Source organism: Thalia democratica, chromosome 7 (genome assembly GCF_965202585.1).
Source record: "Thalia democratica chromosome 7, ktThaDemo2.hap1.1, whole genome shotgun sequence".
In the NCBI taxonomy this organism is placed as follows: Eukaryota; Metazoa; Chordata; class Thaliacea; order Salpida; family Salpidae; genus Thalia; species Thalia democratica.
The window spans coordinates 45,452,444-45,520,071 of NC_139171.1; the positions used below are offsets into that span (position 1 = coordinate 45,452,444).

The following is a 67,628-nucleotide window of genomic DNA, read 5'->3' on the forward strand; positions in this document are numbered from 1 at the left end:
ACTTCCGACTAGGACTTTTAAAAACTTTATTTAGTTGTTTTAGCTTTTTTAAACTTAAACCTTATAATTAAATAATTCATTAAATACTAGATAGTATACTATACTTTTTTTAACTTCACTTTTTACAAACAAAATTCATTGAAACTCATGACAAAATTTTATATAATTATAAAACTAGCGTCTAACCAAACCATTAAACAATTCGATTGTACGTCGTGCCAATACAGAATTAACACCTAAATAGTTAAGTGAGAAACGATAGGCAGTTGTGTATGTATCAACTTTAGGGATTAGTGTTAAGTGAAACAGGTTAAGTATTTTGACAATCAGTTTTAACATAAAATATGTCAATAAAAAATTATATAGGAAATAAAAATAGAAACTTTGATGCAGAAAACCTTTATCAAAATCTTTGTTTATTAGAAACAGCATGTTTAAATAAGGTAGCTAGAAAAAAAAATTCTAACTAAAGTAATAAAAAAAACTAACAATTTCCATATGTAAAAGTTAAAAAAAATTATAAATTACCTATTAATTTTAAAACTGTAGTCTCTTAAATTAAATTCTTACGTATCACTTATAAATTTTCAAAATTATTTCATTACCATTAAGCAAACTTTGAAAAATTATTCTATAAAAAGTTATGCAACTCAACAAGTAAAATTTTCAAAGTGAAAATTAATACAAATACTTTTATTGTATAGAAAACTTCAAAATACGTTAAAAAAAAATCATTTTAATTAAAAGTACACATTACAATACTAGCTGGATATGCAAGAGTATTATAAAAAATTCACTGTGTAATAATACGATGTAAGAAATATTGCTTTCCAATACTTAATAATAAATAAAGTTTTTAGAATGGTTGTTGAATAATCAAAAAAATTTTGCAAAGAAATATTGCAACAAGTTGCTACTACTTTAAGTATGTGATGAAGTGAAATATTTTACCCCTCTGAAACATTTAAAATGGTTAGTTTTTTAAAAACAAAATGGAATTGAAAGAGCAAAACTTTTAAAATCATATTTCTTTATTAGATACCACTATCTAAAAATGTATACAAATATGATTTTGATAAAATTAAAAAAAAACTTATATGCCTAAATTCAAATAAAAAAACAAGTGCAAAAATTCTTTAAAAAAAAGTTTGATCGAGCTGTAGCACAAACTTACTTTTTTTTAGGTCTTCTATTTTTCTTTCTTTTCTTAGACTGCCTATTCATATCTTCATTTTCAACATTTTCAACATTTTCAATATCTTCCACCTTAATTTTGTTAGAATCTTCAACACAAAAAATCTGTGAATCTTTCACACAACTACTTAAATCATTTTCTAACAAAAAGTCAGTATTTGTCTGAATTTCTTCAGGTATCCTACAACTACTAATTTTTTTTTCATGCTCTGTAGGTGGCTTTTGAATAGAAGTTTGACTTGAAGTTTTTAGTGCCTCTGCATAACTAATTGAGTCTACTTTGAGATTGGTTCTTGGTGCTGGTTTTGAAAGAAATTCTTCTTTGTTTTTTCTGATTTCAGTGTATTTAATTTTTGATGAATTCGTTATAGAACCTTTCTGTCTCCAATTGTTATCATAATCACACTGGGACTTTTTAAACTTGCTATTACTGGTGGACTTTTGCGGCCTATAAAAATGTAGAACTAGTAGAAAAATTATTAAAATGTAAAATTCAAAGTTGATTAGAACAAAACTTTAAAAATACAATGATAAAAATATTCAATTTTAAACCATAGTGATAGACATAACAAAATCATTCACAAGTTAAGCTTATAAAGTTCTAAACCAACTGGGTAATAGATATTTTACAAGTACAGTGCTTATTCACTTATCCGGACAGTTTCGGTCAGAAGGAAATTCAAAAAATGTTTAATAGTAATAATAAAAAATTGTTCAAAAAGTTTCACAACTTATTAAATTCCGTGAGTTTTCTGTTGCAAAACGAAAAAAACTATAAAACAAACGTCTATTCTTTCTTATTTTTGTAAACATCAAACAAAAACAAGTTTTTTTGGAGTGATATGTTTCCGTTAAATTGACTTTAAACTTAGTCAAAGTTTTTCGTTTTTCTTTTATGTCTGTTTTTTTTTGTTTAAAAAGTTTTTTTTCATTTAGAGAGATATGTTTACATTATTTTTCTTTAAAAATAAACACAATTTATATTTTCTCTTAAACAATTTTTTTTTTTTTTTAATTAAGAGTTAGGCCAGGTGTAATTGCTAATGATGAATTTTACTTGCTTGACCCCCAAAAAACGTATATAATTAATCAGAGGGTTAGTAAGTCTGATGTTTTTCTACCCTAGAAAAAATAAATTAATTAAACTCAAATTTAGCTATTATTATTTATCAATTTATCATATATTAATCACAACTACTATGTATTTATTTTTACCATTAAACTTTTATTATGCATTGCATTATATGCAGCAGTTATATTATTATTATATAAAAAAAAAAGATTTTTTGTACTTTTCCGGAATTTTGGTTATCCAGACATGTTTACAGAAAATCTTGCCCAACGTGTCCGGATAAGTGAATAAGCACTGTACAATGATATACTCGTTGATTTTTCATCCGTATATCCTCGCAAAACTTATCTATAAACTTAATCTGAAACTATTGTTTTAATCAAGTTTTATATGATATACAGTTGACCAGGGTTTCCCGAACTTGTTTTCAAAAGGCGCCCTTTAAAGAAATAAAAAAAGCAATGGCCTGCAGAATATCTAGTGTAAATTTCAAACTATGGCCTTGTGCCCCCTAAATACTATGAAAATTTTCCATAATATCTTGTAAAAGTTTCCAAAACTACCATTAAAAACGGGTAGCTGTCTAAATTGCACGAGCTTACAAAATTGCACGAGTGTACAAAATTGAACGAAGATACTTTTGCACGAGCAAAAAATTTTGCACGGGTTAAAATTTTCTATCATATTTTTTATATTTATTATTAATTTTTTTCTTACTATCACTTTTACCCCTAACCCTTACCCTTGGTCAGTAACTTTTTTTCTTTTCTTTTTTCTTTTTAATTAATTTTTAGTTTTTTTTTTTCTGTTTTTTTTTATTCTCGTACAAAAATGTAACTCGTGCAAAATTGACCCTTGGTGCCAAATCGTCGTCATGCAATTTTGTGCACTCGTGCAGTTTTGTTTTTGTGCAATTTAGACCCGTACCCATAAAAAACACCTCAGACCTTTTTTTCAGTATGTAACTCGTGCAAAATTGACCCTTGGTGCAAAATCGTCGTCATGCAATTTTGTTCCCTCGTGCAATTTTGTGCACTCGTGCAGTTTTGTTTTCGTGTAATTTAGACCCGTTCCCACTAAAAACACCTCAGACCTTTTTTATGCTCTTAATCATCAACAATTATCTAGTGTAAGTTTCAAATTATAAACTCATGGCCCACTTTAGGAAACCCAGCTTCAAACCTTATAAAATGCATAAATCATTACATATTTTTACTGAAACTTTTATACGATTGTACAGATAATAACGCAGATTTCTTTTTATTAAATTTACTTACAGCAAAACAAATGATATAGTATAACTTATAAAAAGTTTTTTATAAAAGTTTAATGACTAGTGATTTTAATTTAATTTATTTTATACAACAAACTTAATATATAAAACTACAAACGTGTTATTCCAATACTTTGCGTTTGGAACTCCAACGTTTTTTACATGTGCTTGTAAATTAGGAGGATTGCTTTCAATTTCTTTATTTATTAAGTCATGCTCCTCTTGGAACTGAGATTTTCTAGTGAAGAACAAAAATGTATTAACTTACATTGATGTTTACTTAATTACCGACTAATACATTTGTCAAAAACTTATAGCATTAAGGTAAGTAAAGATTTAGATATAAAACAAAAAACTTGTAGCATTTTAGTTAAGTATCTAGTTAAACTTCAGCTAAAAAAAAATTTTTTATTTTATTTTTAGTCTAACAGGTAAGCTAAAACTTAAAGACAGTTTAAACTTACTAAAAGAACACTATTGATACTTTTAAACAAAAAGATTTAGTTAGAAAGTAAAACCTTAAAATTTTAAGTATATATAAGACACTCTATTTTCCTTTATACTATAGTCAAACAAAAAAGTTAGTTTAGATTAATATGAAGAAAACATTATGGTGAACAAAAGCATAACAAAAAAATATAAACAAACCCATGACTTTCGCATTGATAATATTCACTAAAGTCATCATGAAAGTTTGACAATGCAATGTATGTATGCATTAACAAATATGGAAACTTGGTAGTAAAGTAGGAAAGATACTGATCTGGTGGTTCAATCGCGCCACCTAAAGCCATTTGAACTTCTTCTGATAACTCACGAAAGTGTGTGCGTTTGTTTCTGTAGAAGGTAATGTTATAATAAAAGCATTTACATGTATTTATTAAAACTTTCTAGCATAATTCTGAACTTTAAGCTTTTTATAGGTTATCAAAGTGCTTAAGTACTTTCAAAAAAATAGGTCCCAGTCAGGGGCGTAGCGTGGGGAAGGGCACTGGCGCATGCGTGCCTCCTAAAAAAAAGAAAAAAAAAGAATGTATTATCTTTATCCTGCTTGATTTTTTTTTTCAACTTTGTTTATGTAGTATTCGAAAAGTTAAACGATTTATTTCGAATACCAATTATACCGATCCGGTGTGTAAATATCATTGTGTATCGGCTTTGATGCAAAACTCCATAAGAAAAATATTTTAAATTTATAAACTTCATAAGAATTAAGATTCAAAAAGTGCACAGATTCGGTAACGCACCGTGGTAGTATAACAGTTATGATTAATTTTATTACAAGGAAAAATGCTAGCACTATGTAATCAAGTCATCAAGCTAAACATACCCTATGATAATAATGGTTCAAGAACAAAGAAATGTTCAAAAAAAATAAATAAGTGACTATCAATAAAACAAAAATAAACTTTTAACTAAAGTAAAAAGTACTAATGATAAATAGTAAAGATAATATTAGAATTTAATAAAATACATAATAAAACACAAAAAAAACTAACACTATTAATTTCAAACATAAAAAAATATTTAATAAATAAACAGTGAATACAAGTTTATTTATAAATAAGTGTCACATTCAATATACAAAAAGACGAAGTTAAATCTCAGTAAACTTAAAACTTTAGTAAAAGTAGTTTCTTGTTCCTCAAAAAGTGAACAAATCAAAATGCTTAATTGTATCAATCAGTATAGTTGAGAAAATCATTAATTTTTGTAGCAAATTAGTCTACTAGTTTTTTTCACTTAGTTTCTTTAAAAATATTCCTTAAGACTCTCAACTTCTACCACTTAGTTTATTTTCATTTCATGTAGTTATGTATTAAAAACTAAATAAAGTTTAAACATTTTATTGGTTGCTAAAGGACCAAAACTTTAGTAAGTTTTTTTTTTTCATAATTAAAAAGTATTTGGTTATCAAAATCCACTGTTACAAAAGAAGGGTCTTTGAACTGTGTTTAAAAAATATATATTTGAATTAAGGAAAATTAAAGTTAAGTAATAATTAAACTTCACATAAAGGTTGATCATACCAATTCGATCATCAGACCACAAGCTTTCGGTAGACTGAGACCGGTTTCGTCCTGATTAGGTCTCATCAGCCAGTCACAACCGAAAAACTTGCAGTCTTCAATCTACAAACGGTTTATACATAGAAGCAATTTTATTAAATGATTATTTTTTATTTTAAAATTTGCAATAATTAGTTAAAACATTATATTTTTTTAAACAAAAACTTAGTTCCAGAAGTAAGTGCTAGAACTGAAATAAAATTCAACAAGTATGCAGAACATAAAAAATATGCATTGCTTAGTTAATTATATTTTTTGTTAAAACAATTTGAAGAGTTTTGTGTTCACTTCATATTTTCTGTAAAAAATTTGTAGCATTTTTGTTACAAGTACAAAGTAATGTTTTTATTTCTTCCCTAATGACTTCCGTTACTAACAATATCAACAAAAAGTTAATGTTAAAACATTATTGTTTCCATAGCAACAAACTTAGCTAAAACTACAGATTTATAAGTCATAAAAACTATAAGTACTTTAATTTTATCTATTTTATAAAAATTAACAAAAACGTTCCAGTTTTTTTTTTGCCTAAATTGTCAAATTTCAGGTTTTTCCAGGTAAAGTGGCAACCCTGTAACAGGGACCAGTGACGTACTAAAACAGTACTAATTAGCTAATTCACTTTTGCAGAGATTTGTATAACCACTACCGAATAGATGAAAACGTAAATAACTAACCTTATAGCTCTTAGCAGGTGTACAACACTTCCCCCTTGATAAGTTCTGTAATAAGGCTTATTATCATCTTTTGTTGTATTTAAATTTTTAATTCCAAGATCTGGTTTTACTGTGTCACATATTTTGTATTGCCAATTCGGCCCACCTAACACCTTGATAATTTGAGATTTTCGTTCCATAAATTTCAACATATTCCAGCCTAAGTACGTATAAAAGTTAGAAATCAACAAAATAAAACAATAAAATCTTTTTTTCAATCAAATCTAAACCACTTAGAACAAACGTTTGAAACAGTTACGAATATCTTTAAAAAATAACTGCTTTAAAAATTGTTTATAGCAATTTTGGTAAGTAGTAAAAACACTTTTTAAATTCAAAAAAGACTACCAATTTTTAAGGCTAAAATGAGTGAATAACTCAAATAAAAATAAAACCTTAAAAATGTAGTTTTTATTTAATTAAGTATTTATTAAAAGATAACTTGTATTTAAACTTTAGACATGCTTAGTTCTTTGTCGTTTTACATATAGTTTTTTTTGATAAGTATTGTATATTACGTTGTTTTAAAATAAAGTTGTCTATGTTAAATATCTAATAAAGCTTTGCACCAAATAAAAGTTATATAGATACGATAACTGAATAATAGAGTCACTAAATTTTAGTTTTGCTAAAATGTATGATATAAAAGTTATAAAAGTTTTGTTAAAAAGTTATCTACACCATAAAAATAAAAGTTAGTAAAGATAATACTAATTCGATCATTGTCAAAAAACTTAAGGAAATAACTTTACTATAAGTATAATAATAAAATATCTTTTTTACCTTTTATTTATAAATGCATAACAATTTTTTTAGAACCTAACCAAAAAAACTTCACATACTTAAAGTTTTATAAATATTCTTTGCATTTATTGCAAATTTTATCTTATTACAATATCTTTATTTATTCGTTAAGAGTTTTAAAAGAAGAGTGATTAAGAATCGAACAACAAACACAATATCAAATTTAAATACAGCTTGCAAAATGTTGTTGAATATTCTAAAAAACTTTGTTACTAAAATCTTATTTAAAAATTAACAATCTGATGATAAAAACTATATAAAAGCTTTTTTTACTTAAAGCATTACAGTTGTAATAAAACCTTACTGGTTAAGTGTTTACAGTATTAACTTTTCGGTGATAGGAAGTTTAAAATTTGGTCAACAAAAAAAAGAGACTATTTTGAATGACAACTAACCTCTCGTGTCTTCAGTCTTTATTTTTTCAACTCTATTACTAAATGCCTGAAATATTATCTAAATTGAGAACTCTAATCTATTATTATTAAAAATTATTAAATTGGTTTAAATGATTAAAATAACTCTTCTTAAAAATTAAAAAACACCAGCTCGTGAAGTAATATTTTAAAAAAATACTATCACCATGATCAAACTTTGTTGTAAAACAGTTTTCTAATTTACTGTATTTCAATAAAACTTAAGAGGTAGTTTCAAGTCGTTTATAATTGTATAAATTATTTTAAATGAAAAACTATCAATATCTTTTAATCAGTATAAACCAAAGAAAGCAAACATATTGATTTGTTATTACACGAAAAAAAAAACACTACTACTTACTTAAAGTTAACAGAAACACAATAAATATCAATATTATCAATTATTACGCATTTAAAATCAAGCCTAAATAGACAGAGAGAACTTATTAAAGAATGTATCTTAGTTTTGCATAAGACTATGTACAACATTTAATGCATTTAAAACATTGTGGATTTTTTTAGATTCAAAGCTATTAAACCTTTGAAAAAAGCTTATTTTTATTGATTGCAATTACTTTTTAGTTTAATAAATTAGACCAAAAAAAATTAAAGTAGTCATGAGAAAACATTTACTCTTCAGTTTTCAAAAACCGTACATACCTCGAAAAAATCAAGCGTAGTTTTGGCATTCCAAAAGTAAGGATGATAGAGTACTTCACCAGTATTTGGACGCAAATTAGGTAGCATTTTCAACATTCTTTTTATCAAGTCAGACACCTCAATAGAGTCTAAGGTAAAAAATAGAACTTAATTTTAAATGAAAAATAATAATTTCAATTTTATAAAAACATAAATGGAAAAAAAAATCAACTTTATTCAAACTAAAACAATACAAGATCACTAAATGATTAAAATTAAGTAACAAGTAAAAATACTTTCAACTCCATTTAATTTAGACAAGTCAAATTTTCCGTTTGAAATTCTATGCTGTCTAGTAAGCGATGGGCCGTATGGATGTTCCTTGCACAGAACATAGTAGAAAACACAACCCATTGAAAATATATCAACTGCTTGTGTCTGTGGGGTAAAGAATTTTTCTAACTGTTTTCTTCAAAAATAGAAAAAAGTGTAACATAAATTATTTAACAACTGAAATATTTTGGTACTTTTAAGTTTTTTTTTAAAGTCTTCAACCAGTTATAATCAACTATTAATATAACTTTTTCAAATGTAATATAAAAACTTTAGTGTATAAAGTAAATGCTTAACTAAGCACTTTGAAAGAAACACACTTTATACTTTCTTTTATAGCGATGACTTTAAAAAAAGGTTAGAAGTAGACTTTTCACAATAATACAAACAATTTAGTTCATAAGTGGTAAAGACTACATACAGCTTTACTTTTTTCTTTTAGATTTGAGCATTGAAAAAAATAAAGCTTTATACAACTTGTAGTAATGCAGTGTACGTAAATAAGTACATCATAGAAAAAAATCTAAAACATGTAAATTAATCTATACAATTTTAACTTTCTAAACAAGAAGGTTTAACAAACTAACCATCCTTTTTTGACTTGTATTGATCATTTCGGGAGCAATCCATCCATCTGTACCTGCCATCCCATTAGTGCAGTGCGAGAACGAAGTTTGACCGGTTACTTTCTTGCACAAACCGAAATCAGACAGAACGACGCGAGCTTGCCCCCCTCTGCGCGCAATCAAAATGTTGGAGGGCTTCACGTCACGATGCACTGTTAAGAGATAATTAAATAGAAACTGTTATTATGTACGAATAATGGTGCGGAAACTCAAAATGAAAGGAAAAATTAATTATGTTTTTTTAACTTTTAGATATTTCAAATACGTTTTTATGCTTTAAAAAACATATGAAATTGTTTTAAAACTTAAAGTTTCATTACTAAATACAAATTTGAAAGCTACTTTATTATTCTTAAACAATACACAAGGAAAAATAAATAAACAAAACCTAACAATTGTCATTAATTTAACACAAAAAAACTTACGTTAGTTTCAATAAACAGAACATGATAATACAAATTTTTTTGATAAACTACAACTTTTAAATTTGAAAAAAAAGTACTTTATGTACTTATATACTTAATTTTTTTTTAAACTTACTTAAAATAATCTTTAGTGGTTCTTAAACACTGTGTTATTAAAATTTAATAATATTCCCAAAGTGGAAATTAAAATGGTAAGAAAAAAAAAACTAACATTTATGAAAAAATAAGTCAAAACAGTGTTCTTAAATTATGAGTACTAATAAATAAAATCAACTTATTGTAATGCAGTATATAAATATAATTTTTTAGTTTGTCAAAAGAACAATTGTTAAACTTCGGCACTTATATACATAAATTTCAATCAAACTATCATTAAAATATGAGTTTAGAAAGAGTTCTACTATGTGGTAATTTTTTTTTAATTATAAACAAACTTAGCTTAGTGCGTTTAAACATTTTAACCCTATAATTTATAATTATTAAAAAACTTATATTTTTTTTAAGTTAAACATAAGTTTAATATAAACATACTTCAAGTAAACTAACCAATCTTATTTTGATGCAAATGATGTAGGCCTTTTATTGCTTGTTTCATTATATCTTTCGCGACTAAATTGTACCGGTTTAAACCATCATCATCTGTTTCTTCTACTAGCTGAAATTTATGAAAAAAAAAGTTTTAAGGACAACACAAAGTTTTGACTATTTTTGGTAACAGCACACATAAAATTTTTATCTAAACTAAATACATAATATACATCATGTGCAAGTGAAAAAAACAATACAGGTTTTTTTGTTTATTAACAAATTTAGTTGTATCATAACTATTACGAGTCGAAGAGCTGTAACAACTTAGATTTTTAAAATCGATATAAATAAAATTAGAACACTAAATTAATTTAGAACTGTAGAATTATCTTGCACAGTAATTAGAAAAAAAGTTTTTTTTTGTGTCTCGTAGCTTACAAAAAAAATAATTCATGTTGTTCTTAATAAAGTAATAAAAAAACTTTTAGTAATTTATTTAGGTAAAGTAAACATTTTTTACGCATTTCTTTTAAATTAAACATTAAATTTTGTTATATAAAAACTTTTTTAAAGCATTGTAGACCTTAAGTGTCTTAAAACTATTTAAGTAAAGTTATTTTTGCGAAAAATACTTTATTAAAAACAGCTAGATTAAATCAGTCAATTGAGTACTGATCGACTGATGTTAAATTATTTTTATTAAACAAACGAGTCGCACTTTTTTGTTTCTACACACCTTTAAATTTATATAATTTATATTTAAACATTACCTAGCAGCTTTGCCTAGCTTTAAAAAAATGGTATCAGTTCAACTAAACAAGTATGCAATATTACTTTAAAAGTGTATTCATACACGTATAAAGTCTTATCATACTTCATAAAAGTGCACATTTATTGAAATTAATCTTGTTTTATACATAATTATTAGTAAAGATGCTTTTACTTTTTCAACATTTTAGTACCTTTTAAAATAAAGATGATAAAAACATATATACAAGAAAAAATAATTTTCATTTTCTAAACGAATAGCGAACACAAAAGTCATGTCTGAAAATTTAAAAAAATGAAACAAAGCAATAATCATAATTTTTAAATAATATCAGGGTTGCCACTCTTTGAGTGAAAAAATCTTCCCTGAGTGACCAGAAACTTCCCTGAGTAACCTTAAACTTCCCTGAGTTTCACTGAGATTTTTTTTAACCTTAAAATTTTTATTATTTATTAACAAATTAAAATATTAATTCCAAAAATATTGAAGAACTAGCCGCAAGGCTAAAAAATTTCTAAATAAGCACTTGAAAATTAATAAAATTAACTTCTTTGAACAAAATATTGAAACTGGATTAACTAAACCTCATTCTAGATCTAGAAAAAATTTTCCCTGAGATTTTTTAAAAACCTTAAAACTTCCATGAGATTTTTAGAAAAAACCAAAAATTCCTTGAGTTTCCCTAAATTTAAAAAAATAGGCCAAAATTCCCTGAGTGTGTGGCAACCCTTTAATATGTGGAAAGAATACTATAAATTAAAATTTAAGTGTATAATAAAATTAAGTAATGTTTTATTTCTTTCTAATTTTAAAGATCATATCCCATACATGTAGTGCATTCTAAACTTTATTAATAATACTACAAAATAGAAAAATCGTTAAAGTAAAATGTAACATGTATTTAAATGTGTAGCTTTATAACTGTTTATATACAAAAAATAATTTTTAAATTCAATATTCGCGTTGCTTATACAACTATAACCAGCGTTACTACATTTTGAAGCAATAAAAGCCGACCTGATTGACTAAAAACTAGCCTGATTTTATAAAAAAAATTGCAAAAAAAGTGGTAAAATCCAAAACTTAAACACAAACTTTTTATCAATTTTGAATACTTAAAAAATCATAGTAACAAAAATCATTAGCTTGTGTTTATTAAAAATCATTACTTTTAAGTTAATTTGATTTTTTTTAAATACCCGGAGCTTCTGAGAATGTATTTAATTAATTCCAAATTTCTCACACAATTTGAAAACACTCGAACTAGCATGATTTCTTCTAAAATTTTAAACTATAGTCACCTCACGCAAATCTACGCACATTGTGTCCACAGTAACTAGTAAGTGTGTAACTAAACGAGAGAACGTAACTAAACGAGAGGTGTTTTTCTACTTTGTTTCTTGTTCATCAAAGACTAAATTTGTATTGGATATTTCTCTAATAACATGCGAGACCAGTTTAATCTTAGGTTGGCAAAGAACAAATTAGATAAAAATAAAGTATTTATTGAGTTGAAACGAAATTTTATGACATAGTATTGTGAGGAACTGAACATTGTACCTTGTGTGATTTAAAGGTATAAAGAGGGCTAAGGCACTTAATATATAAAGATCAAAGCAATAGAGTTCAATAGGTTCCTTATGGAAGGCACAAACTAAAAAAAAATTAACATATCGTAACTCAATACATACAATAAACTGCAATATTAAAGATTTTTCAAAACATCATGTTTTGTAATTTTTGAGAATTCTAAAATCAATAACTAAACGAGAGTGCATAACCAAACTACTGCGTAGATTCGCGAGAGGTGACTGTAGCTTGAGCTAGCCTAATTGCGTGGCAAACCTGTATAACTATTTCAAAAAATTCCATTTAAAACAAACAAAACTTGTTTATTTTTTAAGCACTTGCTACAAATATATAAAACAAAAAAAACGTAAATGGTTATTTTAATATGAAAACTCTTAGTTGACTTTGAAAACTTTTAAGATATTGAACCCTTGAAAAAATTCCATGTAAATATACAAAATATTATAAAACAAATTTTATAGTTTTCTTAAACTACTTATACTTTTAGATTGTTGGTAAAAATTAATAGCATAACACTTTTTTACTTTTTAAAAATACATTGTTAAAGAAAGTTCATTCCACATTAAATTACCTTTTCACTAAAGTGTTAATTTTATATGCACACTTTGATCTAGGGGTCAGCAAAAACAGCATTTGGAGTCCCTGACCCGCAATGTATTTTTAGCATCAAAGAAGTTGTACAAAACAAGATAAATAAAACTTTTCATAATAGATACATGTAAATTATTTATTAACTAAACTGAGAGTAATCAGTAGAGTTGAATTGGTGGTAATTTCACTAAAACTTTGCTTTGGAGAAGTTTTTTAAGCTTATTTGATATGACTTTTAAAAGTTACGTCAGCGGGCTGTAACACTTGAATAGTTTTGCAGTTGAAAGTGGCTTTCTTTCTATTCTCTCAAATTTATTTACCTTTGAGTCAGTAAACGCGCTTGTTTTTTGAGTGAGTTTTCAGTTTCTTAAATGATAACGCTTCTATTTATCGCAAAGTGTTGTGTTCCCATCGTACACTTGTACGATGGCGACTGTTTTTTATATGAACTTTTGAATTAAAGAAGTTTGTTTTTACAGTTTGCAATATTTTGTTTAGTCGTATTTCTATTCATTATAATACACCTTTTTGTCCAGAGACTCGATTTCTTTATACTATTAGTTTAAGCATTCTAACAATCTTACTACTTAATTAGGCTAAGCTTAAATGATAGTCTGAGTTATTTAGCTAAATCAGTTTTAAACATTTAAGTAACCGTCACCGATACTGTTATAACGCGTTAAATCAGTTAATCGCTAAGTCCGTGTAACATAAGTAACAATTAAAACATCGGTCGATCGGTAAGGAGCAAAAATATTTTTTTATTAATCTAGTCCGTAACTTCTAAAAGGCTGCCGACCTCTGCTTTAAGCAAATTTATGATGCAGCTACAAAAAGTATATGACAAGATTTAGTTTTAGAAATTAAAGATTTAAACGACGGTTTGAATGCAAACACATTAAGAAGCTTTTGATGAGTAAAGAATGTTGCAATGACCTGGATTTTTTTTTGTTCACATCTTGTCGTATTTTTAAATTACGAAAAAAGAAAAATTACATTAATCTAGCTTGTTGGTTAAGTTTACTATATGGGAGTAAAGACTCTGTTCATATAAAACCATCACTGTTATTATTATATTAAACCTAGTACATTGTACTTAAAGATCTACGAATCTTTTAGTGTTTAAAGATAGCGGACCAATGTACAAACACGTGATTTCCACGTGTATCCATGCCAACACAAAATGACTATAGAATTTTGTTATCAACTTTAGAAACACTTTTAAAAAAAGTACTTTTTCTGAAAAAATTTTAATTTACCTTCAAGAATAAACGCATATAATCAAAAACAGTTATGTACTAATTTGTCTGGTGTCGGTACAAAACATAAACATAAGAAAATAAGTTAAAAATAAACTTAACTCAAAAAAGTAAATTACATTTGAAGTTAAAGGTCTAACAAAGTTCATGTTGTAAGTTTACTTTAACTAAATAAATCATCTTACGGTCCTAAAATGCATTAAGACATTATAAATCAAAAAAAAAATTACTTGATTTTATTTACTTTAATCGATTCATAGTTTGTAATTTAAAAACTTATACTCCTAAAATGGATCAATGATTATACAATTTTTTATTATGTCTACATAATTCAAAAAACTATAATCTTCGTGATAAGTTGTAAACTCAAATAATTCATTAAAACTCAAAGTGTAGAACAATAGGTGGTTTTTTATTTCCTAAACTTTTAGTACTTAGATTAAGATTATAAATTAAAATAGACTTAATACTTAAAATTTTGATTACTTTAATAAGTTTTAGATACAGTCTATGCTTTTAAAAAACAACAAAAATGGTTATCTATATCCATTTTGAAGTCTATAGTCAATTTAATAAAATATTATGATAAAGAAGAGTTATTTAATGGTCAAACAAAATAAAACAAATGCAGAAACTTATACAGAAAAGTTCACGCGTATCTTTATAAAATGCTTTTTCCGAGACATTGTTAATAAATAAATACAAAAGAGTTAAACAAGTTTAATATATTAAATATACTAAACACCAATAAATAAAATAGTCTAACACAGTATTTATGACACTCTAGAATTTAAGTTAATAAAAAGTTCAACCAACAAATTAACTATAGTGGTCTATTTTCTACATTGATAACTTAAATTGAAAGTATAAAAAGCTGAATTATTAAACAGAACTTCAAATAAAATTTTAATTTTAAACTAGCTTGATTAAGTTAATATAAAAACATTAAAACTAAACTCACTGTTTTTAGAGTCATGTCGCAACACTCAAGAGCAATATAAAAAAATTCTCGGTCTTGTTCCTATATTGTTGAGATCATTGTGTTTAATGTAAACTTCAGATATTTCAATTGTAAAACGCTTATACATAATATACTTAAATTTATATCATACAATTTGTATAAGAAAAAAAGTTGTAAAAAATTTTAATTTTTTTTTTCAAAAGTTATTATTGTCTCTTACATGAATTCCAAAGGAATAACTATAAATCAATAGGCATTATGTAACCGTAAAGAGTCTAAATGTTAAGCTTTATTAAGATTGTACTCATAAACCCGCTTCGTTATAAACAAGGAAGAAACTAATCTATTTAAACTATTAAAAAAAAAAACAATCAAAATTGATCATAATTATGTTAAATACCCTGGAATAAACATTTTTTTAGAGTAAATATCATTTATTTTTATAAAATAATTTCGATCAGACTTACAGTGCAATAGTACTTTATAACATTTTCATGTTCCTCTTTAGCTCTAAGCATTTCAACTTCCCTTTCAGCAAAAGTGCAGTTTTCATTAATTAATCTTTTAATTGCCACTTGCCGTGTATCAAAAGTACCTCTGTTGTTTAGTCATTTTCATTCTTATGTTACTAAGATTATTTTACAAACAACTATCGTATAAGTACTTATTTAAAATAAAGAATAAAACTCATAACAGCAGTTAATTTTCGTAAACTAAGTAGTACAACTTTTTACACAATTTACTAACTGTTTTAAACAAACATTTACCAAACAATTTAATAATTAAATTGAGTCTTTAAAACTAAAATAAAAAACAACTAATCAAATAATTATAAAATTACTTCAATAGTTTCTAAAATCTTAAAATATCTTAACTTGTATAATACCAACGATTTAACAATATATAATGGAGAAACTCACTCACAGAAAAACAAAATATAAAATTACACTAAAACTTATGTTAGTAATACTAACTTTTTATAATGTTATAGGTAATTAAATAAAAAACGTAACAAACTTATAAACACAAGTGCCACCATTTCCCTTTCCAAGAATCATTTTTCTATTGTAATGAATTTGTCCTATTTCAAGCCAGCCCTCACCTTTGGTACTGTTTTTCAACACTTTTAAGTTTGCTGATTTCTGCTTTTAACATTGTAAGTTTTAAACGCATCAATCTTAATGTGCTAATTAAGTATAAATCTGGGTTTCCAAAATTATATTTTCCAAATTTGATTTTTGATAATTCTGATATATGTATAATAAGACAATCAAGGTTAAAGACTTGATAAATTGTTAAGAAAAACAACATGCTTAAGTATCAATGTTTTCTCTAATGTACAAACTAGCTGCCACAATAATAACTCATTGACTTTTTTTTTTGTTCATTTTATTCAAAACTCAAGAAATTAAAGAGTGAACTTATTTTCTTGTTTCATTACAATGTGCAAAAATTTTAGCAATTTTAAACTTTCAAATAAAAGAGGTGCTGAGGTTTATTTAAAAGTTGTACTGGGATATACGTTTGTTACCAAGCTTAAAACTTAAAAGCATATTGTGATTCCTCTTATAATCTATTTATATTTTAAAGAACATGTAAAAACTTAACAAATTGTAGCAAAACGTCATTAATTAACAATCCACTGTTAATATTTTCACATTTAGACAAGGCAGGGTTGCCAAATGTTTTTGGCAAATTTTCTCCAGGTTTTTAAAAGTACACATTTTTGGGTCTATTTTTATTTTAAAGTTAAGTTTAAGGTAAGAAACTGTGTTTAATAGTATAAAAACATTATAAAAGATACTGTTAAGCCACTTTAAATGTGTTTTTGAATAATAAAAATTTGATGATGACAAAAAGATTTTATCTATATGATAGATTTCTAAGTCAAATCGAAACTTTACTACTTAAGGCCATAGGGGGGTCCAACTTTTTTTTTTACTAAAATTAACTTTGGCTTTTATATGAAAGCTTAAAGTACAAACAATAAGCCAGTTTTTATAGAATTCAAAAATATCATTTAACTTTTGAGATATTTAACTTTTTGTAAAAATTTTCCAATATAAACGTATGGACCGCAAATTTTTTGGGGTCAATTTTCTCGGAAATTTAAAAATTCACTAAAAACCTATCTCCTCCTTCATTTTTTGACCTAGAGACTTCAAATTTTTAGGAAATGTTCCTTTTAATATTTTGAAGAATCTGAATGTTGGAATTTTTGAAATTTTGAAAAATAAAAATTTTATCCACAAAAAACTAAAAAAAAGGGTAGTTTTTTGACAATAATTTTTTTTTTACTCAAAATTAAAAAACTTCCTACAATAGATCTCTTTAAAGTTTAATGATACACATTCTGTAAAAATTTGAGAAAGATTACTCAAAAAATGAAGGAGGAGATAGATTTTTAGTAAAATAGTCTTTTTTCGCATTTTTAGTTTTCGCCTTCCATAAGGAACCTATTGAACGCCCTTTCTTTGATCGCTTATATCTCAAAAATTACTTTGAGTTTTTTTAAGCGGTTAAAAGTGTCTGATAGCTCAGATTAAATTCTACAAAATAAGATCAAGTTGTAAAAAACAAAGTGGACCCCCCCCCCCTATGGCCTTAACACGTTAAAGTTGTTAAAAATTCCAGGTTTTTCCAGGTAAAATATTTTTTATTAAACTCTTTCTGATTATAATAAAACAAAATTATAATTCTGTTTTAAATTAGATAAATTATTACTTAATAACTGTTTTAAACTTCATAGAACAATCTTATTAAACTAGCAAAGGAATGTCATTAGCTTTTACACTTCAGCACTTAAAAATTGTTATTATTAAATTATTTATCAAACTTTGTTAATAAACATTAACATTTAATTTTTTAAAACTTACCCTATCTAAGATTTATTTACAGTATTTAACCTACTATATGACTACCTAATACACTTGAACAAACTTAAAGTATAAATAAGTAGCTGAAGAGTTTCAGAATAGTTAATAAGTTTTATACAGCATGTAATTTGAAAAATCGACTAACCCTTCCCGTTACGATATGATATGAAACATATAAAACTGATATTGTAATGAGAGTCATAATCATCAAGAACAAAATAGAATTATAGTCTTCATTAATTTTAAAGTTTATTTCTTGATATTTACTGTCAGAAAATTAATCATGTTAATATATTGTTTAAATCATATTTAGGAAGTCACTAATCAATTAGTTTTAAAATTTGTTAAATATTACGTGTAACTTTTATTAGCTATGATTGGCTTCGTAATAGTAAAAAAACTGTAATTAGTAATATCATTTTTATTTATCTTTTATTATATACAACTTTTTTACTTATGAAATTAAGAAAACAATATCTACAATAATATAATATTTTTTAGTTAAAAGATCTTAATATAACAATTACTTTAAGAAAACATAAAATTAATAAAATTCCTTTTATTGATAAACTATGAGTAGAATTTATAAGCATAAAAGTCATTTTTTCGATTGTGTACATACTAAAAATATATTTATTATTGCAAGCTGACCGTTCCTAAAAATTCACAAGAGTTTTTTAATAAAAATTATTACAATAATGAAAAACAAATTATAAAAAGTTTTAGTTTTAAATCAAAAAGTTAAAAGGTCATAAATCCTTAAGTTTAAGTAAAAATGAACAGCATTTATGATTTCATAGTTATTGCAAAACTTGGTATCACCCAAAGGCTTATTAGTCACAAAATAATTTTTTTAAAGTTTAAATCGATTAAAGGATACCAAGGGTAGTAAAGGCAGAAACTAAAGATATATTTATTTCCTATAAAATAAAACCTGATAAGGCTTGATTCTAACAGTTAAACTTAAGTTAAACAGTTTATTTAAAATATTTATAAAACTAAAAGTACACTTATCTAAAAAAATGCTTTTGAATAAAATTTGCTTTTATTTGTATTAACTCTCAATATATTAATGTTTTATTGTAAATTGTGTGTTGTTTGTGAAGTTCAGTTCCTAAATGCAAGTCTTTTTAATATTTTTTAATTATTGTCTTTTAAATTGCAGTACTGTAAAAGTTTATTTTTAATATGGCAACAACTTATAAAATTTGTAAAACCTAAATTTATTATGATATGTAAGCTTTTTTAGTCATGTTTTATTCTAGATAATGATCTGCAACTATTTTGAGTCTTGATATTATCCAATTATTTTCAATAATTTTTCAAGCCTATCAAGTAACTACGAACCTTTTTGCATGAAGTATATAATATATCAAATCATATGAACTAAATAACCAAATAAGTTTGTATAAAAATGCAAAACATTATAGCAGTTCTTTAAACTGGAGTAATAATAAGCATACTATAGTTTAAATGTAAGTTTATGAGCAATTACCTGGGTGGAAGATAACTATTATCCAACGTGTTGTACTTATCCTGGAAATGAATTTATTTATTTATTTTTTTTATGTTTTAATCAGGATTACCACTTTTTGTAGCAACAAATAGTCTGAGTGACTTAATAATAGCCTGAGTTAGCCTAGGTTTATTAAAAAATATCAGATTTAGGATAATTTACTAATAGTTAGAGTTTTATCATTTAATAGTTATTTTAGATCAATTAAGAGCATAACTTCAAATTTATGCTTGCTGCACACTCTATGACTACGAAACACTATAAAACATACTTTTTCAAAATAGTTAAAACTATTAAGATCGAAAAATTGAAGATGTTATTAAGTTTATAAACATAATTAGAAGTTTGTTTATTTTATTTTTATAGGACAATATTCAATTTTTAAAAAAGTTAAAAACAGCTAAAACCATCGGTTGAAAAACATAAAAGTCCATTTTAATTTAACTTAAATTATAATGTAAAAGGCTACAATAACCTACAACATCATTTTTAAAAATCAAAATTGTTTATCTTATTCTCAGAAAACTTAATTTCAATTAAAATAAAAACTTTTACTTTGCAGTTTTAGGTGCTTTGCGGTAATTTTTACCTAACAACTGAAATCAACACCGTAAAGTTTTCAAAAACTAAATGTTAGAACATTGATCATTCTCAATCTCGTTAAAGCTTAAAAAACTAGCCTGAGTTTCTTTCACACATACAAAACTGACTTCAGTGCGTGGTAACCCTGTTTAATACTATCTACAAAAAGTTAACAGTTTTTAGTTTACTAATTTTCTTTCATTTTATTATGGTTAACGAATTAGCACAAATTTTTAGAAGCAACGTAAACAAAGCATACACATCTTTAGTTTTATATTTCTTATTTTATAAAATTTAAATAAAAGTGTTTACATCAGAAATTATAAACTTACATAATCTATCCTTGGAGTTTCATATGTTTTGCTAGGTTTTTTTGGAAGGTGTTGAATTATTGGATCTGGATAGTAACCTGTTAAAAAAACAACTCAAATTTTCTACAAAAAAGTTTAAAAACTTTCATTTATTTATTAGTTAAATTAATAAGGCTACTAGAGAAATCTAAAAGGAGTTTGTTATATATAATTGGTTGTAAATTGAGTGTCGGGAATCTCAAATTCTTAAATTAAACTTAATGTAATCCAGGTATAAAAAGTTTTTATGTCTATCAGAGTAGCTAGAAAACTGTATCAAAGAAATGTGCTATAGTACAAAGTAAACAAACAATAATTCAATATACTTAGATCTTTTTCGAGTCAAATCCAGTTCATATACTTTTAACAAATGATTGTTTAAACTCCTAGTATTGCTTTACAGTAAATAAATTAGAAAATTATTTTTGTTGATGCATTGTGGAGAACAATAGCTGAAGTAAATAAAATTTCACAACTACAGTAAAAAAGATATATGAAAAAAAAAATTGTTAATAAAATTGTTTGTAGAAATTTTTTTGACAAATAGTAATCAACTTTATTAGTGAATGCGGAGATCCGCAAACTACGCCCTCATATTAAAGGCGCAAGAGCCATACTTTTGTTAAAACAACTTGTAGAAAGGAAACTATATATAAATCTTATTTTTGAATTAAATAAGCTAGTATGATTCTATTTTAACTATGATTAAGATTTAGCTGTTAAACTAAATACTAATTTCATATTTGATTGTTAATGATATACTTTTGTTTTGAAGATAATTTATTTTATTAATAACTTAACAGAAACTCATCAACCATCGTAAGAGTTTCTCTTTGACACCCAGTTCGCGAAAGAGTATTTATTACTAGTCCGGACCAAAAAATACTTTTAGAATACTTGTGGCTGCTAACCTTTGGTTTACTGGTAGAAACCAGGGACGTTTTTTGATTAAAATATGCAACAAAATTTAATTTACACGTATACATAGTTGGATACATCAAGTTAACTAAATGTAAAAAATGTACAACCTTTCTACCACAGATAAAGTAACTAGCGTAAGATTATGTTTTTTAGTAATTAAACTATTTATAAAAGCAAATATTTTTCAATTTTTTAAACTTCAAAATTGAAAAAAATAATTTGCACTAAATTTTGCTTTTCAAAGCTTTTAAAAACATAAAATATATCTGTATAAATTTTAAAATTACTAACACGCAAGCAACTTTTAAGTATTAAATAAAAACTATATATAATAAAAATTTCAGATTAAAATATTAAAACTACAAATCAATTTCGGCTATAAAAGCCCTGTAAAAAGCTGTAAATATTACATCACAACATATTTACAAAAACTTACTTCTTTCCGTCACTACTATAGGCATAAGAATGTAAGCATGTACATAAATATTAGTATTTTGGACCAATTATTAAGAAAAGCTTTTAAAGAAGTCATATTGAAAAATAGTAACATTTAACTAGTAATTTAAGAAAATATTAAGATAAGTTTTACAAAACAACTAACAATGACTACAAGAAAAGGTCAGAAAATTACTTTAAAAAATATTCAGTTATACATACCTACAATACTACGCTTTGGACTTAGTTCTTTGCTATCATAGTAATTGTCTTTACCTGGTCCTGGAAGTTGTTTTTTTGTGGTAGGCTTGTTCTAAATATTTTTGACTCTTAAAAACTTAATGATTTAACATAATAATACACACATAACAGTAAAATATAATTAAATAAAACATATGAAATAGTTTTTTTTTTTCATTGCAAATAAATATTTCTGAACCAGTTAAAAGAAAAGCTTACATCAAACTTGTTTCAAACTCAAATATATAAAAAAAAGTTGCCAAAAGTGTACAGAGCTTAAGCCTGGACTTATGTACACTATGAGACAAGCTCAAATTAACACCGTATATTCTTTAAAATGCATAACCTATGTCCTATAATGTGAGTTTTTTTGATTAAATAAAACATGTTGATTATTAAATTTAAATAATATATCTAATTATATAAAATGTATTTATCAATTTCATAATTGTTGCTGTCAGCTTTAATCGTTTTATTTTTGAAACTCTGTTATAAAATTTAGAAAGCTAAAAACTTCTATAAATACAATGCATTTATTTTTCTTTTAAAGGTATGAGGTGAAATAAACTATTTTTCAAAAGTTAGTTTTATTTTTTACAATAATTACTGAGCTAACAGTTGTTTTTTACTGTCGTTTAAAACTTAAAGTGATTTTAAAAATAAGTGATCAAAGTTAGAAAGTTTAACAGGTCCCTCGTGGCAGTTGCAAATTAAAAGGAATAAAAAATACTTCACTACAAACTCTCCTCCTACAACTTTTGAGAAATCGAATCTAAACTTATTTAGTCTTTTTTTTTAAATTATAAACAACCAATATAATATTAGTCATATTTAATTTAATTTCTTACTAACACTTTTTTAATCAAAATTAAACAAAAAATTTTGGTTGCATTATTTTTTAATTGTTTCTTCGAACTGTTTGTAACATTAAATATAACATTTTCTAGAAGTTTTAATTAAGTTATAATAAAAACGAGCAGAGAGATAGATTTTTAAAAAATTATTTTTAATTCTGAGAAAATCGGCTATGATATAGTTCTTTTCCATATATTTTCTATAAACTTTTTAGAAAACTAATAAAATTTCAAAATTTCATTTGAATTTTCTTTGTTCAAAAATATATTAGTAACATACACTTTAAGCTTTCCTTAAACTTTTAGTTGTCCTAAAATATATATTAAACCCTCTTATTCCCTCAAATAATGTAATAAAGATAAAACTATAGTTTTTTACAAAATGAGACGAAATTATTTCTTAATATAAGTATATGTTATTTGTTATACTGTGTATAAATTATATTAGTAAAATAATATTAAAAAACAACTAAATTTCAATTTGTTTACTACAGTTTCTACGTTTTAAGCGTGTCATTAGAACAACAATTAAGTTTAGAGCAATATTTTTAAAGAACAACAAAAATACACATAATGACGTGTTAAATAAATTTGAATAAACTTAGGTAGCTAATCTTAAAAACAACTTCTGTACAAGTTAATTTATGTTTAGTATTGTCTTGTTTCTTCTTATTTTTAGTTTAGTTTTGTTGCTATTTTGTTATTGTTTAATACGTTATGTTCTTTTAAAATACATATTTTGGTTATGAAGACAGGGTTGCTTCCTGTCTTTTATTTTTTTAGCAATAATTTTTTTTTCCAAATTCGTATTTTTCAAAGCTAAATAAATTACATGTTTTGTTGTTTTTCGGTTTTGTTTTAGTTCTGCATAGTATTTCCAATTTTAAACCATAGTCTTTGTTTGCGTCTTTAAGTTCTCATATGTATTTTGATAATTCAGTGCTATGTCTTTTTATCTATTGTTAAAGCTTACCTTAAGATTACTGTATCTATTTTTGAATGTTGTGTTTGTTGAACCCACGTAAAATTATGTTATGTTATTTTATTTTTATTGTAGCTCGGTAAGTTAGGTTGCTTGCTAAGCAGTTATTGTCTAAAGGGAATTTTTCGTTCCGCAGGTACAGGTTTTTTATTGATGTTTGATGTTTAAATTGTTTAACATTTTGTTATTGTGTTTAAGAACTTTTGTTTTGAAACTTTCCATGCAGCTATGAGCAATTTTTAGTGTGTTCCTGTTAAAATTTTTGGTATGGGTGTTTAAAGTGCTTGTTTATTAAGTTTACTCCTTGCCTATTTTGGTGGCTACAGTTTGGGAAAATAGCGGGTTGAAATAAATATTTTTTCTTTTTTTTTGCTTTTTTGTTGTTTTATTTGCTTTTTGGTATACTAAGTTGAATTTGTGATTGGCAGATATCGAGGGCTGATTGATAATTGTGTTTTAAATGGTTAAATGATTCTTGGTTGCTTGATAAATTGTTTAACCTTTTTTTAGTAGTTATAGGTAATTGTTTTAAGATTTGCGTAGGGTGGTTTAATTGGTTACTTACATATATGATATCCGAATTCTTAACTTATTTTAAGCCTAAATGTTTAAAGTAAAATTCTACATATAGTTAAAATGTTATATTACTTATTGATAAAGTCTGTAAATATCAACGTGCATTAGAAAATAGTATGCAAAAACTAAGTACAATACTTAAAAAGTATTTTTTCTGTATAATTGTTCAAAAGTAGAAACAAAATATAAAATATTGGTAAAGCATAATTAGATAAGTTATGAGTAAAAAATTTTAATCGACGTTATTACTGTTTTTAATCGTTTCTTTTTTTATTATATTATATTATAAATAATTTAAGAAACTAAAATGTTTGTTTTTTTAATAATATAACTTGTGTTTTTTTCAAAAACCAACTTTAGAGGATATTATGTAAAAAACATGCTAAAACTTAAGTATAAACTAAATAAAATATAATTAAACTCACAAGGTATAGAATTCTGTTACCACTATCTATTAAAGGTTGGAGCGCGTAAAAGGTACTACCAGTATCACCGTTACTAATATGTTTTCCAATATACAAAGAATTTTCAAAAACCCTAAAATAATCAATCAAAAATTGTCTAGAATCATCTAAAAGATAAAATTAACTTAATAACTTTTTTGAGTACTAACTTTGTATAAAAATTTCGACAAATAGTTTGCGTTTTTAACGAAATTCAGCACATATACTTTCGGCATACCCTTTTCAACTACTACTGTATACAACTGAGCTAAAAATATATTATAAAAACATTTTAAAAAAACTTGATATTAGATACGTCATGAAGAGTTCAAATCAAATGTTTGAAATAAATACTGTTAAACAGAAATATTTTCACTATATAACAGTAATTACTTCAAATATTTAATTTTAACTCATTATAGCGTACCTATTATTAAGCTTTCATAGTTGTTAATATTATATTCTTTAGCTCAGTTAAATACAAAAGTAATTGAAAAGGCAGAGTTGCCAAATTTTTTAGCAAATTCTCTCAAGGTTGTTAAAATTTCCTCCAGGTATTTAAAAGTACACATTATTGGGTCTATTTTTAGTTTAAAGTTAAATTTAAGATAAAAAACTGTGCTAAATAGTATAAAAACATTAAAAAAATATCGTAGAGCTTATTTAAATAAGTTTTTTGATAAAAAAAATTTGATGATGACAAAAATATTTTATCTATGTGGTAGTTTTTTGGTTCAAATCAAAAAATTTTCTACTTAACATGTAAAAATTGTTTAAAATTCCAGGTTTTTATTTTTAAAAATTTCTCTAACTCCAGGTTATTCCAGGTTTTTAAGTTTTTTTGGCAACCCTGAAAAGGGTATACTAAAACAAATTTATACTGGACTTCAATAAAAATGCAAAATATTTTTTGTTATATTTTATAAAAACAGCTTTGAAAACTTTATATTTAAACAAGTTTTAATAGAAGATTATAGTTTTAAACAATAATTATTATTTAATTTGATTTATATAATTTACTTAACTAGAAATAAAATACTTATGAAATTAAGAAAATTTTAATAATTTAAAATAATACTCCTAAAAAAAATAGAAGACTCTTATAAACTATAACTATATTTTTTTACGCAATTAAAACTTAAGCTTTCTTTAAATTTTAATTCTAAAACAATATTTGTAAAAGTCTAGTGTAATTTTTTGACATATAAAACTTAAGTTTTATTTCAAAAGCAGAAAAATATTCCACAATTTCATTATGTTATAATTGGAACTTTAAAAATTTTGATAAACTAAAATATTATAACTTAATAAATTTATTGTTTCCATATCTGCTTTTTTATCCTTTCAAATTATTTAAATGAAGGAAATGGTTTGATATTTGTATTACCATTTTTGCTGTTTAATTTATCATATTATTCAAATCATGTAAAAATCAAAACAGTATGTAATACTATTAGTAATAGCAACACTGACAAACTATTCAAAACAACGTAAACTAACATGCTTTCCTCGGATAATCCTATTGGCTCTTTCTTTATATATCGAAGAAGTTGATAAAACTCATTTTTATTTTCAAGCAAATTTTTAGTTGGTTCTGCCAGTATATGTAAATTAATTTTTGTAAGTTGTTTTGAAGAAGATTCATACAAATGAAGAGCTACTACGGGTGAATTGAACTTTTTTTCCCACAATTTCGAAGCTGTTTATTTCATTTCTTTTTTTAGATGAGACGTTTTATAATTTTAATAGTTGTTATATACTATATTTGTTTTAAATTTAAGTTTAATTTTTCATATTAAAATTTTTAACACAAAAAAAAAGAAAAAAACTACTTGTTTAAAAATTCTAAACTCTCAATGGACAAAAAATAAATTTTAGATTTCAAAATTTTTATGTTGTAAAATTTTTATTAGGTGATCAAACATTGCCTATTTTTGTACGTCTCCTTTATAGGAGAGACATCGAGACAAGTTTTATAAAGGTTGCAGCCCACTGTTGAACAGACAAAAAAGCGGAATATTTGATTACTTGTTTAATTGCAAACACTGCCGAAACTCAAACATTGTACAAAACTTTAGAGTTCTAAAATTATGTAAGAAGAATAAACTTAAAGCCTGGAATCGATAATAATTGACAAACAAAGGCCTAATTAAATATTCAAATAACATCAAATTATAAAGTAATATTATTAAGAATTTATTAATTATCACATTTTTACTCAACTTGTGTTTAATACATCAAAGTTAGATACTTTCTATTTGTTTAAACTCTATCTGTTTAGGCTATAATACCTTAAACTTATTTTTTAACTTATTCAGTAAGTAATTCTAAATAAAATTTATCATATGATAAAAACATATAGTTTTTATGTCAAAAATGTTTGTGTACAATAAAAATTACAACTAAAAATGAGAAATTTCTCCTTTTTTTTTAATGTTGCAAGTAGCATTTTAAAAGTTACAAAAACATTAATAGAAAAGTATGTTATTTTGTATTTAAGAGCATAGAGAGGTCAACATTGTTTTTAAGAAGTTGATCTTATTTTGTAGAGTTTTATCTGAGCTATTAAACATTTTTAGCCGTTTGAAAAAAAAAAATTAATTGAGATATTAGCGATCAAAGTCTGTGAGCTATAGGTTCCTAATGGAATGTCCGAACCAAAAACACAAAAATAGACTATTTTACTAAAAATCTATCTTCTCCTTCATTTTTTAACCAGTCTGTTTGCTGGAAGTTTGAGGTATTTAGCTCAAAAAATTAAAGACAAGATAAATTTTTAGTGAAATTTTAAATTTTTAATTAAATTGACAATGAAAAAAAAATGCAGTCCATGCATTTGTATTGGAAAGTCACTTAAACACAATAACGTCACAAAAACGACTATAACTTAAAAACTAATTTAAATTTTTATATTCTATAAAAACTGACTTATAGTTTATACTCTTTTCAGCTTTAATATAAAAAACTAATATTAAATTTTGTAAAAAAAAAATAACTGAACCCTTTATGTCCATATCATTTTAAACAAATACATTATGTGTTAATAAACTCTCGATTTTAATAAATTAAATTGCTGTAAATTTCTTACAAGTTGTAAAATTTATTAAAAACATATTAAACAGATCTAAGAAGCATACAACAAGTAAAGTCTTAAAACATTACTATAAGTGCTCAAGTAAATAATAAACAAAGAAAGATTTAATCAATGTTGTGAAGTACTAGTAATATTTTTAATTTTTTTATATTTTAAACAAAAATTTAATTGTTTTACCTACCAGATTTTTTATCCATTTTGAATAAAGTTCCATCATTGTTCACACTTATGTAAACACTTTCTGTGAAAAGTTTTTTTTTTATTATACTTAAACAAGTTCTTGCAGTATGTAATGTATAAATTAAATTAGTTATTGTTAGATAAAATAATTTTTGATTTTCTCTTATTTCATAAAAAGTTTAGCTAATTTTTATATTTCATCTAGGTTTTTAAGAAATAAGCTTTTTGGTCCATCCTTATCATAAAATTAAACTTCGGTTTAAAAAAACTGTCTTAAATAGTATAAAAAATTTTTAAAAATACTGTAAAGTAGGGCCGGGCAACGTACGGCCCGTGAGTGAAAGTGAACGGCCTGCTAAGCATTTTAAAAATTTATATGAAATCCGGCCAGTCAATGTAAATTTTCAAAAATTGTACAAAAACTTTTTTTCATAATTATCACAGAACAAAACTGTAAGACTTTTGACCCTTAAAACGTTTTTGAAAATAGCTTTTTATTTTTGTGTAGTGATAAAAAAACCATTTTGTTCTAGTATTTAGTTCTGTATCAAGTCAGTTGGAATATTCCCTTCTAAATTATCCAAAAACTATTTGTTTACTTAATAACTTTGATGATTTTACCTACCATAATGACTTTCATAAACAATGGATGTGTCAAAAGTTGCTGTCTTTCCCAGTTAAGTAGTGGTTCTTTTTATAAATGTTAAGAAAAATATTTTTTTTTCAAACAAATAATTGACAATTATTTCAAGTCAAACTGCTCAACTTTACATTTTAGTAAAATATTCCAAGTTAAGACTACAGTTTGCACTCTTTTATGACATTGATTTTTTTATTAAGGAATTGTTGATTAATTATATAGTTAAGTTTAGTGATGACCAGTTGATATACATTTCAAAGTAAATCTCATTAACTTTAAGTATGACTTTTTTAGCAAATTTAATTGTGTATGTTTTTAATAACACTTAAAATTTTAAACAATAGTTATTAAATTTAAAAAGCAAAATATAAGAAAATTTTATGTTTGTTAACTTAACTTTTGTAATTATGTTTGATACTTTGAGAAGGGTTGCCTCACACTCAGACTACTAACTCTTGCTAGCTTAAAATTCTATAAAAACTGAGCCAATTCAAAATAGTTTTTATATTTTTATAAATGTAAGGCAAAATTGTATGGTTTTATTATTTTTTATTATTTCCATTAAATATTTTAACATTATTTTGATGTTATTAGGTATTTAAGCTTGGTTAATGGTAATTTTTTCAAACTTGGCTCATATCAATTTTTATATAGTTTTCTTTTAAACTCAGACTAGTTTTTGATAAATCAGTCTGGAATTTTTGTCAAAAAGGATGGCAATCCTGTTAAAATTTAGAATAAATTAAAAATATTTTGCAAACATTTAATATTTATAGACTAATTTTATCTCCTTTAGATTGTAGTATCAGGTTAGCTATTTGATCTTGAAAAAACCTTGAACTTAAAAATTTAGGCAGCAATAAAATGGTAATACCAGGAATTTGGTACTTAAAAAATAACAAGATAAACCTTTTGAAAAAAATTTACATGTCGAATGATGAACAACTAAATACAAAAAATTTTATATATATGTTTTTAATCCTATTGGCTATAAAATATATTTCTAGTACTATTACAATATATTTTCATTAATTCTATACTACTAATAGTACTAAGCACAATTTTTGATCTTAAATGTAACTTGTTATTAAAAACATATAGCAAAAGTTGTAATTTTATAAATCCAAAAAAGACCTCTAAAACCTCAAGATACACACTCAATCAAGATATTCAGAACAGTATTAAAACTTAAAAAAATTCAAAACTACTCATGATAGTTTGAAATTTAAAAAAAATATGATTACTTAGGCCAGTTTAGCGTTTTTAATATAAATCTCATGATAATTTTATTATTTCTGAAAATCTCAAGCCAGTTTTTTTATAGATTTAGTTGATTTAGTTTCAATATTTTATTGTATTATAACTAATTTTGTTAAAGAACTTGATTTTTATTGATTTTAAAAAGTTTCAAAATTAAAGATTTATGAATACTTATAAACATTAACATATAATTACATATTTGAGAAATTCGGTAATTAATAACTGAGTTCCAAATTCTAAAATATTCGATCCATTAGCATCCAGCCAGATCCAAATCTTTTTTGAAATTACTTTCCAATCGGATCCGGGTCTTTATCTTAAACTAGTATTTAGCCGGATCCAGATAATACTTTCAAATTAGGATCCGGTATATCACTAACCCGAAATGCTCCGGCCAGCCAAGAACTAATTTTTTCCGAGTCAGGCTTGTCGATTATTTACGTTGCCCACCCCTACTGTAAAGCTATCTTAAATGTGTTTTTTAATATTTTTTTTTTATGATACAAAGATTTTTTATAGTTCTGATAGATTTTTTGTGTCTAATCGAATTTTCGTTAGTTTACATGTAGAAAAATTAAAAATTCCATGTTTTCCAAATATTTCCCAAATTCTAGATTTTTCCAGGTTTCTTTGCCTAAACTGTCAAGTTCCAGGTTTTTTTGCAACCCTGTAATTTTTAATTCGATATAAAAAATATTAGAAAAGATGCTATTGTAATAAACACAAAAATAAACAAATACAGTTACTAACCTGAGGTCATTTCGTTTTCTGAATTACTACTATCCCATTCTTTGTATGAAGCTTTCGAAACCAATCTTTTTGTAGTGTCGACTTCAGTCAAGTTTAATAAAGAGAAAGTATAGTCTGAAAAAGTTAGTTTTTGTAACAACTAAGCTAATCACCAAAATTAAAAAGTACTCGTGTAAAATAACAAAGAAACAACCTTTTTATAAATTTCTTTTAATTAACTGTCAACCAAGAAAAACAGGCTACACAACTTGTTAAATATCAGATGTTTTTATTTTTAGTTTATTTTTTAAAAATAATTTGAACAAAATCTCTTTTGGTGAAGTAGAGATCTCTTATTGTTTTGCTTTCAAGCAAAAATAAAATTACATAATTTTTATAGTATTAAATTTTTTTTTACTATATTATCAGATGTTATCTACTTGCTGTTTTGTTTATGTATTTTGAATAAAACATCAACTGTGGAACTATAGTTCAATTAGTATCATAAACTTAATTCAAAACACATTATTTAAACAAACTGTAGCGAATAAGCGATGATAATTCTTTAGTTTTAAAAGAATAATAAAATCCAAATTGAACAACGGAAATATCTAATAGAAAATTGCTATTAACTCTAGACGGTAGTAAAAATATTGTGTTTTGTCTACGCTTTTATTTGCGTCTTTAAAGTTTTGTAAACGGTTATAAGTTATTGTGAAAATAATAAATAAGTCTGTACGTAAGAAAAAAGAAATGCTATTTTTTATCTATATAAAACAGACAACGTTTTGAAAACATTGGCATTTGGCAGTTAGACGGTGAGCTTAATAATTTGAAATACTTCAAAACGTTTATTTAAGAGATGTAGTCTGTTTGTTCTTAAGGTTTAAGTATGTGCCTAATTTTCATCGAATTGTATATAGATGTGTTCATTTATTATTAGTAGTTTTGTAGCAGTTATGTAGTGTGCATTTATCTTCTATGTTTTTTTTAGTTTTTAAATTAAAATAAGCCTTTTCATCTGTATATAAACATAATCTTCTATAATCAATATATATCCCCCTTTATCGAACCTGTAAGTACTAGTAAACGCTACATTAAACACCACGACGGGTTTATTATACGATATATTGGAGACCACGATGGGTTTAGCATACGTTATGTTGGAGACCATAAGTGACTTGAACTTAAGGAATCATATTAAAAAACGTAGCTAGAAAAATTGAGTTCATTGACTAAACAAATTTTTAACAAGTTTAAACTTTTGACAGTATAAATTGCGCTATATTTGATTTTGTGACATTATGATGAGAAAATTTATGTTTTTTTTTTTGAAACAGCAAGTCTAAAACTTAATTACAAATGTGTAGTAGTGATTTATTGAGTTTTATTAAAAGAGATTTTTAATTTTGGGACTCTTTTGCTAAAAAATAACTATGATTTTTGCGGTTGTTTCTACTTGTACTTTTATCTATGCTTTTTTAGTGCTAAAGTGCACAATTTTGTATGCTGAAAAACATAATATATAATTTTCTGAGTACACAGTGTTTTATTGAATATGTTGCATTTAACATAAGTTGCCAGGGGGCGCAGTATTTTAGTACAAAATTGCATCTTATTAACTCACCAAGAAAAGCGCATAATAATTTTTTCAAGCATATAATCGTAAATTAAGAACCGCATAAGTTTTTATTGTTACAACAGCGGAATAGTTATTCTCGATATCGTCCAAGTTTTTATTAATTAAACAAACTTTTTAATTTTTTTACTACTATTAGTTGATTGTTTTGGTCTACTGATTGCTTGTTCTAAGATAAAGATTGTAGTTTTTTACTTAGAATAGATAATTTGAAGTCTAATTTTGCTGAAGTTTAAAGAAAATTGTTTATAGCAAGTTTTAAGCCTTTTCTTTCTCGTAAAATGGCATCACTTTAAAACTTTTATTACTCGTTCCAAGATCAAGTATAAAATTGTGTTAAAATTTTATTTTTAAATCAAAATTAATTCTTCTTAAATTTAGCCGTCGTCGCTCGTTAAAAATTTAGCTGCCTTTTTATATTTGTGAACGTTCTTGAATATACTTTTTGTTGCTTAAGCACACCCAATACCACCTAATGCATTAAATAGTTGTATTTTTTGTTTGAAACGATAATGAAAAATAGAAGATATGAAGATTTTAGTTTAAATTTAACATATGGCGTAACAATCAAAGGAAATCCAGTAAGCGGCATTGTATTTTTCACGTCAACCAAGGTATTCGTTTGCTGACCCTACGAAACCAGCTCAAAAAGAAGAAGCCCAAAAACAAGAAACCCAATGAAAAAAGCTTGAGGATAAGAAGACCGAAAACAGGAAGCCAGAGGACAGGAAGACCGAAGAGAATGACTAATAACTACTCAATGACTTTAACTTTATTGTTTTATACATTTTAAAATATAACTAATAAGATATTTTTAGATATTAAAAAATCAGTTGTGTACTGTTTTTAAAATAAGTTTATCGCAAAATTTAAAATGTGAACCCTAAGTAAGGGAATATTGAAAGGAAAGGACATAGGGTTTAGCGTTTTTTAAAAGATGATATGTTTGTTATTTAAAAGTAAAAGATAAACAATTAATGCATACTATATAGAACGCATAGGTATTTATCTTATAAAATTATGACCAAAAGATATTTAATTTTACACAAACATTTATATTAAGTCTTAAGTTATAAACTTAATAAAAAACACTGAAGAAAAAACTAAGGAACAACACTAAAAAATACTAACCAGATTGACAAAGTACTATGATATTTTGACCAGGTACCCTTGGATGAATAACATCGGTTTTACCATCAATTCCTCCTTTTTCATGTAAGATACCCGTATTTGCATCAATATAAAACCATGTTATATTTTTGGTACCTAAAAACAACTACTTTTAATATAAACATGAGCTTAGGCTCAAATATTGATTTATTAAACTTATTAGTACTTTTTGAGAAATCTTAAAATAGAATAAATTTAAAATAAGTAACATTTAATAGATAATAACAAAACAATGATAATAAAACTGAAAATTAATATTACTTAAATAAAACTTATGTAAACTTTTATTACCTTATAAATATTATTACTTATAAAAATTAATAATTACTTTTTGATTTAACTACCTTTTGCAGTAACAACATTTTCATCAAAGCCAGTATCTTTAACCATATCTTTGATGTTATTTCCAAATTTCTGAAAAAAAAATTAAATTTATCTTCCAAATGGACAAAAACTTAGTAAACGTAACTTAGTATAAAATATTAATACTAATTATAATCTCTGGCACAAGATTGCAATGCACAACCATCAACAATATTTCCATTAGACTTTAACTTTGACCAATTAAAATGACTACTATAAGAACTACAAATATTAATTGAAATGTTAAAAAATACAAGTTTGAGCAAAAATTGTAACATTATTCTCTAAAAAATCTGTTAAGATAACAATATTTATTATTTTCTTATTTAAATACTTAATAAAACCAAATTTTCTCTTCAGTCTTTACTTATTTTATGATAGTACAGCTTAGCTATGCTGATGATAGTAAAAAAATATTTCTTGCTAAACAAATACACAATGAAAATTTAAAACGCTTTCAAGTTTACAACCCGTCTGTCCTAAATAAACTTTCAATAAACTAATACAAATAAAACATATTTATGCAACTAAGTTTAAATAATATATTATGACGTAGTAATTGAAAACTGTGTATAAAATTAATTAGTAAAAGGCTAAAAGATTTTTAGTATACTATAATGATATTTTCGTATGTAATATTACATGTTACATACAAAAATACCATTATAGTATACTAAAAATGTTCTAGCTTTTAAAAATTAACTTTTTACACAGTTTTGAAGTACTATGACATAATATGTTTTTTCACTATTTTAAACTAAGTTGTATAAACATGCTTTAGTTATATTAGTTTATTGTAAACCTGAAAACGTTTTAAACTTATATGTTGTGCAATAAAAATTAGTAGATCCTCAAAACAATCGTTTGATTTTTTTTTATTGATGCTTTAGAAAAATCATATACAAAACATTAAATGTGTCCTGGACAAGCATCTTGTCCAAAACAGTATATAAATCTTGTCCGAAATTATTTGGTGATGAACTTATATTTTCTAAACTAATTAAAGTTATAGTACACTCACTGTTGCTTGGTTAAATATAGGATTGTACATGTATAAAGAGCCATCAACTGGACTGGACAACATTGTGGCTCTAAAAAAAGTTTAACTTATTTTTTATTTTCTTCTTACAGTATGCTTAAAATAAACTATAAGCCAATTAAATTTGTTTAACAACTTAACATCTTAAACTTTATTTATATAAATTAGCACCTTACAAGCTTTATTATTAATTTTAGAAAATTAGCAACTATAGCATGTTTTACTAGATATGGACCTATAAATCCCTTAAATTAATTATATTTTACAAATAAAGACTCAAATATCAAAAATGCTATTTATATTTTGTTATTGCAAATAGTTTGTAAACAAACAATTCAGATTTAGAATTAGGTGTTGAAACTACAGGTCCAGTTTGAAGTCCTTGATTCCAAATTTTTTCTCCAGTTTTAGGGTTATAGGAGTGTAAAGTTCCATCTAATGTTGAAACTAGCAAGTATTCTTCTTCATTCTCAATAACTGACAAACTCTGTTTAAAACAAAAAAATTAAAATCTAACTATTGTTCTTATTAATTAAAAAAAAGTTAATTAAAATAAAATGTACAAAATAAGAAAGCATCTTCAAAATGTTTACAACAGGCATTAAGACAACACCAAAAAATATTTTTTTTAGTGATAACTAAGCAACTGGATGTTTTCAAATGGTTTTAAAATATATTTAACTTTTGAGATATAAGTGGTCAGCTTTGGAAAGTTCAATAAATTCCTTATGGGATGCCCAACTAAATAGATGAAAATAGACTATTTTACTAAAAGTCTCTACTTCCCTACAGTTTTCCAACAATTGTTTTTAACAGGGTTGCCACTCTTTGATTCAAAAAACTGCCTTGAGTCATCCTGAGTTTTTTAAAATATGTACTTTAAAATAAATGTTTGCCTCTGGCGCAAACTACTAATACCTCATATACATTTTTCTTTTAAATAATTAAAAGGAAGGTTGTATATGTATGCTTCCGAATAGTCTATACTCATTTTTTAGGTTTATTTTACTGAAAACAAGCATTTACAAGTTAAAACGTATAAAACAATAAAATTTTATTAAATTATACAGGTAACTAAAATATAAAGTATATTAAAACTTTTTAGTGTTTAAACTTGTATATTTCTAAACTGTTCCTGTTAAATATAAAATCAAATCATGACAAATATTAATCTAGATTTCAAACAAAACTACTATGCTTGATTTCATAATAGTCAAGAGCTAGCCACAAGGCTAAAAAAAAATTTAACTAAGAATTTTAAGGCAATAAAAATCATGTTCTTATACAAATTGGGTACATAAAACAACACTTTTCCTAATCTTTGTTGGTGGGTATCCAGTTTAGCTTATAACAGGGTTTGTGGCCAATTTTTTTTGATTTAGCCTGATATTTTCCCTAAGTAAGGAATATCCCCTTTAGAAGTGGCTTTGGGTATTGGGGGTCTTAATTAGTACTATTATAGTCTCCAACTTCAACCAGCTTTATCTCAAAAATTGTTTTGAGCTTTAAAAATCTACAAAAAACAACTTGTAGCTTAGTTAAAACTCAATAAAATAAGATTAAATTGTGAAAAGGGTGATTGAACCACCCCCCTCTATGCCCTTAAAATAACAAATTCAGTGATAAGGTTAGAAATAAGTGTTATATCTAATCTATAACTAGTGTAAAAATTTACTATATATTACTAAACATAAAAGTTCAATTTAATTAAGCACTAAGTAAAATCATTATAACCAGAAATTTTTAAACCAAACAACATGAATTATTGTGTTTTATTAATATTTAAAGTCAAAGGTTTACACAAGTATTAAAATAAGTAAAAAATGTTTATTATAGTATTTTGACTAATACATAAAATTGATACATAACTATAAATCTTAAACTCTAAGTTAAATAAATACAGTGATTGTTGAAGTCATAACAGATTTAAAAAGCTAGCACTTATATTAAAAAAAACCTTTAATATTTTGTTTTTGTAAAGAAAAATGAATTGTACCTAAAATGTGTACTCCCACAAAACTGTAAAATGTATGAATTAACGCTAAGAGTTTCAATCTAAAAAGTATTTGGTATAAAGCTTCTAAATTAGAATTTAAAACAGTTAATCCAACTAAGCTCTGAATAACATAGCTGAGGTAAACAAATTCAAACAAACAGCTAAGTTGTTGAACTAAAATGTAGTGTTTAAACTGCACTTTTTTATGAATTTTCATAACTATGACGTATATAAACTACTCAAAACAAAACAATGAAGATTCTTTTAAGTTTTTTATATGCTCAACAAAAATTTTTAGGAATTTCTTTTTACAAGTACTAAATTATTTTGCATTTAATAAATAAATTTATATTTAAAAACAAAATCACACCTTAATAAGATTAACTCAAGAAAATAAAAATTATTCTCAATTTTATTTCACTTCAGAAGTTTTCAAGCATTTTAAATAACATAAACTGAAATTCTAAAGATTTCGAGCAAAAACCTGAAAAAAACTGTTATTTAGCAATTTTTTTTCATAAAAACAGATTTAGCCTAATTTGACCTGATTTAGCCTGATGCGCACAAACCCTGTTATAACCTGGTTAAACAATATGACCTATTAGACAAGTTTTAACTATGTATCCTATTAATAATAAAACTTTTAATCACTTTTTTCTCTTTTTTTTTCTATAATGAGGCTAACATAAAATTTTATGTTTAAATTCAATTATTATATTCTGCTACAGAGACTAACTTAACATATAATTCCAGATTAATAGCTCACCTGTTTTTATTTTTTAATAACTTTAGTAACAGCAACAAAGATATAATAGATTATAACAATTGTAATTATAACATTGTCCGAAACGATAGGATAAGTATGGGTGGAGGTGTTGCAGTTCTCTACAAAGATTCTTTCAAAGTTTTTAGTGTTAAAAATGATTTAAACTTGATAAATACCCTTGGTTTCGAATATTTATGTATAGATGTGATTTTTAAAAAGACTAAACTTAGATTTTTGTGTATCTACCTTCCTCCACTGGCTGCAAAATGTGTCCCAACTGTTAAAAATGTAATTAAACTGATTAAGTTGTTTTTGCCGGATAGCTATTCTTATTTTATTCTTGGGGATTTCAATCTGCCAAACATAAACTGGAGAATTCCTTATCAAGCTTTAATGAATCCCATGAATTTTTTCTTGATTTCTGCACAGATAATTTTTTAACTCAAATAATTGAAAAACCAACTCATAAAAGTGGAAACATACTCGATTTATTTATTTGCAACCATTTGGGTTTAGATAAAATAACATCTCTTTTAACTAGTTTCCCATTAACAACTATGTGTGACCACAACTTGATCTCATTTAACATTAAAACTGAAAGTCAAAAAATACCTTATTGTAAAGTAGTTTCATATAATTTTAAAAAGGCTGATTTTAAAAATATTAACAAATACTTGTCAAACATTGATTGGACTTCATTATTTAATAACTCAAAAAATCTCCAACACTTTTATGACCAATTTATCGACTTAATTCAAACTTCAATTAAACTCTTTATTCCACCTTATCCTAAAAATAACAAATGCAAAAAATATCCATCTAACATTAAAAAATTATTAAAAGAAAAACTTATTCTTTACAAAAAAAGTAAGAAAAATAAATCATTCTCCAAAGACTATAAAATTAAATTAAAAGAATATGAATTAGCTGTTAAAAATACAATTTAGAATATGAAAAATCCTTCTGCACTGACCCAAATTTAAAAAAGTTTTATAGCTACATTAAATCTAAAATTAAATTAAATACTACATTGCCTACCCTATTTGATTACCATAAAAACAAAACAGTAATTTCAGATTTTGAAAGAGCCACACTCTTCAATAAAAATTTTCAAAATGTATTTAAACAAGATCAAAATCATCAAAGTTTTAAGCAACCTAAAAAAAACATGCAGTAAAATGAAAAGTTTTATTATAAGTTCTGAAGATATTAACACATCGACGAAGCACCTTAAAGATAAAATTATTAGAACGCCAGAGAAAACTCCACCTTATTTTATTAAGCATGCTATTCGATCATTAGTTTTTCCTTTATTATTTATTTTTAATTGCTCCCTAGCATTGTCAGAAATACCTAAACAATGGAAATCATTTTATGTAATTCCAGTATACAAAAAAGGTATCAAACACGACCCATTAAATTATAGGCCAAAATCCTTAACCAATACGTTTTCCCGAATTTTTGAACACATTATTTCCCAAAAAATATTTAACCACCTCTTCGACTTTAATTTATTAACACCAAAACAATTTGGCTTTGTTCCCCACCGATCATCAGGAATTCAACTATTAACATGTTTACATACTTGGCTAATAACTTACTTAAACAATGAATCAGTCACAGTGGTCTATACTGACATCAAAAAAGCTTTTGACTCTGTGTCACACATTAGATTATTAAAAATTATGACTCAATATGGTTTTGATGATAGCTTAGTGAATTGGTTTAGCGAATTATTAAATAGTAGGACACAAAGTGTACTCATTAACAACACATTATCAGATCCTTTGAAAATTCACAGTGGAGTACCACAAGGTGGAGTCATTGGTCCTCTTCTCTTTTTAATTTACATCAACAATATCACTTTTAATACTCACATTCAAAGCGAAATAAGTCTATTTGCAGATGACGCAAAAGTATTTAGCAAGTCAAAAACTTCTTTACAAATAACATTAGATTATATTCACCAATGGCTAAAAACGAGAAAACTTGATTTAAATCCAAAAAATGCCAAGTTCTAACATCAATAAAAATAAACCCTTCCCTATTAACCTTTTAATTAATAAAACTAAAATACCAGCAGTAAAATCTTTTAAAGACTTAGGAATACATATATCAGAAAATCTAAAATGGAACGAACATATAAGTTATTTATATAAAATTGCTCAAAACTCATCATATCAAATACTTAAAAGTTTTAAGACAAGTTTTGCTAGTATTCTTACTTAATTATTTAAAATCTACGTTCGACCTAAACTCGAATACAATACCCCAATATGGTCACCCTGTTTAAAAAAAGACATTATTAGGATTGAGTCTGTGCAGAGAAATTTTACCCGTTTTGTTTGTATTAGATGCAACATTTCAAATACCTCATACAAAGATAAATTGGTGAAACTCAGATTGGAGTCTCTAGAGTATAGAAGATGGCAGTTTGACTTGATAACACTTTTTAAAATTGTTAATGGTCAATATAAAGAATTTTTCAATCAGTTTTTTGTTTTTTCTCAGACCAATTATAATTTGAGAGGAAATGATAAAAAAATAAAATGTAAATATAATTTTTATAACAGTCAGTGGCAAAATTCTTTTTTCTGCAGAACAATAAATATGTGGAATAAGTTACCGCAGGATGTGGTTTTGTGTGGGAGGGTGGAACATTTTCGATTAAAACTAAAAAAAATCAATTTAAATAATACAAACTTAAATAAAATACAGTGATTAAGGCCATAGGGGGGGTCCACTTTGTTTTTTACAACTTGATCTTATTTTGTAGAATTTAATCTGAGCTATCAGACACTTTTAACTGCTTAAAAAAACTCAAAGTAACTTTTGAGATATAAGCGATCAAAGAAAGGGCGTTCAATAGGTTCCTTATGGAAGGCGAAAATTAAAAATGCAAAAAAAGACTATTTCACTAAAAATCTATCTCCTCCTTCATTTTTTGAGTAATCTTTCTCAAATTTTTACAGAATGTGTATCATTAAACTTTAAAGAGATCTATTGTAGGAATTTTTTTAATTTTGAGTAAAAAAAAATAGTGTCAAAAAACTACCTTTTTTTTAGTTTTTTGTGGATAAAATTTTTATTTTTCAAAATTTCAAAAATTCCAACATTCAGATTCTTTAAAATATTAAAAGGAACATTTCCTAAAAATTTAAAGTCTCTAGGTCAAAAAATGAAGGAGGAGATAGGTTTTTAGTGAATTTTTAAATTTCTGAAAATATTGACCCCAAAAAATTTGCAGTCCATACGTTTGTATCGGAAACTTTTTACAAAAAATAAAATATCTCAAAAGTTAAATTATATTTTTGAATTCTACAAAAACAGGCTTGTAGTTTGTATTTAAAGCTTTCATATAAAATCCAAAGTTGTTTTTTGTAAAAAAAAAGTCGGACCCCCCCCTATGGCCTTAACAAATAAAAATTCATTGTAAAATATTAGTATCACTAAGATTAATTTTTCATCTTTACGCCTTCCCCATACAGATTATAAGTTTTTATATATAATTTTTGTAAATGTGTAATCATTTTTAGTCTATGCATAAGTTTTTATATGAGAATTTATTTCGTTTTGTTCTATGTGCATACTAAGTTATTATTTATCATACAGGACTATTTGTTTGTAATTTTTTTATTATGTTATTTTTAGATTTGAATTTTCATCGAATGTAATATGTTTGTTTCTTTTTTTGTGTGTATTGTTTAAGCGGCTCAGGTTTTAATGCCGAGTCCATCTTTGCACAATAAACTCCAATAATAATAATAATAATAATATTTCCTTCTTAATGATAAAAATACTAACCTCTTTGCAAAAAATCATAGAATGGGTCAATTAAAAAGTTCATTACTGGCAAGTAAGTTAATATTTTTTAGTCAACAAAAAAAGATTTATTTTCAAATGAAAATTTTTAAAAAATTTATTGTACATACTGACAAATACTAATAAATTGCCAATATTGCCTAAGTTTTAGTGAAATTAAGGATACAAAAACAAAATAGTTACTATAAAAAAATCACACTTAACCATTTACTCAAAAAAGAGAATTCTCAAATTTTCAAGAATTTGAACTGACAAAACTGACACTTTTTCATTTAAAAGGTAATTTAGCCTGATGCAAACAAACCCTGAATATTAAAAAATAACAAATAGTTAAGGCCATAGGGGGGGGTAAAACACTTTTTTACAAAAATAAACTTTGGCTTTTATGAAGTCTTTAATTACAAACTATAAGCCAGTTGTTATAGAAATTAAAAATATCATTTAACTTTTGAGATACTTTATTTTTTGTAAAAAGTTTCTGATACAAATGTATGGACCGCAAATTTTTCAAGGTCAGTTTTCTCAGTAATTTTAAAAATTACTAAAAATCTATCTCCTCCTTCATTTTTCAAACAATTGTATTCAAATTTTTAGGAATTGTTCCTTACATTATAAGAAAAAAATGTTACTTATGAATTTTGATTGTTCAAAAAAACCAAAAATTTTAGCAAAAAAATCTAAAAAAAAAGTGTTTTTTTTTTCAAAAAAAAATATATTTTTACATAATTTTTTTTTTGTTATTGTATAAAGATTGACAGTGAAAGTTTAAAGAAGATTGCTGGAAAAATGTAGGAGATAGATTTTAAACAAAATAGTCTTTTTTTGCTATTTTAGTTTTCCCCTTCCATAGGGAACCTATTATGCGGCCTGACTTTGACTGGTCATATCTCAAAAAATAATTCAAATTTTTTAAAACCATAAAAAGTGTTTTAAAGCTTAGAAAAAATTCTATAAAATAAGATCAACTTGTAAAAAACATGGCATTCCTGGACATGATGTTAAACTGTTCTGGTGTGTGACTTGCTAACTGAAAGGTTTTTTTTGTACACCAAGTCCTTGAAACAAACTTTTTGAGCATATTTTTTTGTTGTTCAATAAACAATATCAATGTGATAGAAAAATAAATACCTTTGAATACTTTTTTTAACTTAACCCTGAACTGATAAATCTAATAAATAATTTATAAATATGTTTACTAAAAAAGTTTTACAAAAAAGTTTCTGGTTAACAAAATAATTAATTTTAGCTTAAAAATATAATAGAATAGTATCAAAAAATACCAACCTTTACAGTTACTTCTTTATCTTGATCAAACGATGAAACTTGATGAAAAAAACAAAACAATAACAAACAAAATATTTTTACTAGCACTTTCATTTTGCTAAGTAGTCGTTTTCATAAAGTATTTTTTATAGGCTATATTGTAATACATGACAATAAAAACCAAAAAGTATGGTTTTAATTTGCAACTAAAAATCTTTTGAATATATAGGATATTAATTTAGTATACTAACTATAGTTTGTTTAAAAGTAAATACTTTACTATAAAACGTTTATGAATATTGGTGTCTCTTTAAGCTTTATTTTCTATGTTCTAGTTTTTTAGAAACTAGGTAAATTCAATTGTACATACATTAGAACTGTAATAATTTAGTGTTATTATGACTGTACATTGAACAACATGTCTGCTAAGTTTTTGTTTAGATATTAAATGGTACTATTGTATGTTTAGTTTAGATTTTGAAGCCTAGAAAAGTGGAGCCTAAAGAGACTGTTTAATAAAAAAGTATTAAAGTTCAATAATTTATCAAGCCTAACTCCTTAAATTTATTCATAATATTAGGGTTATAGTTTTGGGATTTCAATTGATACATCTATTATTTATATTAGAAATTTGTTAATGATATATACAGGAACAATATTAACTCCTATTAATAAACCCTGAGGTATTAGAAACTTAAGCCTCAATATTCATTTCTATAACATCAGAAACTTTCAGCGTATTTAAAAAACTTATAGGAAAACTAAAAATTAAGTTTTTCATTTTTTATTACTTAAGTTTTGATATTATATTTGCAATTATATAAAGGTTGACAACTGTTAACATATGCTTTTAGAAAGATCAAAAATACTTAAACTGTTGAATAATGTAATGATTGATTAAATCTCTGTTGTTTTTTTCATATATTACAGGATTATAATTGCATTACAGTAACCTCTCGGGTCTTTACGCACTCTCGTTTAGTTACACATTTCAGAATTCTATAAAATTCAGAAAATTAAATATTTCTTTTTTTTTAATATTGCACAAATTAGGTTTAATGTATATTTTTGAATTAAAATAAAATAACACACCTCTCTATATCTTTAGACTTTGTAAATTTATGTTCCTTGACTAATTGATAAACATTTAGTTATACCTCAGTCATGGTTGCCACTGATCAAGCTGAGAAAAATTTCCTGACTTTTCCTGACTTTTTACCAAAATTTTCCTGACTTTTCTAAATCAAACTCTTAAATTAAACTTATTCTAAAATACATAATCTAACACTTGAAACTATATAAAGCTTTCAATCTAATTTCAATACAGGTTAAAACAACAGTTTTTTGCTGAATTCTATCATCAAACTTCCAGTACATCAATTAAACCATCTGTGTATGATTGATGTTTGTAATAAACAGCTCTATCAGCAAAATACTTGTATTATTACCTTATAAACACAGCTTTTCTGAAAAAAGACACAATTTTTCAGCATTTCCTAGCATAAATGTATCTAGATAAACAAACGACATATAAGGAACTTTTACAATTAAAACCTTGAATTAATAACGAACTTTCACAACTAAAATCTTAAAACAATAACGAACTTTTACAGTTAAAACATTGAAACAATAAAGAACTTAATCAAATACTTTTTATAAATGTATGTACTAAAATTTATTTTCTCAGTTTTTTTATTAGCACTTCAATCTCTTCATCTAATGAAGATATGGTTTCCTTTATCTGAACTGCATTCCGTTTCATTTTCTTGGCAGTTAAAATAATTTGCCTCATTTTATTTAAATCGCTCTCATCTGCTGCCCCTACACTTGTTGAAGAGAATCTTTTCTCTAAAACAAGCCACAACTTGTGGGCTACATTTCTTATCTTTTGGCACTCATTTATTTTTACTTTCATTTATAAAATATTTCTTCTTATCATTTAGTATAAAACTTGTGACAAATAAACATACTCTTATATACTTTAAAAACTTAAGTTACTCTACAAAAAATACAAATTAACTTAATATTGGCATATACCTCTCTTATAACTTATTTTATAAATTTAAACAACTTTGAAAAAATTATAAAGAGGTAAAGTATACACATTTAACATGTTACATAAAATACTAAACTAACTGCTTAGTTATAAAGAACTCGATTATTTACTTCAACAAAAAACACTTTGATTCTAAAATTATGCTAGATAAACTTTTTGTAAATATCACAGTTTCACTACGGAAGTGTCCTTGCTACAGATCATCAATACTAAAAAGCTTACAAAATCTGCTTGTTTAAGTAGGGTACTTGTTCAATATGGTAATAGAAAATTTTTGCAGTTTTGTATAGGATATTTAACTAATTTATACCAGATGAATGCATTGGAAATAAAATTAAATATTTTTGTAAATTTCTAGGAAAACTTTAGAATTTTTTTCTGACTTTAAAGGACTTTTAATTAGTTTTTATTATTTTAAGGCTTTGGAAAACAAGAAATTTTATAAATTTTAACTGACAAATCTGACTTATTTTTTTAATTTTATCAAATTTCCTGACTTTTCCTGACTTTTTTTCAAAACCCCCCATTTTTTCCTGACTTTTGTCTTTTTTTTTTTTTCCTGATTTCCTGACTTTTCCTGACTGAGTGGCAACCCTGCTCAGTATATCAGAAATTTTGTTAACAATAAGAGATTTAATCGAAATTCTGAAATAAACATGACTGTGTTTAATAATAAAAGTATAACAAAATAATGAGAGTTTAAAACACAAAGAAATAATACAGCAGTCTTGCCCTATATATTAATAAACACCATTTTATAATTGTAAAGAAATGCTTAATTATAATTTGAATTTGCTAAGTAGAAAAGAATATAAATTTCACATATAAATAAAGATAAAGATAATTTCTACTTATTATTAAAATAGTAAAACTATTTCTACTTGTATTATTATTTTATAGAAATTTAAATCCTTTTTTCTAATATATGTATAGTTTTATCTGTTGTTTTCATTTTTATAAATTAAGTAAACAAATAGTTAAAAGTGGGAAAGTGCCCAGTCTGCTTTTAACTAGAAGCAATATTAAAAAACAGCCATTATAGTGAGTATATTTGGTACCTCTCGTTTTTTTACGATCTCTCATATCTTTACGCACTTTTTCTGTGGACACAATGTGGGTAAATAGCAAGAGGTTACTGTATACCATTCACTGGTGTAGATTAAAAAGTGAATGGTGTTTTGGCAATGTGTAAACTAACAAGTCTTATAAATAATCTCATGTTTATGGATATTCAACAATCACATTACAATGAAAAAAACCTTGTTAACGAGAAAAATCTTAAATTCTGTTCGATCCAAATGTACGAACACAAATATTAGTGCCATAAAAACGCACCAATTGATTCACTAGAAAATCAAAACAAAAAACTGAAATAAACATCTATAATTATTTTTTTTCGTATAAGCTGTATGTTGTATGTTTAAAGTTTTGACCCAACGATTTTTATATAGATTTATTTACAAACTTTATTTCTAAAATTACTCTGTTTTGATCTTTTAGTTATTTAAACTTATAATACATGTACTTTATAAAACCTATAAAAATGTTCTTGCAATTCTCTAGACTATTTTTAAGAGTTAGTTTGTTTATTTTTTAAGTTTATTTTTATTGATTATTTTATTCTTGTGATTTTCACAATGATTTTATTTTATTTAATATTTATAATATTTAAGTTATTTTTTTTGCTAAATGTAGATATATATTTAATATAAAATAAAATAATGGCTATTTAAAATTTTAGTTGTAAATTGTTTCGTTTATTTTTTTCAGTTTATATTTAACTTGTTCGCTAAAAAAGAATTTAAAATTACTTTATTCAAGCATTATAATGAGTATAAAATAAAACTTTGTCGATTTTTTAAAATTATAATAGTTTTAACGAAAAGTGTTGTTAACCTGCATCAATATTTTTCAACTTATCATACAAAAATTAAAACTTGAGACTTTTTTGTAAATATTTAAGGCAAAACTAATTTAACTTGGAAAAAATTTACAACAAACTATGAAAAACAAAAAGACAATGTAAATATTATTTATTACTTACTATAACTAAATATTTAACATTTTGTAAAATATTCAAAAAACATATACATTTGTAAAGATAAGTTTTTATTTTTTAAAGTATTTAAAAAAATTAAAGGTACAATTAAGAATAAAAACTTGATAAAATAGAAGCTTCGTAAAACAAAGTTTGAAGTTAATTGTAATAAACTGTTTTTAAAAATTCTTGATTAGTTGCACTTTTTCTAACATTGAAACCATTGTTAGGAAAAAAATATCTTCGCAAAAAAAAAATTCAAAAGTACATTTTGTAACATATTTAAAAGCCTTGACGTTTTGAAGTAGTCTGTGTCTGTACTACTATTAGTCAAGTTCTAAGGAGTTTTGTAAAAATAAAAACGTATTGTCTAGTACTTTACCTACCATCTATATAGGTTTTTCAAAGGGGAACGGGTCTAAATTGCACGAAGAAAAAGTGCACGAGAACAAAATTGCACAAAGTCACAAAATTAAGTTTTTCTTTCGTATCCTATGAAAATACTATAAGCTACTAAACTAACAAAAATATAGTCACTTTTTTTAAGTATTAAATGTTGTTTTATAGTATTTTACATATAAGCAACGCTCTTGTTGACTTTGTAGTATGCTTTTTTTTATTTAAGATAATTATATATATATATATATATATATATAATTTATTCAAATGGCGATTTTAAAAATTCTGGAACATATGTTTCACAAAGCTTTAATTTTTCATTAAGCTTTGATCATCAGCCAGTTAAATTCAAAATAAAAAGCACTGTACTAAACAAAGATACAAAAGTTATGCAAAAAAACAAAAAACAGTATGACGTAATATTGTACATTACAAATATTCAGTACAAAAATCGATCTACCTTCTAACTAATCAAACAACTAAAATTAACGAAAACAACAGTTAATTGACTATAAAATGCTTCAAAATTTGTTGTGTTTTAAGAGAAGCTTTTTTATATGTCGACAAGACGATATAAATTCGCTTCTCTTATTTAAACAACCTTCCTTTTTTAACGCATACATAACGGCTGTTGATTCTTTTAAGCACAGCCTACAAACAGGGTTGTTACCATCTGCTATTGGCTGTGCTATTTTTATCACCTCCCAAGTTAATTTAAAATCAATGTTTTTGCGCTTATATATATATATATATATATATATAGTTTGTTAAACGACAAAATAAAGACGCCCAAAATATTTGGTCCTAGAACCTGGTGTACAAAAACTTTTGGTTATCGAGTCGCACACAACGGATATTGTTAACATTTTGTCGAGGACATTCTTAAATACTTCACTAAATTAATGTAGTTTTGATTATTGGAAGCCTGTAGGGTTTACATAAAAAAAATTCAAATAAAATTTTATTGCTTAAGTAAATTTTGCTCTATAGATAAAATTTCGAATAGAAAATTAAGTTTTTTATCTCATGTAACATCAAAAACCTTTAAAATTGCAAAATACTAATAACTAAACGAAGTAAATTATCTAGTTTTAAATTAACTGTTTTTGCTAAATAGATAGAAATTCAATTTTTACACTCAAGATTTAAGTGGAGTTGTAGTATATTGTTATAGTTATTTTATGTTTTGAAAACTGAAAATTTTATTTCCTTTAAAAAATTTACAAAAAGCTATCAAGCATTAAATTAAAATAATTTCATATGGTTCTGGTAGTAATAATTTATTTTAAATTTTTTTTTAAGTATTTGTTTGAATTTCATTTAGTTTTTTAATCAAATAAGCAATATTTAAATAATAATTTGAAGATATTCATATTTAAAAAGTCTATTGATATTAGAAATTAAGTTCTATTTGTACTTTGGTGGACTTTTTTTTTTAAATATATGATTAAACTTTTTTTTTACTTTGATAGTTTTATTTACCAATTTATGTACTAGCATGTTACTTTTACAAACTATTTTATAAATGGGTATCTCTTTTAAAAATCATAATTCTTTTTAAAGATATAATTAAGAAAACTTTATTAGAATATAATTTAAACGCATTATTTAAATCATCAAGAATCAAAGCTTGATTAAAAGACCTTATCAACTATCAAGTATGCTATTCTTTTTTTACTAACCACGCCTTAAGTCTGTAATCAAATTTATAGTCGCAACTGAAAAATTATTTAAAAAGTTTAATTTTTTTCAAAGCATTTTACACATAATTTAAAGTCTTTCTCAATTTTTTTTTGTAAATATTTGAAATAAATGTCCCATCCCAAGTTTACTCATCTCAGCCCAAAATTCTTTGAGGCCATAATTTGAAACTTACAACATATATTCTGGAGTTGATGACGAAGAGCAAAAAAAGGTCTTGGGTGTTTTTAATGGTAGTATTGAAACTACACTAAATATTCTAGAGTTATTGATGAAGAGAAAAAAAAGGTCTTAGGTATTTTTAATGGTAATTTTTTGAATAATCTTGTTGGAGAGGGCCATAGCTTTTTTAATTTCTTTAAAGGGGGCCTTTTGAAAAAAAGTTTGGGAAACTATTCTCTAAAAGCATGCATACAAAATAAGTTGAATATTGTAAAAAACAAAACCCAATTAAAGTAGAATAAAATACTAAAAATTTCAAATTTTTACAGTAATTTTTTATTCATAAAATAAGCTTTATCCTCTCGGGACATACATTCTCGCTTACACGACGAGTGTGAAGTTAGCTTGGTAACGTTTTTCAAGAATTTAAGAAAATGTCCAAACTTTAGATCCAATTCCTTTTCTTATCTAAATAGCTAAAAAAAATTTTTTTAATTTTAGAGAACGGTCCTTTGTGTTTAATTTAAAGAAACATCCATTGGATTGGGGCTTTACTTTTAGTGTGAGGCCATTTAGAAAAAATGAGTTATTTTTTTATCAATTTTTACTTAGCTCGAATTATAAAAAAAAAGAAAACTTTTTTTTTTCCAACTGTTAATATTTTGTACTATATAGCCTTATTCTAGATTTCCTAATTCCGAAATAAGGCCAAATAAAACAAAATATTAACAATTGAAAAAAAAAATTGTATAACATTATTCACATATAAATATAAAAAAATAAATTAGTTTAACAATTTTTTTTTAATTCGAGCTAAGTAAAAATCGATAACAAAACTCATATTTAGTACTATTTGGCCTTATTCCAGAATTAAGAATTTTAGAATAAGGCTAAATAGTACAAAATATTAACAGTTGGAAAAAAAGTGCTGTACAGAATTTATTTACTAATAAATATGAATATTAAAAAAATATAATAGTTTTGATTTTTTTTAATGCGAGCTAAGTGAAAATTGATAAAAAAAAAACATCTTTTCTAAGGGGCCCACACTAAAAGTCAAGCCCCAATCCAATGGATTTTTTTTAAATTAATGACAAAGGACTGTTCTCTAAAATAAAAAGTTTTTAATTAGCTATTAAGATAAGGAAAATAATTGGATCTTAAGTTTGGACACTTTTTAAAATTCTTAAAAAACGTTACCAAACTAACTTCACACTCGTCGCTTACACGTCCGGTTTTAGCTGAGAGGTATATTAAATAAACGTTTTCACTTTAAAATTTATATTCTGATATGAATTAAAAAAACTTACTGTGTGACTTGTTTTCGTTGAATTGATTCTAAACTATATTAAAGTTTTTTTAATATGACGATGTCCTTTTAAATAGCGTACACAAAAATTTGTTGTTATATTTAAGTAGTATATGCTAGCTCAACATCAGTTTTAAGTTTATGTAAATAAAAAATAAACCAAAACTTAAAAAAACTAATGATATTTTCTATCACAAACAATTAATAAACTCTTAAAAATATACTTAGACTAAGTTAATTCAACACTTTAAAGCACAAATTAGTTTGTGTTAGTCACTGAAGTTTAATTTGAGTTTTGGTATAAAACTAAATTTATCCTCCACTGGTAATTTATCATTTTTGTTAACCTCTATAGTAGGAGTGAGTATCTTAGCAAGTAGGCGGGAAAAACTCACCAGATACTCTATTGCGGGCTGGAATTTTAAACAAAAACAGGGTACCTACTAAAAATTAAACTAAAATTTTTAAAAATTCATAGGGAGATCCATATAATATAGCAAATTTATAAGGAAATTATCAAACATTTTTTACTTGATAGATAGTGTTAGAGAACAACTATATTAAGCTACTGTTTATACTCTTCTTTAACTTAATTTTGATATCAATTATATGTTAATAAAACTATACATTTATCATCAAAGTTATCAAATTAACATATATTATAGATTAGAGTTTGATGTTTTACAGTCTTTATGTATATTTAATATAGCTTACAGCATATAATGAAAACTTTATGCTATAGACAGTATTAAACTACGTGCAGGAGTAGTATTCTAGTAGATCAATATAATAGTTAAGATATAAGCGGCATTTTGAATAATATTTAAAACGCCTAACATGTTTATATAGAAAATAAAAAACGCTTCAGTTTTTTATTTCTGAATAACAATGTAGTAGATAATTACACTAAAAAGTATTAAAAACAATAAAATACTTTAAAAACTACAACATTCTTTTGAATATGCATCACCAAAGGTTGCCAATTTTTTTTTGAAAAATTTCTTCCAGGTTTTTTAAAACTACACGTTTTCAAGTCTATTTTATTTTTTAATTAAGTTTAAAAGCTGTGTTAAGTAGTACAACAACATTGAAAAGGTACTGTAAAGCTACTTAAGATGTGTTTTTAAATGCAAATTTTTTTCGATAACATAACTTTTTTTTTTATCTATGTGTGTGATGGATTTTTCATGTTGAATTAAAATTTTACTACTTAACATGTTAAATTTCATGTTTTTTTTTAGCCTATATTGTAAAATACCTTGATCACCTTAAACTACAATATAAATTAAACTAAAAAATACTTGACTTAAAAATTAAACCTAACAAATAAACATATATCCTAATAACATCTATCCCAGCAACAAAGAATTGAACTTACTGTCACTTTAGTTTGACAACACAGCTTTTTTGATGCTTGCTGTAGCTACTATACTTAATTTAACATTTTTAAAATTATTTATAGCTTTAACTTGTTGTAAAAAAATATATAAGGTAAACGAAAATTCCTAAACAATGTTTAAAAAACGAATGTATGTAATGAAATATAGAAATTTTAATATTTTTCTATAGTTGTCAACTATTTGTTTTTTTAAAATCTTAAACCTATATTATTAAAGAAAAATGTATACTAAAAACAGGGTTAACACTTTTTGAGGAAAAACAGCCAGTTTTAGTAAGTTAAGCCTTAACTATGTTACGATGTAATGCATTCCTGATAGTAAATAGTTTCTTGAATATCAACATGAAACTGAACGGTCAATCATTATTAACAAAGTTGCTAATTACTCGTAATTATTTATAAAATACATTGTTCCTGATGTAACTAGTTAGATAAAATCAATTATATAACTGGCTTGCAGTCAATTCACTGCTTATTTGGATTACAGGTTGTAGACTTGGATTTCAGTAGTTAAAGCAGTTCTTTTATAGCTAATTTGTATTTATTTTTTATTGTTTCACAGGTTGTATACTTGGCTAAGGTAGTTGAAGCAGTTCATTGATAGCTAATTTGTATTTACTGCTTATCGGAACACAAGTTCTGTATTTTGCTTTGGGCAGTTGCATCAGTTCACTTACAACTAATTAATGTTTGAATTTGCTGCTTGTTGAAAAAAGGTTGTGCATTTCGTTCCGAAAGTTGAAGTAGTTCATTTACATCTGATTTGAATTTGCTGCTTATTGGAACACAAGTTCTGTATTTGGCTTTGAGTAGTTGAATTGGAACCCAGCAATTTGAACTAAAATAAAAATTTTAACTGCTGTTTTGTACAATTTAATTAGGGCTTATATTAATTTAAATTATTACACTGCTAATTTGTATATTTACCTAATTTGCCGGTTTTCTAGATTTTTATTAATTTTAAAGCTGAATAAATTTGTTATTTAACATTGCTGGTTGTCTTGGTTTTGTTAATTGAAATTATCTTCTCACTCAAAGCTCTATCTAACATGGACCCTAATTAAAAACCCCCTCCAGTCTAGATGTAGCAAAGCTACCTTCTAGAAAACATTCACCGCGGTTAAGCATGGCCACTAATATGACCACCACTCCGGAGTATTCTACTCCTAAATTTCAACGTCACTAAACAATTTTAATGCAAAAATGTACCTTTCCATTCATAAAATCATACAAAAAAGTAGGTTACATGACAATTGAAGTTCGTATAACTCAAATTCCGACGTTTCAAATTCTTAAATAAGTATTTGTAAGACAATATCTCAAAAAATAATATCAATTTGAAAAAATAAGAAGTACACTGGTAGATCTTATTGATATCTACAAGCCACTTTTTTTTCATAATCTTAAATGTTTTTAAAATTACTAAAAACAAGTTTTTTTTTAAATTTTATTTAAGCCATATCTCAAAAAATATTTAATGCTTTGCAAAAATAAAAAAAGATTTATAGTTGTTTATAAGACCTACATATGTATTTTTTATTTGACATATAAACATTACTTTCTTGGTTGTCCTTACCTTTTTTTTAAGAATTTGAATAGTCGTGCATCCAAAAAAGTAGTGCTAAAATTTATAAATGCACATTATGTTATGCACTCTGAAAAGAAGTTCAAATAACTTAAATAAAATTTATGAAACCAAAAAAAAAATCTTTATATTATTTTGTAACACTTAAATAGTGTTTTGCAGTCGAAAGTGGCTTTTTTTTCTTTCATTATTTAGCTTCAGACAGCTAGAGCCACGGTCGAATGAGTGAGTCGCTGAGCTTTTCATCGCTTACGTCTTGATTTGTTGTAGCTTGGCACTAACGCCATTTTCTCTACAATTAGTGATGCTATCCACTTTAACATTTCAGCCAAAGTAGCTTATTTTGTTTTATTATGTTACCAGTTTGTAGTATTTTGTTTTCGTCGTATTTTTATTCATTTGTAAATACACATATGTTTCTGAGACTCGATTTCTTTATACTATTAGTTTAAGCAGTTTAACAATCTTACTACTTAGTTAGGCTAAGTTTAAATGATATCTAAGTCAATTCTAAACTCTAGCTTAAGCAACCGTCATCGATATTGTTATAAATCGTTAAGTCAGTTAATCTCCAGGTCCGCATAAACATAAGTAACAACTTCGTGTGACAGGCGCAATCACAAAAACTTCAATCACCAAGCAAAAAAATGTAATTTCTAGGAAATTTCTCATGTTTTTAGAAAATTGTAAATCTCTAGGGAAGTGGGAACTCTGTAAAAAGTCCTCGCAGGTAAAATTATTTTAAAAACTCTTTAAAACATAAAAAAAAAAAAAATTTAGGCAATTGCAGTGATGTGTACTGGAGATCAAAATAATATTATATTTAAAAATATTTTCATAAAACAGCTTAATTGTATACGATTTGCCTTTGTTATTTCCAAACTAAAAAATACGTCGCGGGCAGTACATTGCTCATCCCTACTATATACTGTTACATGTAAACTAAAAACAGTTGATCTTAAAAACATCTTATTAGAGAATTTATATGTATTGTTTGTTTGTTACCTTAATAACTAGCATGGCTTTTCTACACATGCATTTGAAATTAATTCAAAACTTCTCTACTTAAATGATAAAAAAATTCAAGCTAATGATTTAACCCAATAACAATTGATGTCATTTAAGTTAGTTTTCTATGTTATCTAAAATATTTCTATAAAATTAAAACTATTGCATAAGTAATGATAGCCACCAGATAAATTAAGTAATTTTGTTAAGCTTAAATATCATATGATGAACGGAAAAAATAGAATAACAAAAATGTATTAAAAAAATTATACGAGAATATTAACTTGTTTTCCTTAAAATTAAAAAAATTAAGCTCTACAAAGACAGCCAAAGTTATTTTAAATATTCAAACTAGTCTAATTTATACTAGTTAGTGAAACCAATGTAAATAATATACAATAAATTTTTATGTTTGTTTTCGATACTATACTGCTCAAATAAAACACAGTTATGGTTGGTAACAATAATAATATAAAATACAGATTTGTTCATTTTATTAATTAAATAAAAATTATGAAAAAAAAAAATATTGCACTTTTAAATTATAAATTTTCAAATTTATGATTTCATTACAAACAAAATTGCACAATAAAAATTGAATAAAAAATTCAAGTAAATCACTTATATAAAAATCTATAAAATATATATTAACAAAATTATATGTAAAATAACTTTATTGGCTGACAATACTTGCAATGGTTGATGTAACACCTAGTAAACCTACTATAGAATTTGGAAATTTAAAATTAGTACTTAATGGTAACCAATTGATTGCCATTGCTAGGTTTGCAAAACTTTCAACTAGTTTTGTAATCTCAAAATTTTCCTGTCGCTTCTCCTTATTTTCTTTAATGTACCTAATAAATAATTTATCAAACTTGTTGTTATTATTTTATCCTATAAATTTATTGTTTTTATTTAATATTAGTTTTACAAATTTAGACAAAATTTCAAACTTTTAATTTTATGTTAATATAAAACAAATACAATAAACTATGACATGATAACAATCCTAAATATTATACACAAGATATAAGTTTATAATTTAGTTTATTATAGTATGACCAGTTTTGTAGTCTTTTTTGAAAAAAAAAAATGTATTATTATAATTTTACAAAAAAATTAAAGACTAATGAAGTATGTATGTAAACTGCTAAATAATTGCAACTTAAAAAAAAGCTTATGAGGTCTTTTACTCTAAGATAAAATAAAAAATTTGAAGTTTAATAGTAAAAAATAAAAAGTTCCAATATAGTTAATAGTTTTAATTAATTATAAAGTAAATGTTTAAATACAACCAATTCTAACCTCACTGTATTAATATTGTAAAATATTTTCCAAAGAGACCTAAAATTCAAGAAAATTTTATAACTTTTGCTTTATAATGTTGGTAAGTAATCAAATGCTTAATAGTTATTTTATTTAAGCAAATAATCATAGAACTTATCAAAGTTAAAAAGTAAAATCAATAGCAATTTAGTTAATTATTTTTTAAAATAACATATAGTTTCGAAAACAAATAAATCTTTAAACAAAAGTTAGGGTTATAACTGAAAAATTGTATAGAAAATAAGAATTAAAGTTATAGATTCAAATGGTATTTAAGATGCATAGTAATTTTGTTTTTTGTAATGGATTTTTTATTTTAATTTATATTCTAGAATTCTAGATGACTAATATTTTTGTAACTATAACTAATTTACAACCTTTTAAATTATAGATACAATTTATGCATGTTAACTATATAAAAAACACATACTTATCATCTTATATTTGAAGTAAATACTTTTTTATGACTCCCTAGAACTGTGTTATTTACATAGAGAAACACCACTAGTTAATAATAAGTTTGGTACTTTTAATTTTTTTTTGATATATTTTGTATAAAAAAAAATATTTTGCTTGACCTTTTATTAGTAAACATTAATAACAGTTTATAATTATTAGATACTTAAATTTAAAATATTTCAAGTTAATTAAAATCCTTTTAATAGTATACACAATCTTTAGCAGAACAAAAAAATTAATATTAGTTTAAATATCAAACAGAAATACTATAATAATCAGCAAAATATTAAAATAATCAGCAAAATATTAACTAACTTAAGTATATCCATCACTAAACATATGATCCACGTTACTAAGGAAAGCAATAGCCAAGGGGTGGCATTCATACTTATTAACTTCTTTTCAGATGCCCATGCCAGATGTTCAACTAAATAAAAAGCTTGTCCAAAAATATTTGAAATTATTTGAACAACACGTAGAAACAAGTGCTCCTAAATATTAAATGTAGGCATAAGTAATGAGAATAGCTAATTGAAACAAAATTATAGTTCTTAAAGTTTATAACAATAACTTAAACAAAAACTAAAAATTGAGAAATTTATACTCTTTAAATAAAATGTATCTTAATAATTGAAAAAAAAAAAAGAAGAACTAGCTAATACAATTAGTAAAAGCATCTTTCCCACTAAACTTTAAAAAACTTATTATTTCGTAAAATAAAACCTATAATATTTTTAGAAGTCAAATTTGTAAGAACTACCAATATTTATGAAAAATATTAAATTAAACTAAAAAATTAAACAACTTAAAAAAAAAAATATTTTTGTTAGGTATGTGTGTACTGAAAATAACACTATGAATATATTTTAAATAATTTTTTATAAAAAAAGTTAAATTAAAGTTTTAAAACTTTTATCTAAGTTAAAAAATATTATACTATTTCGTACTTAACTTTGATCAATTTTTTTGAAGGATAATAATTTTTATACATATAATTTATATCAAATAAAAGTTAAAGGGACCAGAGAATTATACTTGGTGAGCTGTACAGTGACCACTAATAATTTTGAAGTTTTTTCCAGTTTTTCTAATCTTCTTCCAAGTTGTAAAAAGTAAAAATTTTATATCCCTTTTAAGTAGGAAGTTAAATCTAAGATAAAAACATTCTTACTAATTTGACATTACTAAATAGGCACTGTTATTCTTCTTTAAATTCTTTCAGAGAGGCTTGACAAATGTTTTTGGCAAATTTTCTCCAGGATGTTAAAAATACACAATTTTTGGTCTGTTTTTAGTTTAAAGATAAGTTTAAGGTAAAAAGTGTGTTAAAAAGTATAAAAACATTGAAAAGATGCTGTAAAGCTACTATAAATGTGTTTTCTAATAAAATAATATATTGATTATGACAATTTTTTTTCATATAAATCATATAGTGTATGGTAGATTTTTTGTGTCAAATCAAAATTTTTCTACTTAACATTTAAAAATTGTTTAAAATTCCAGGTTTATTTTTTTCCAAATTTCTTAAATTCCAACCCTGTTTCTGAACTAAGTATATTTTTTAATGTCTACAAAAATATAGAAATTTCTAAAAACCAGTGGGCACCTTTTTTCCCATAAAAGTAGCCATTCCTTAGTATAACAGGTTTAAAGAGATTAAAAACTAACTGATCACCACCATTCAAAAATTTATTGTGATTAGTCTTATTTTTAATAAAATGATTCTGTTAAGATTTCAATTCAGTAATGCATTGTTTCTAGATTATAGATGAATTTTACAAACTCTTAAGGTCTAGTCTTGAAATCATTACTTACTACTTTATATGTTTATTAACTTTGTGAATAAGTAGCCTTAAAGTTTTTCAACTATATATTATTTTGTTAAAAAAAATCAGTACTTACTATACCTTTTTCAATGATAACAAACAATGAACTTTACAACAAGATCAACAACAACAGCATCCGAGACAATCCTACAACCGGTTTTGTCCTTATTAGGACTCATCAGCCAGGAATAGTCAGAAAAAAGTACTGAAGTGACCGTTTATGGGTAAAATTTAAAAAAATGACACAGCTAAATCATTCACAGCCCAATGTCTCAGACATTGTCAGCTTTTTCAATGAAAATGTGATACAAAATCAAGCAGGAAATTCTCATCATGTCACTTCGCCATTGGTTTTTTTTTTTATAAACTTTTATTTTAATTCTTTTAAACTACATATTTTTTTGACTCTTTTTAGTAGAATGACGAGTTAAGTAAAAAGTACTTTAAGTGTGTTATATAGTATATAGTTTTCTCTTAAAAATAAAAACTAATTTTATATTATTCTTAACTATTCCTTATGTTATCTTAATTTTATTATTTTATTTATAAAATACTTGCTAAATACAAGTTTTTCAATCCTTTTTTTTTAAGTTATCAGTCTTACCTTTACTTGAAGCTTCAAGCTGCTGTTGCTGAGGAATAAATTCATTAAATAATAAATTAGACAATATTAGTGACCAAGTTTTTTTATTATGTATTTAGTTCAAGGTTTGTTTTTTCCTAAGTTTTTAAATTCTGGGTTTTTTCAGGCCAAGTGGCCATCCTGCAATCAGCTGTTTCAAATTAAGTTTGAACTATAAAATACTCACCTAATAAAACTAATCACTAACAGACTATAACTTAAAACAAACTACAAAACCTTTGATAGTATAAATAATTACTTAAATTAAATAATTTTTTTATGTAGACTTATTTCAATAGTTTTTCAGACATCTATCTTTCTATTCCTTTAACATAAACCAGGTAATCAAGAGCACAATGAGTTCAATATCTAAAAGTATTACTGAATATCAGTAAATATTACTGTTCACCGTTCAAATCCTCCTGGTAGCTAGATTACTGGGACCTGCCAAAGCACCTGGCACTTTTTAGTCTATACTTAATAATATTTTGTTTAACATTTCAAAAAATAACTGCTTAGAATATCTATATGTGAATAATACAAAAATTAAAACATACCTGATTACTTCCTGTACCATACTTAAGACAATATGCGACCATTGATGAATCATCAAACAACCTTAAAACAACTCTGCAAGCATTTAGCTCAGAAACAACTAAAAATAGCTTATTAGCTATTAGTTTGTTTTTGTTTTCAATTAAACCACCTAAAAGTAAAGAACAATAACTTGTACACCTTATTACCTTGTCCCTTCCTCTATAGCTTTCGAGGTAATGGACATAATTTTTGAAAACTTTTTCAAATTTCATCATGTACTTTCAAGTAAAAACTTTGAACTAAGTTACAAATTCTTATTTTTAATTTCCCTAATAAATAACTTTTTTCTAAAATGATTGGGATTAGGGAATTTGCCGAAAACCAAGTTAACCCAAAAAAAAAAAAAAAAAAATTCAAGCTAACTATAAGAAAGACAATGCACGTATCTTTGCATTCATCACAGTACAAAACATTTTTATTATTTAGTTATTCTGATGAAAAAAAATCTATGTTTTATAAAAGCAACTAAATTAAAAAAAGAAAACATTAGTAAACTTTTTTTGGTAGAGTCTCTAGCTCTACTCTCTAATCTACTATAGTAGTGTATTTGATTGTATGTTTTATAATAAAAAACTACTACTAAGTAAGTAGTACTATACTAACCATAGGAATTGTAATTTACAGATATTTTTTGTTTGTTAAACTTTGGTTTTGTTTTGCTTAGTTTATTCGATTTTAAATTTTTTTTTTATTTAATAAACTAGGTAATCATTAAATAGTTCTGTTACGTGATTTTTGTTTTGTTTCAGAATAAAAATAAAAATCGTCGGCAAGTTATGTATATAAGAAAAAATAGGAAATAGAAAAAGCCAAGAAATCTAAAACTTAAAGCACAAAAAGTTTAGAAAAAAAAAAGTTTACCTACAACGTTTATTTTAAAATATAAAACAATCAGACTTAAAGTTTAAGTAAAAATGTTTTTTTATGACACAAACTTAGCACAGTTTGTATAAAAAGTTTTTTTTAGCTTTTACTCAATTCAATAGATAAATAAACAAGTAATTTGTTTTTACGAAGATTGTATTTTTAATAATTTTAGTAATTTTGGCTATCTTTATGAAAACCGAGAAATTACGCTATTATTTAATAAACACAAGTGATTAGACTGCATCGCTAATCCATCAAATCAACAATAGTCCATGTAAATTGTTTATTAACGACAAAAAAAACGCTTATAATTTTTTGTTTAAGGGCTTATTTATGCACAAAAAAGATGTTTAGTTATCGAGTCGTACACCACTTGGATAAAGTTAAACTTCTTGTCCTGGACATGTAACAATTTGCGTCCTAGTTTCGTCCTTATCGGGACTCATCAGGCAGACAGAGTCACAATAAATTGCTCTATCAGTGAAAACTAAATGTGCTTAGTACTTTCTTAGTACTTTTGAACTTAAACTTTGTTTTTAAGTACAGCCAAAAAACTGACGCGACCAAACTGTTCAAAATTTAACGTTTTAGACATTGTCAGTTTCAATGTTATATTATAGTTTACGCCTAATTGTTTAACGAACTAGTAGTTATTTCGGCTATCTGTAGAAAAACGGAGATTTTACACCAACCATCATTTCAATAAAAAGCACGAAACCAGGTCGCAGATTGTAACACTGACTGTTGTTGATTGTCGAGCGATGTAGATTAGTTCTGATTGTGTTTTTGATAATAAGAAGTAAAGTTATATTGCTTGATAAAAACAAATAAAAACTAACTAAACTATATTTAAGACATCAGACGTTTTTTTCCAAAAAAATACATTTGGATACAAGTTTTTACGATAAAAGTAGTAAGTAGTATTTTTAAATTTCATTATAACTAGATTTTATTATAAAATTATGGTGTACTAAGTATAATTTTATCAATTTTTATCTATGAAACGGTTTTTTTTTTACAATTTTTAATGTAAAATTAAGACTGTATCAAAAAGTAACGTATTTTTGATAGGAAATTGTTGGTACTTATAGGTCATTTAATTTTTTTCAAAAATACTTTAATTTTGTTTGTGGAAATTAATTATTACTTCAGTTTACCAAAATATATTCTTAAAAGATTAATTTTAATGATAATATTTAGTCTGACGAAGACTTAAAGCAAAAACTTTAAAGTTAGAACCATATGTTAACTACTTTTTTGTTTAAATCATTAATATAATTTACTTATTTTGTACATAACGTATAAAGCACTATAATAGAAACATTAATTTAAACAATGTAATATGGTCTTATTTATTTTCTTTATACTTTAAACCAAATTTATCAAAAACACTTTTGCTCACTAATGTTATTATAATCCTAATGATACCAGCAAAAAATGTTAAAAGTTAGTATTGGCCGTTATGAGATAGTATCAAAACAAAACGTTGTTGCTGTAATTTTACTCTTTTATTGCATCAGTTAGGAAAATTTTCAGCTGTTGTCCTAAAGTAATTACAATAAAAAAAGCAACTGTGATTTAATGTAAAATGAGAGTAGCTTAAATCTAACTCACATCTAGTACACCCTCTGTTTTTTAAAATACAAACTTTAGTTATTAGCCTTTAAACCAGGGTTTCCCAAACTTTTTTGCAAAAGGCACTCTAAACAGAAATTTAAAAAAAAAAAACTATGGACCCCTCTGAAGATAACTCAAAAAACTACTATTAAAAACACCTAAGATTTTTTTTTTTCTTTATCTTTAAGTCCAGAATATCTAGTGTAAGAGTTTCAAAACTACCATTAACAATACCTATGACCTTTTTTTGGCTCTTCATCATCAAGTTCAGAATTTCTAGTGTAAGTTTCAAAACAACCATTAAAAACACTTAAGACCTTTTGTTTTGCTCTTCATTTTCAGGTCCAGAATATCTAGTGCAAGTTTCAAATTACGACCTCATGGCAACTCTGCGGCCCCTTTACAGCTCATGGCCCTTCGTTTGGCCCCTTTGCTCCTCATTGCTTCCGTGGGGGCCACTTGACCCTCTTTAGGAAACCCTGCTTTAGACTTACCAGGCCATACAATTAGTTATAAACTTTTGTAATATAAAAAAGTAACGTGGATAATAATATTTATTTTAATATTTTAGGTTCTGAGTGAAAAACTCTCTGTCTGTATTTAACAATAAGTATAAACTTTGTAATATTGTCCAAAGTAATTTACTTTGTAAATATAATGTTTTTGTTTATAAGTATCCAATCAGTTGTTTCTTTGTTTTTACAAAAAATTTTAAGCAAAACAACTTGTTAAAGAAAACTTTAGTGAAGTTTTTTAAACAAAGTGCTTCAAAATATTCTAACACAAAAAATTAGATAAATGCTCAATAAGTTTATATTAAAATTCAAAATATTTGTATTTTGTTAGTAAATAAAGTTAAACTTTTATCTCCTAGTAATCTAACTTAAGCATTAAAAAAAATCTTATTACTTATTATTTATAAGATGTTTGCTTCTTACAAGTTTTACTAAAAAGCTTTTAGAAAAAAATAACCAACTAGCAAATAAATAGTCGTGTTTTTATAAATAGTTTTTAAGAATAAAACTAGAAAAAAACTTGTTCCTTTTTTATATTGCAGTAAAGTATGCTTTTTACTGTGTTTTCGTCATATCAATTAAATATAGATTAGTTATGTATTGAACCTCTATTCTAAAACGGTATCAGCAAGAGAGCAACAGCGTAGTTGGTTTGTCGAAAAAAAAAACTTATACTAAAGTAGAAAGAACAAAGTACCTAAAAAACAATTGTTGATCACTAAAAGTTTTATGTAGTAGCTACTGACATGCAAAAGTTAATACGTAAATTTATGTCGAAGTTAATAAAAGCTAGCTTTTCATAAGTTTATGAATTAGAAAATTTAAGAAGTAAAACAGAAATCGATTTTGGAGTTTTTTGTTTAAAATTCAAGTATTTAAAAATGAAAAAACTTTTCATTACGAATATAAATAACTTTACCACACAACAATCTACGACCGGTTTCGTCCTTATTAGGACTTTTCAGGCAAGCATAGACGCGAGAAACCGCTGTTGCGGTATAACCAAGCGGGCTCAAGTGGATATGCTCTGAAGCGACCGCTTGTGGGTAAAGTCAAAAAAATTGACGCTGTCAAATCGTTTACAGCCAAACGTCTTAGAAATTGTCAGCTTATTGTGACTACCCTCGTTTGATCAGTTTTAAACATTATTTATTACGGCCACCATCAAAAAAGGTGAGATGTTTCGTACCATCAATGATAAATGATGAACTTTACCACATGACTGTTAATAAGTATTTTTATCTTTAGTAGTAATTACTTGTGATAAAAACTTTCTACTAATCACAGACTGTGCTGTCACAAAATTGCCGGTAACAATTACTTGAAATATTAATACTTATCAAACGTAACATTGACAATGTTGTCATATTGCCTGAGAATAAGGTAATAGCAGGTGGTATTTATACTATACTTTTTATCTGAATTTGTTGAAAGATTTAAGGCCACATTTGAGAAGGCTAAATTATTATGTATAGTCTTACTAACCCTAGGTTAAGCATTTGATAACGTTGATATAGGGATTTGGCTAAAACATATATTTTTATCGTATAAGAGCAAAAAAGTCTTTGTTGCTAGAATTTTATGTAGCTGATCTGAAAGGAAAGAAGTTTCAAATTTTGTTTGTATGAAATTATCAGTAAAAACATTTATGAAAATTTTCTACTATATAGGTGAAAATAATAATAAAATGCATTAATATTTTAGTTTTAAAGTAATGGTTTTAGCTGATTTTATTGCTCCAATTAACATGTTTTTATACGCAACATAAATAAAAACATAAATTTACATGACAAGGACAGTTTTATGATGGACAAAAGTTTCTAAAATGTTTATAACAAACAAACATAAATTAAAAACTAATAAAAAAATTATATTTTTAACAATTAAACACAAATTGTTAAAAAATACACTAATTTGGTAATAAGGTAGTCAAAAAAATTAAAAAAAAGTTTATCACGTGCATCAACTTTTTAGTTCTTAGTTTTGAAAATTTACTAATTCTATATTGGGCTAAACCATAGGTAATGAATCATAATTGTAGTAAATGATATCTTTCTACTTTAAATTTTCCTATACTTTTTGGTTACACTACTATTCAAATTACGACAATTTTTATTCTGAAAATTATAAAAGCTTCTTAGTATAAATAGTATGCAGCTAGGCTGATTTTTTTTTAGATAATAGTTAGATAGCTTGTGATAATTTACAAAACTAAAACTAATTTAAAACCATTATAAATACTGTTTTAATTCGTAAAAAAATATTTAGAAAGAAGTATTTCGTTTGTTAAAAAAATTTTTGTTTGACCAAAAAAGTGTGTAGGGAAATATAATAAAACAATCTAAATTAAAATTTTATTATATTTCTCCTTAACTATAAATTTTCGAGCAGAGCTTAAAACTTTTAGCAAACGAAAGTTTCTTTCAAATTTTTCGTTATAAAATTTAGGCCGTTTTTTCAATAGCCTTTAATCAATTTTTACTTAGCAAAAGCTTTTAAGAGACCACATGTATAAAATTTTAAAATGTAAATTTAATTAAAGCAATTAGATTTAAAAATAATGTTAAAAGCACCTGTAGATCTAATTAACATGAACATGATAGTAAAACTTATTTTAATGGAAAATTCATAATAGCAAAAAACAGCCATATTTTAGTAAGTTTTAAAACTTCTTTTAGTAAAATCTCAAAAAACAAATTGAATTTAAAAAAAAGCTCATGTAGGTCTAAATGATATAATTATGAGACAAAAAGTAATACATTAACACAGAAAAATTCACAATAATCAAGAATACCTAAAGTTTTAGTGGTTTTAGTTTGAGTTGTTGGAAATAAAGTAGTTTAGTCTACTTGTAGCTAAACTAGTAGTTTTATAAATCTTGTCGGAATATTTTGAAACTATATTTTTATTATTCTAAAAACACAAACTTAGTGAGGGTAAATATATTTACTTTAGTGTAATTCATGGATAAGTTACTTTTTTATGTAGACTATGAAACCGTTAAGGTAAATTTTTTAGTTTTATACGGCTTTGAGTATACAGTTTATTCTAAGTTATAAAAAAGACAATTAACCCTTGAACGTGGATTTAAAAAAAAAAATGTAATAAAAAAGACAAAAGATTTAAACAAAACCTAATCGTACAATGAACTAATACAAAAACAAATTTATACAGAAAAAATTGTTACAAAGAAGAAGTTTAATGATAATGATTTAAAAAATTAACACTTAAAAATTTTTGTAAATGGAACGGGCGTATAGAAAGAGTTTTCGGTCATGGAACTACACAGTAACTACTTACTTTATCTATTTTGTGATACAAAACAAAGAAAAAAAGTATTATTTAAAGTTATAAATTTGTACTTTTACCAAAGTAAAAAAAGATAAGAAGAGACATACATGAAAAAAGAAACAATAGACAACATGATATTTTACACAGAATAACTTAACAAGAAAAATATATGGTAGTTAAGAGGTAGATTAAATTTGGCCTATCAACTTTTGTTTTTACTGTATATATCAGTTAATATATACTTATACCTCTGTACTTAATTATAAAAAAATTTTAAAAACCATTATAAAAAACTCACTTATTTCTTAAAACAAAAAGACTTAGAAAAAGATAGTTCTTTTGTTAATTTTATTTTATTCTGTTGAAAAACACATTTTCAAACAAAAATAGTAATTTAGTAATTAAGATATGTTAAGGCTGAATCAGAGATACTTAAAGTATGGTGAGAACCCAAACTCTGTCAGATTTACAGGTAAAACATATCTAAATTAAATATATTTCTTTATAAGTATTATTATTTAAGCAAAAAAAAAGTCTTCTCGGGACAAAGGTTTTCTAAAATATAATAACTATTACAAAGTTACTACTTAATACCAAAAATGTTTTAAAATAAGAAACAAAAGTCCACTAGCAATAAGTGATTACTAAATTAAGAGCATAATTATAATTTTTTATTTCAAAATAATTTCTTTTTACAGTTTAAAAAGTTATTGTTTTACTTAAAAATTAACTTGCGGGCCTCAGCTTTTGGCTTTGAGGGCCGCAGTCTGCCAATCCCTGAGTTGTAACAAGATAAATCACGTAAAAAGATAGCAAAACAAATATACTAAAATTGCTTACTACAGTTATTCTTTTATAAGAAATAAAAAAAAGATACTAGGCTAGATATGTTAAATACATATTAAAAATTAACTTAGTTAAACATTTAACACTTTTGAAGCAATTATATAAAAGACTTTGTAAATTTACACAAAAGAAGATGTAAATTAAACTTAATTTCAGTAATGGTGTAAGCATATAAAAAAAAGTTCTTACTACAACCTACACTGGATTAATATCACTAGAACCCAGTTATATGTAGAAACTATAAGTATAGAGCCAAAACATGTGAAAGAAAAGTACTAGGTGGGGTTATTTGTACATTGGATACAATTAGATATTCACAGGAGAAAGTTTTAACTTTTACTAACGAATCTGTTTACACCACAGTATATAATAATATAGGCAATCGTTTTAAAAGGAAACGAGTAAATTATGTATTCCTTGAATCAGAGAGTTCAAAAATATATCATCGTTAGTTCATGTTAGCTTTTTAAAATAAAAAAAATTGACTATTAACTATAATAGGGTTGGGCAACGTTTTTCTATCAACGGGCCGGATCCGGAAAAATTTAGTCTTTTGCGGACCGGAGCACTTCGAACTAGTGATTTACCGGATCCAGCCGAATAATGACTTTTTAGATCCGACTGGAAACTAACTTTAAGTCGAGATACGGATCCGGTCAGATTCTAATATAAATAAAAGTTTCGGATCCAGCCGGAATCTAATTTTATAGATACAGTTGATCACTTTTTTAAACCCTTCGAATCGAAAAATTTTCTCAAGTCTGACATCTTAAGATGTAGATTAAGACATTTCAGATGTTTCAATAACGTGCTTGGAGTAATTAAAAAAAATGGTATTCCAACTAAGTTAGAACAACAACAAAGTATTAAGACAAAATGGTGTATTTATTAGTACACATTAACTTATAAAGTAATTTTTTAGCATGTTTTTGAAGTCAAATTCTTACAGTTTTGTTTTGTAAAAATATGATACAAAGTTTTATAACAAAATTGTAATATTGACC

At 25.0% G+C, this 67,628-nt stretch overlaps 2 protein-coding genes across 4 annotated transcripts; both read right to left on the bottom strand.

Moving 5' to 3' along the window:
• Positions 1–808: 808 nt before the first annotated feature.
• Positions 809–46,191, bottom strand: LOC145840352 (serine/threonine-protein kinase/endoribonuclease ire-1-like). Of its 3 annotated transcripts, none has more exons than XM_082947588.1 (25): positions 46,113–46,191; positions 35,484–35,638; positions 35,134–35,203; positions 34,094–34,163; positions 33,711–33,845; positions 30,962–31,075; positions 28,313–28,372; positions 26,538–26,736; positions 25,020–25,131; positions 22,165–22,255; positions 20,569–20,645; positions 19,634–19,674; positions 18,284–18,404; positions 16,280–16,407; positions 15,730–15,859; positions 15,263–15,322; positions 10,111–10,219; positions 9,101–9,291; positions 8,477–8,618; positions 8,202–8,329; positions 7,524–7,569; positions 6,286–6,484; positions 4,188–4,376; positions 3,658–3,777; positions 809–1,642 (listed from the first exon to the last, which is right to left on the bottom strand). In XM_082947588.1, the coding sequence occupies exons 3-25, from the start codon at positions 35,194–35,196 to the stop codon at positions 1,171–1,173; spliced, it is 2,997 nt and encodes a 998-aa protein (XP_082803714.1). In that variant the 5' UTR covers positions 35,197–35,203; positions 35,484–35,638; positions 46,113–46,191; the 3' UTR covers positions 809–1,170. The 3 variants fall into 3 exon arrangements, with proteins under 3 accessions (XP_082803714.1, XP_082803713.1, XP_082803712.1); XM_082947587.1 differs by lacking the exon at positions 46,113–46,191 and adding an exon at positions 43,020–43,153 and having other exon boundaries at positions 16,280–16,404; XM_082947586.1 differs by lacking the exon at positions 46,113–46,191 and adding an exon at positions 43,020–43,153.
• Positions 46,192–55,132: 8,941 nt separating this feature from the next.
• Positions 55,133–59,642, bottom strand: LOC145840659 (peroxisomal membrane protein 11C-like). Its single transcript, XM_082947981.1, has 4 exons — positions 59,449–59,642; positions 56,759–56,934; positions 55,964–56,002; positions 55,133–55,512 (listed from the first exon to the last, which is right to left on the bottom strand). The coding sequence occupies exons 1-4, from the start codon at positions 59,488–59,490 to the stop codon at positions 55,329–55,331; spliced, it is 441 nt and encodes a 146-aa protein (XP_082804107.1). The 5' UTR covers positions 59,491–59,642; the 3' UTR covers positions 55,133–55,328.
• Between the last annotated feature and the right edge of the window lie 7,986 nt (positions 59,643–67,628).

What these genes read in the sequence shown, in the direction of transcription:
- LOC145840352 (XM_082947586.1), bottom strand. Translation starts at nt 43,112, where the DNA reads ATGAAAGTGCTAGTAAAAATATTTTGTTTGTTATTGTTTTGTTTTTTT. An exon ending in AAATGTTGTTACTGCAAAAG is followed by an intron (nt 33,846 to 34,093) that starts GTAGTTAAATCA and finishes AGTTGTTTTTAG; the next exon opens with GTACCAAAAATATAACATGG. An exon ending in GTAACAGAATTCTATACCTT is followed by an intron (nt 22,256 to 25,019) that starts GTGAGTTTAATT and finishes AAAAATATTTAG; the next exon opens with AACAAGCCTACCACAAAAAA.
- LOC145840659 (XM_082947981.1), bottom strand. Translation starts at nt 59,490, where the DNA reads ATGGTCGCATATTGTCTTAAGTATGGTACAGGAAGTAATCAG. An exon ending in TTAGTGATGGATATACTTAA is followed by an intron (nt 56,003 to 56,758) that starts GTTAGTTAATAT and finishes CTTGAATTTTAG; the next exon opens with GTCTCTTTGGAAAATATTTT. An exon ending in TACAATATTAATACAGTGAG is followed by an intron (nt 55,513 to 55,963) that starts GTTAGAATTGGT and finishes ATTATTTATTAG; the next exon opens with GTACATTAAAGAAAATAAGG.